Raw genomic sequence first — 60,948 nt, 5'->3', positions numbered from 1 at the left:
TGAATTGAGTTACATCACAAGAAGATGGCGAGAAAAGAAACAGTTTTTGACATTTAATTGCTGAAGAACTGCAGCATTGGAGATGGGTGCCTGAATAATGGAGGTGGAGCAGCAGAGAAACACTGAGAATCGGAGAAGAGCTGCCCAAATGTCCACCTCGCCACTTGGAGAAACTCGTTTCAATGGCCAGCATCCTGAAGATGCTGGAACTTGTGCTACTGCAGAATAAGAGGAGCTGAGCTCGAAAGCTGAGGAGCTCGTCCCAGAGAGAAGAAAAAATGTAACATGATTTAATGACATGAATTATTTATGAGTTTCCTGTCAATCAAAAACCACGTCAAAGCATTTTGATGGCGATGTCAACGCGCCAGTGAGCAAAACACACGATGCTGCCTCGCCAAAAGCATAAAAAATAAAGTACAAAAGTAAAGAAAATAAGAAAAGAGCCAAGGTTGCCTCATATATTATATAGTTGGGTAAAAGTTGCACTTTAAGGTCTCAAATAAGACCTTACTTTCTAAGAAAGTGACGCAGAGAAGAACTAACTAAACACAGAAAATATATACTAATAGTCTTATAAATTAACCATCATAAATTTTAAAACGACACTACCAGCCACACTTAAATAAATTTATAAACTGGTTTTGCTTTAAAACCACAGAAGATATTTTTTCTGTCTTATCTCAATATTGCTTATTCCTTAATACAAATTGTTGAACATCCCCATTTGCCAGGCAATCAATATTTTTCTAAATGCCAACAAATAGCTGCACAAATGATATGCTAATTTCTAAGCTTTTTAATCAAGCCAAAAACCCGCACTGAATTTGCATACTGTTTACTTTTTTCCCTATTGTTTTGGCAGGCCAAAAAGTGTGTGAGCTGCGTTGCCATTGTTGCCCTTCGAATGAAATCAATCATGTAATTTATGTTTGCATAATATGCCCACTGAAACAGACAATTCCCGCTCGCCTGCCGCCCAAATGGACTGCCAAGAAATAAATATTTAACAATAATTGATTTAAAAGTCGCATGCAAATGTTCCAGGACGAAGGACGAAGTCTTACTCATCTTAAGCCGCTTGGCACGTGGGTAAAACAGCGGCTGCTTTCGCAATGGGGTGTACCTTCGTTTTATTCTTTCCACTTTTTAACCATTTCCCCGGCCTGCTGAGCAAACATCCTGCTTCCAGGATATTCGGACGGCGCCTTTTAAGCGTGAAATTATAGAGAATATCCTTTAAAAAGCTTTTGATTTCGCTGCCTGCGTGGGTTCTTTCGTCCTCCCCGTCTAAGGCGTATATGCAAATGTCCTTCATCTGCTTAGCGCAAAAAGTTGTTTTCTTCGTTTTCCATGGCGACCCAAGTGGCTTCAGTTTTCCCTGTTCCTGCTCCCCATTTTTGTTCAACGACCAAGTCGCATTTGCATGTCTTTGTCTGGAGTTGACCTCGTCGTCGTGTTGAAGTCGCCGCTGCGTCAGGTGTTGCCTACAGGATACTAATGTCCTGCTGTTAACGCTCTTAATGGCACGAACAAGCTGCCTGCATAATGGAGTTTACGTTTTCCCCTCCATCCAGAGATCCTCCCAGTTTTTCCTCACAGCCCACAACTGTCTTCATCTGTCAGCTGCATTCATTCACCTGCTCCACCTAATGTTAATGACATCTCCTGGGCGAATGCATCAGGTTTTTTGAGTGAGTATCGGGAACCTTGGAAAAACTAGCTCAGCATCTGGTCAAAGTCAAAGGATTCGAGAAGGAAGCCGAACTAGAAATGGAAGAGCTAGGCCTATGGGAAAGATACCACTGGCATAACGACCATGAAATACACTTTCTATGATACTACTTAACATTTGTATGGATCTTTATTGGTATATTGAACCACAGATTTAAATAATATAAAGCGCACTAGGTATTTAGGATATTAGTTGCTGGACTGTATAAAGTGTATAAATATTTCATTAATCTACTTTAATTTTTTAAAATTTCGTAGTAGAGTAGACTCCGCTCACCTCTGTCTCACTGGGAACGAGCATATCCACTCCTCCAACTCCAACTGCAACTCCAGCTCCATCTCCGTACCCTTGTACCCATTTGGGTAACCGGGTAGACAACTGAAATTAGCATTACTTCCGAGTGATCGCAATCTGCGCATACTAATTGCTCGGCCCGGCGACTCCAGAGTCTTGGGTCTTGAGCTCTGAGTCTTGGATCCATTCATTCATGGGGGCAATCATTGAAGGAAGGCCTTTGCGCCAAACTTGGCAATGCCTGAATGATTCCGATTCTGATTCTGATGATGACGCTGCTGTGCTGTGATTTTTTCCAGCCTGTCTAGACATTGCATATAAGGCAGCGGCGACTGGAGACTGGACTCTGGAGCTCAAGACTTGGGACGCAATGCGATGCGATGCGATGCGTTGTGGTGAGCCTTGTTGTCTCCAGCGTTTGGATTCTCGGGAAAACGGGAACCCTTGGCTTTCCTGCGAAACGGGCACAAAACACCAATCATCCAAACATCATTGTCAACACGCCAGCGTCGTCGTCTCAGTGTCGTCGCTCCATAAACGGCAGTTTATACGCAGCCATTTAAGGATCGCAGCTCCGCGGACTGTCATAACTCCTTGTTGCCGTACCGTACGGGGCATCTCCATCCATTCGAGCGCCATGGCAGCACTATGCGATCATCTCGGAACCAACGTGAATCCAATGCGATTCCAATGCGATACGAAAGCGATTCCGCAGCGATTCCGTAGCGATTCCATGCCATCATCACATTGCCGAACGTCCAAAAAAGGCGCAGACGCCGCAGCTTCATGACGCGCGTTGGGAATATCCAAGCACCATCCAAGTCGTCATACTTTCCCTGCTCCCAAACATCCAAACATCCAATGATCCAAAGATCCAGTCCAAAGACCATATATACAATATGTTTCCTTTCGTTTCCGAAAGCTTCAGCTCTCCAGCTTCAACTCCAGCTCCAGCTTACCAGCTGGTTCTCAAGCGCTCAAAGTGTCAAGCGTCAATTGCCGTTGAAGTTTATTGCCTTGGCAGCAATTAAAGGCATTTTTCTTTTTCTTCCTTTTTTTTTTTGTTTTTGGTTTGGGTGGTTCAGCTGCATGTGACCAAAATCAATCCACTTTGATTTGATTTCTTGATTGGCTGTCGGGGGAATTGAAATGCATAATTGAATTATCAAATTAGAGTTGGTGTTTGGATAAATAATTGTTATTCAGCGGGGAGTTGGTGGTTTCAATGACTCACTGGGTGTTTCTGGGCTGCATTTAATTGCATATAAATGCAACTGAGTTTATTAAACGATAATGTGAGAAATAGTTACATATTTAAAGCTTGTCAAAGTAATTGGAACGGATGTGATTTTATTCCTTATGTTTTTTGGTAGTTATTACTATTTTAGTTCCCCTGAATAATAGTTAAGATTGCAGTTGAATGCAGATAAAGTCTAGCATCTTCTATGGCAGTAAATCTTATGCGTGCAATTCAATTGTACAAATTAGAAGTGTTCACTTGAAGTTCCCAACTGCTGGCTTACTGCAATTTGGCTAAGTAAGTTTTTATTGCTACCGGTTCCTGCCATTTCCCCTCAACTCAGCAGCATTCTTTTCATATAACTCAAAGAGAAAAATTCATCACCGCAATATGCGCAACACACACCTAGAACAAAAAAAATTGAAGAAAACTCTGGGAAAAAGAAGTGGCTGGTGGAAGTGGCAGGAAAATTGTCATAAAGGTGCAACTGACAACAGCAGAAGAGGCGATGGCGAGGTTAGTAAATTTCAATTTATATGCAGAGAGAACAGTGAGTGAAAAGGCAGCAGCAGCAGGACACAGGACATGGGGCACTACAGGATGAGGATGGGGATGAGGACATAGGGCACAGGACACAGGACACACACAGGACGCAGAGTCAAGGAGCCAGCGAGCAAAAAGTGTCAACGTAATATTTTCTCGAATTTTCCAAGATTTTTCGTGCCATTTTATTTCCTTCTTTTGCTAGCTGTCATTTTCTTTTTATTTTTGGACGCCAGCAACGCAAGTGGAAAACGCAATTTCATTAGACAAATTGAAAAAAATAAGTGCAAGCGTACACAACAACAGGCACCAAGGACTACAAGAGAGGCGCCTCTTTATCCTTTATACATATATATACATGCAGTATATATAGTTCTATGTACATCCTATGTACCAAGAAGACTGACGCCATATTGCGGACCATCTAAAGATTTTCGCTTGTCGTTTGCCATTCGTTGCGATTGTTTTTCACACGCACATACGTGTAGGAGCGGAATGGAATATGTATGTATATAAGGATGTGAATGGGCATCCAACGGTGGAGCAGCCTCGTCCTTTTCAACAGGATGCTGCGCGCGCGTTGAAAAGAGGCGGAGACTCTCTGCCCAAGCGAAAAAAAATATACCACAACACTTTTCGAGGAGCACAGCGGAAAAAAAGCAAAAAGAAAACAGTGAATGCAGCCGGGACTCCTTCTTATCAACGGACTCGGTTCGGCAGCACTCGCTTTCCCCGCTTTCCGCGCTTTCCCAACTTTTCTGCTTTTTCCCCCAAAAAACGATGCGACGTCGCTGATTGGAAGCTTCGGCAAACAGCTCGTTTTTGGGGCGGAGCATAAGCTTTCGTCGCAGTGGCGTCGCCAAATGGGGGAGCATTTTGCTTCAAAGGGGATTTTTCTGAAAATACAGAGTCATTTGAAAGTATTTATAATTTAGAGATTAATAACTTCATTTAATGTATATGCTTTATTATTACAAGCATATAAATTCTTTTTATGTATATTATGTATATTATTATTACAAGCAATATTAAAGATTTGTCTAAAAATTCATTTGTTGTTTATGGTTTTTGATCCATTTTCTTTAAAATTTTTTATAAACTACAATATATCGATTTCGCGTGCAGCGGCTATCATGCCCACGAATCCTTCGGTCACCTCGCGTGCCACTGGAAGAATATCCTCCGGTGGCAGGACGAAGCCCAACTCGCCCTTATCGCGCAGCTCTATGGTATAGGGTATCTTAATGTTCTTCACCGCATAGGCCCATTCCTTGCCCGAACCAGAAACTTCATCTGAAAAATTACCCAATTTTATAACAAATATTTATAAAGATAAAAATGTTAGACTTACATAGTGTGGTAGCACTGGATCCATAGGTGAATACCGTGCCATATCTTCTATAAAGAGCATCCGAAAAGCCTTTGGCCACGTGCATCATTTGGGGATAATGTTCGGGGAACTCCAGAGCGGTGTGTCCCCACGGCGAAAGGACATATTGTCCATAGGAATGCAATGAGATGTAGATCTTTATGGCGCCTTCAGGTATGGAGTTGTTTATATAGGCTGTTAGTTGGCTGATCTCGGGATCTGATTCTGCCGAAGGACCAGCATACAATTGTGAACAGGGATCCGAGTCAGCTCCAGTCACTGAAATTAATATTGGCATTCTAATTATCTAAATAATGAATGAAGTTTACTAGAGTTGCTACATTCTAGATATCAAGTACAATAAATACCAGTATATCATAAACAACTTACACATCCAGAGGTAATCAAAGTTGCGATTGAGATCAGTTCCAATGCACGTTCCCGTGGGATCCGAATTCAGACGAGACTTTCGCCAAAGACGTTCCTGCAAAGTCATGGCAATAAAGATAATCGGTTATAGGCTATAGACTAATTGACTACTAGTTAGTATTAGTCGATAAGATAGTAGGCGCTATAACGATATCGGCAAGTATTTGATCTGATATCTAATCGCAATGCCGCGCTTGCCCTTTCATTACCATTCATAACGTATCGTATATATCAAGACAATCAATAAGTACTAACCACTTCATGCGAATAGACAAAGCCATCTGTATTGAGAACGGGAATGATGTACCAGTCTACATTCTGCGCTATATCCCTGACTGCCGGGTTACGGGGCACCAGCAATTCATCGATGAAATAGGTGATCGTCGCCGACGTAATCCACTCGCGTGCATGTATATTTGACTCTATGAATACTGTGGGATTACCCTCTTTGTATGAGATTTTAACACCTCGAATCGGTCTGCCCTCGTGTGAGTTGCCAATGGTAAAGGGTGTGACGATATCCGGATAACGATCCTCGATCACATCCAACCAGGCGTAGATTTCGTCCAGAGTGTGAAACTGTGTCCACTCCATGGAAGTAATACGCTGTTTGGGTCTCTGCGCATCGATGTGCAACTGAACATTATCGATCTTCAGTCTATACGTGAAATTATGTGTGGTCAAGAGGCTTTCAAATGCCTCCTGGTATTGAGGAGGCAGCATTACGTCGGAGGATTCGCCCAGGTGACGAGCCTCGCGCCAACTGCTGAGCTGTGGGAAATGCCATTAAATTATTAACTTTTATTAAGTTTTATGAATTCAACCTACCTGCAAGGACTTCTCCTGAGAGTTAAGCAGCTTAAACTGCGCCAGATCATCGATCCTCACATTGTACACCTTGTAGTTATCATATCGCACTTGCTCAACGCACCGAGCCAAGTTAAAGAGTCCTACGACTAGGAGAATTTTAACCAACATACCGCTCAATGGAAAAGTCAGCGTGGAACTGTCGAGACCCGTAGAATTCCGACCTGATTAGGCTAAACTTATCGCCGCGACTGCCCATTGAGTCCATTGACGGTTTCTTATTTTTTTATCAGCCATAAAAAAAACTATTTTGGGCAGGGCGAAGCCTGCTGGTTCAAGCAGTTCGAGTTTCGAGTTGTCTGGGCTGGTGAGCAGCACTTGGTACTTAGGCTGTCTCTCAACTTTACACATAAATTTTGTGCAACGGCAGCCCATTTCATTGTAGGTCATTGCATAATGAAGTTACCGCCCCGAGGCACATAAATTTCCCTGGGAGCTCGAGGAGATTTCAGAGCGCTTTCTGTTCGCTGTCTTCTGTCTTCTGTTTGACTTGCGGTGCTTAGTGCGAACATTTTGTTTAGGCCCGTTACGGTTGAGGTTTTCGCAACCAGTTTCAGTTACGTTTTTTTCTTTTTTTTTTTTTTATGTCCTGTGGCGAGTGCTTAAAGGACTTCGTCCTGGGCTTTGGTCATATTTTGCGCGGGTATTAGAGGAACACGACGTGGTCGTTGTCACCGCATGAGGTGCGTCAACCGTGTGTCCTGTGCCCGAAAAGCGGCCAAAGTGTGGGGATTCCTTAAGTGGCCTGGACATGAAAGGCGCATCAAAGTGGATTTGCAGCGTGGAATATGCCGAACGAAGAACTACAGGGGTGGCAGCAAAATATTTCGCAAAAATGTTAATGGCTCTGTGAAATATCGGTGGAAAATGCTAAACGTTCAGTGGCATTCAATCTGGCTAACTTTCGGGCAGTTCCAACTGAGAAGGGTGAAGAATTTACAGCCTTTACAATAAATCAGGGATTTAACAGCCACTTACAAGCCTCAAAAGTCAGCCATAAAGTGCGTAAAGTGTTTGGTACTATATTTCTTTATGCTTCAATCAAGGTGAGGACTTGCTGCCATTGACTGCCATATTGCAGTTCATCTTTATACATCTAACAATAAATAAACTTTTTGATTAATTCCACTTTTTCTAAGCCAAAAGTTAATGTTAGATACCTTAACATTACTGACTCAAAACTCAATACGTTTTGTTTAAATTCTGTAATTTAAATTAAATTAGTTTGCATGGTTTTTACGTCACATTTGACCGAGAATCATAATAAAACTTATAAAATCTGTGAATATATTTTAAAAGAAATGGGAACTTTGACAACATACTTTGCGCTGATGATCGCCTCCTGGGGAATGCAACTACGTCCTCGACTTTATCTTCCCATGGGTGAATTGGTCCTAAGTCTCAAGATAGCCAACCTGACAACGGCTTTTATAGAGGCCAATCTGTATACCCAAGTCACGATGCTGATTCTAGTGCTGCCCTCAAGGTTGTTTACAACTCAGAGGCAAAGGAACTACAAAGGGATCTTCGTGATGCCCTACATTCTGCAATATATGCGTTGCTTTTGGCACACTACACAAAATGTAAAGGAGCTTATGACTTCACCACTGATGTTTCTACTGGAGGACTATGCGTTAGCACACCTAAAAATGAGCCTGATTTTCGGACTGCAGTTGCTGGCATTGATAGAAATCGTTTTTATTTTATTTTATAGCCTGAATAAAGAAACCCAGCAGATTGCAAACTGAAGAAATGGATAATCAAGTGGAAATGTAAGAAACAGTAGCTATAAGATGAAATTAAAGCACCTTCCGCTTCGCCAACTCCTTTCAACAATTAGTAGCGGATTATTTGATTAGCTCGCTAATTGCCTTGTCCTCGACACCGCACCAAATAAATTCGGTGAACCACTTATTTCTTATCAGCGGCAATAAAGGCGAGCCAAGCGGGATTAAAGCCAACTCGTTGGCGCGCAGGATTACAAGTCCTGCGGCGAAAACTTGAGCCGAAACTTTCAACACCTCGTGGCGGCGGTGGAAATTGCGGAAAACTTCTTAACTTTTTAACCAACGGCGAACACAACACTTGTCGTGGCGCGTGCGATAAGCCAGCGCCGCTTTTTTAATTGCGCAAAGTCCTTGGGACTTCCACCGGCCCAAAGGACTCTTGGTTAAAGCCGCTTTTAAAGTGTCATAAATATCGTGGTGTTAACATTTTCTGCAGCACTTTTAATTGTGTTACGTTTGCTGGAGGGAAAGAAAAAATAAACCGGTCATAACATAAATCTCATTGCTGGGGTTAACATGTCGTATGCTTAATATTTTTTTCACTCAACTCGCGAAAAAATGTCAATGCCGGAAAGCGTTTAGCATTTGGCTTTTTTCTTTGTGCTCTGTGGATTTAATTAGCCTCAAAATGTCCCCGGAAAATGGCAACCTAGCATGCCACATGGCAAGTGTCCTCGCTTTCCTGCCACGACGGAGAGTCGGCCAGGATAAGCCAAGAAAGTGCCCACGGCCAAGGAAGGAAGTTGCATGTTCGGCCTCAAGTTCAATTTGCTGCTTTAAGCCACATTTTTGGACAGCTGGTGTGCTGTTGGCTTGTGGGCAAAGCCGGTTGAGGAAAACATTTAGATGAGAGATGGGAACCTGATTCATAATTTCATTTTTTGTTCTTCGAGAAAAAGTTTTCCTTAACAGCATTTCCCAGTCGGCTGTAATGCGAAAAAAAGTGCAAATAAAATCATTTCACGTTTAAATAGAAATTTAAATATTTTAAAAATTTACTTTATGTCCATTTTATGTACAGTGATTAAGTTAAAATGAGGCCTTACTAATGCTGAGAGCTAACCAACCGAACTCATACTTATGCTTATATTTTAGTAAAATAAAGAAGCCCATTCTCACCCAAATCCACGCTGCATGTTCCCCGGCCATTAATGCAACATCTTTGGATACGAACTGCAGATCGTTATCATGGCAATTATAGCTTTCTGCCTTGAGCCGGCCGCTCTATTGTTAATTTGACTCGATTTCCAGGTGGAAAATACCAGGAACAATTGCGGTTAAGGCTAAGTGGTTCCATGCGTTGACACGCCCAGCTGGAGCAACTGCAGCAATTATCTGGCAATAATTAACGCTGATGCATAGCAATCTAATTGCCGAACGGGCACGCTTGTGTGATCATCTCCTTTTCCGATCTCCGATCCCGCTACCAAGTCATCCCATCTTCCATATCATAACCCATACCCATCGCAGGCGACGTGACAACAAGTGCCCACCTTGACTTTTCGCTGCCAGAGGGGGCGTGGCACATGCCAATGATTATGAGGATGGTGATGATGATGTTGATGTGCCGTGTTCAGTAAGCGATTATTTTTTCAGTTGAGCATTTCTTCAGCACGCCACTCGGGCATCGAATTGTTTTCATTTTGTGTGTGGGTTTTTTTTTTTGTTTTAAACGTCGTCGCTGCCAGCTATTTATTGTTAAATGAAGCGATTTGTTTGTTGTCATTATGCTGCGAAGCGTTAAAACATTTTCGCTTTATTTTTTCTACTCTCGAAAATTGTGTTTTTCCACTGCCGCCGCACAGCGAGAAAATTGGGTGTGGAAGCGGGTGTGTGCGAGGTAGGTAAAGGTAGAATGCTGGCATATAGAAGCTATAGCCTCGGGTTAAAGTGGTTGGGATTTTTTGGCACATCGTCAGCGGCTCAGGTGGTTCTCAATGTTGCTCTGAGTGGTGGGGGGTGTACAGCGGTAAGTGGTTGGAGCAAATGCCTTCTAAGCGACGTTGTCGATGTGTGAATTCCAAACAAGCTGCGGCAGCTGTTCCACATCTAGTCAGAGATGGAGAAATAAAAGAAAATATTGTGCGAATGGTTCGACTGCTTTTTTCACGGTTTAGGAATTTGCTCAAGCGGTTTAGTGAGAAGCGCAGGGGAAGGCGTTGTTTTGTGCCCTTCTCGGCGATTCTCAAAAAGTTAACTTGCTTACGTTTGCGAACTATGGAAATAGTTTAAATGTCCTTTCTTCTCTTATTATTAATAGTTTGAAAGTAAAGGATTGAACTGGTTTTTATCCTATCCCTTAGACTCTGTACGCAGAGGTTTCCTTTTGGAAACCATTTATCATAGGCAGCACAGCACCCCAGCTCCATCCTGCTCACATCATTGACTTAATTCCACCTTGACATTCTTTCGACTTGTAGCTGAGAACCCACATCAGCGATCTCAGACATGCTAACTAAGCCCTCCACCTCGATGTGGATGTGGATGGGATGTGCATGTGGATGTGGATATGCTGATGCCACCGTGGGCGTTTGTCTCCGCCTAATCCGCTTTTAAAGTAAGTAACAAAGTAGAGAAAATAAAACGCAAACCGGAAATCACAAGTCAAGTTGATGAACTGTCGTTGCGGTGCTGTCCTCGGTTTGAAAATCGGGCAGACTACGATGACGACAACAACGCACAAGCACAAAAGACATGGCACCTGCAAAAAAGTTTTCAGACACATTTGGACCCTTTGCCCAATGCTCCAGCTTCGAGAACCCATTCCCCTTTTGCTCCGTTAGAGATTTACGCATTTATTTTGCATTTTTTATTTACCGCACAGAACATGCGCGCAGATTTAAGCAAAAATCGCTGGCTGAAATGCTGAAAAGCAAAAGCAAAATCTAAAGCTAAAGCTAAAGGCGAAACGAGTTGAGTAGAGTTGGTTAGACACATTTTTCGGTTCGCTTGTCGATTTGCCTGCGTTGACATGACAAAAGGCGCAGATCTGCATACATTTGCATGTCATTGGACACTGGTGGATCGCATCATCAGGCAAGGACACTGGAAATCTGAATCTGAAATCCCCTTAAGACATTCGGGTACACGCCGCTTGCCCACGTTAACAATATGTTAAGTTGCCCTAAGACAGACTCGCAAAACTCCACTTTGATTCACAAAAAAAAAGTACCTCGGCCTCAACGAGTTAATCGCTTCTCCTTGGCCTTTTCAGTCATTTGTCAGCTGTCTGTTGTGACTTTTCTGTATGTTTGGGTGGGGTTTTCCCTCTCTGGTGGGAGGCATAATTGCAATTTGTTTGAATTAACCAGTTAGATCTAGGCATTGACAGGCAGCCCAGACTTAGGCCTCCAAAGACCAATAGTCACCACTTGCAAATGCCAAAATTTATTGCTTGAACCATTAAGGAAAGTAGCAAATTGCTTTCGGCTGGTCAGCACTCGAGGCTAATGTGCTCACTATTTACTGGCCAGGGACATCTCCAACCCTTCAATTCGGAAAGGTAATAAATATCAAAAGCACCCTGGAGGCAAATATTTACTTTAAAATTGAAACCTACCCCTCCTCCCAGTTTTCCCTGTTTGTTCAAGCTGCGTAAGTGCGTGAAAGGGTTCGCAGGCTTGGAGAAAAAAAGTATACAAAATAATAAAATGTGGGAAAAAGAAGCCTTTAATGGCCTCGCTTTTTGATGTTTCCTGAGCCGTGGGTGTTGGCAGGCAATTGGCCAACTCCCCCAAGTCCACACATCAATAGAATTTCGCCTCTATCTTAGCCCATCATCAGTTGGTAACATTCTTTGCCGCACAGAAATTCAATTCAAAGCCGTTTTCAGCATTTTTATTGCCTGCTAAATTGTTTTTATAGGCCGTTCGAAAACCAGCCAGAAGCTCCTCTTCCGGGGCACTTTAATTTCTCTATTTCCACTGTATTTTTTCCTGGTCTTTTCCGTTCGGTCCGTGGTTATCTCGTTGCTCTCGTTATGCTCCGCAATTGCCAGACCATAAAAATTAACAATTAACAGAGCGCTTAAAATGAACAATCGCAAATCGCGGCTTACAAAATAGCCGTGGAAATGCCATGATATGAAATTGAAAAAATGGCGTGTCACAGAGGGGGAAAATGGAAAAAATCCTAAAAAAAATGGCAGGTTATGAGTTTGGAAATACACTACACATTTCAACAGGTATTTAATATTACAAATTATTTTATTTTATTTTTTTAAAATTAAATATATATTTAATGATATTTATTTTATGTGAAGCAAACTCTGCCATTATCTTTAAAAAATAAATAAATATCCAAGAATATTCTACTTCATAAATACAAAAAAATTAACTTCTTAAAGATATTATAAAAAATTAAAAAAAATTAAAAATAGTTAAGATTTGATTTTCTTCTACGTTTATACTTTATTATTTGAATAATAGATAAATTCTTCAACATTAGATTGAGAAAAAGGCCAAATCATTGGTCTATTTCTTGATCCTTTTTCTATTTATACTAGATTTTGTAATAGTTAATCTACCCTTTATAAGCTCATACCTCATGTAGAGCATAATTATGAGACGGAAGACTGGCGACGGTGCCGACCAACGGACAGCGTGGACAAAAAGGGTTATGAATGTGAAATTGTCATGCTAGAATTAGCCATGTTCTATGTTGTGGCCACGTCGCGAGTATTTCGTTACATTTTATATTTATTTTTAACCCGTTTCTGCCCCTGTTTATTTTTCCTTTTCTGTTTTTTTTTTCGCTGTCTATTCGCTGGTTTTGTGGCTAACCGTCACGTCAAGTAAGGCGGCTTTTTATGGCTCCATTCGGTTCAGAATGTCGGCAATTATTTCCGAAATGCTGGAAAAACATTGCTAAATGTTTGCCATGTTTGCTTGACGCTCAGGAAACGTAAACATTTAGTGTAGTCCGTGTAGGTTCACCCACTCTATGAGTTTTATAGGATCGGGGCACACCACTGGAGTTTTCCCACCCCCTCCATAGTGGGCAAAGTCACCTCATATGCATTCATAACTAACCCGATGGAGAATGCATTTTAATGTGCGCAAAAATCCAATTTAAATTCAGAGCATTTTCTCTGCTCAGCAGACGCAGCATGCAATCACAAAATTAGTTGGCGACGAGATAAGAATTTTACTACTCTGCCACATAAAAATATTATAGTTATATATACATGTATATATAGATGTGATATAGGGAGTAATGCGTATAAATCAACGAAATAGGGGAAGAGCACAGCTGCAAACAAATTCCAAATAATTCCTGTGAGCGACGTGGAAAATTCATTTGACAAAATGCACAAAAAAGCAATTTCGAGCTGCAGACAAATTGAAATATACGCAAGGAGCAGGTGCCGCTGAAAGGGGGAGGGGGGCGGTGGTGGGCGTGGTACTGCAGTGACAGTTGGGTAAATAAATATGTGGGTGTATGTATACATAGAGGGAAGTATATAGGGAAAAGGCGAGGCGACATTCGGCCATGTATTTTGAGTACGAAGATGCAGCCACCACCTAAAAGTATGCTACGAAAACAGACGAAGCTGCTGCTGCTTCTTCTTCCACAGCTGCCGTATGTGAGAGGCGCCTACGCTTGTGTGTAGGTGCGCCTGAGCTTTTCGATTTCAGTTTGTGTCTGTGTTCGTGTGTGCTTGTGTGTGTGAGTGGTGTGCGATTCGCCATTCGCGCGTTGAAAATAGGAGGAGCTGAGAAAAACTTTCCATGCGCAGTTCGAATTGCAAACAAAAAAATATGAACGAGAAAAATGGGCTTAGATATTGGGAAATAACCGAAAAACTTCTTTCCCGAAAACTCTATGAAATTTAAGTAGCTTATTTCAAGAACTTTTAAATTGTTAAAAGCGATACATTTGCATTAAATGTCCGACTTTTAAAGTTCACTTTTCTTTCACTGAATTTAATTAAAATTTAATTTGTACTGAATTTGCTTCGTTTTATAAAAGTTTAATCATTTATTTGTTTCGGTTGCAGACATTTGAAGGACTTAGAATTTATTCAAATATTTTTGTCACTATATTATTAACATTCTTAAGGGATTTATGATTAAATGAACACTCCTTAACAACACATAAACTTGCTAAGCTCGGCAATTTCGCAGATCTTAAAGCATTTTTAACATAGCTTGTATCCATTCCCTTTTTTTCATCCTTTTTTTCTGAGGTTTTTCAACTAATGCGGAAAAGGCGGAGCTCATAGCCTGTCATTTTGTTTTTTGCCGCCCCTTTGGGGTTCAACCCACGGCAACCAAGTCCTGGAAAACGCGCCCAAGTCCCCCGCTGCGATAGATATCTCCTGGCTATTAGTACGAAAGTCAGGCCTGGGGGCCAAGTGAGTGAACTCCAAGGTATCGATGGCATCGATGGCCCAACAGGCCGTTTAGCGCCATCAGACAATTCCCGCTGGCTCAGCGGCATTCACGCGTGCGCAAACGGGTTACAGAGGGTTACTTTATATATATATATAAATACATGTGTAGGATCTGGGGGGAAAACAGGATGAATGCAAGCTGGGAGCACCCAACAACAATCAGTCGATTGTCACAGATATTTGTCATGTTTCTCTGGCCAAACTTTCCCTGCTGTTCTGGCCTGCAAAACGTTGTAAAAATGTCAATTGCGTTTTCTGCCTTTTATTTGTTTTTTGTTTTTTGTACCCCATGTGTTTGGTCTCTGTTTCTACTGTCCATCGATCGGGTTTCATGTAATTACATTGTTTTCTGATTCATAATTAATTTGATCTGTTCTCCACTCGAGCAGGCCGCATTTTTCTGAGCACTCCAACTGATTTTTACATGAGCTCGCTGGCAGGCAATCGAACATTGATAGTTACTGAGTGATGATTTAATGAGGCAAACGTGGCATGTTGTGAATGAAATCAATTTTGTGAATGTGCAGAATGGCAAAAACAATGCCAACGCACGATGGAAACATCCCAGGAAGCGAAGGACAGACAGCCAGCATTCATACATAGTTGCGAGTACTACTTGCAGCATAAATATCTCCAGTTGGGTGTTGTAATGAGTCTTATGAATCAATGAAATGTTGATTGAGTCGAGCAGGAGTTGCTGCTGCTAGTGTGTTTCCCTTATAAGCTGTATAGCTACAACTGCATTCATGCTTCAAGATTCTAATAATCATACTACTATTTGTCAAGCGTTAGGAGTTGGAAAATAATTAACTTATTAATACCTCTTTTATTATTTATACCTCTTTCTATGCTGGACTTCATGGGAATAAGAATCATGCCTGAAAAGTAAACATATTCATAATTTTCATTGGCTTTTTATCTGTATAATCGAAACCAAAATTGCCTCAACTTTTTTATCCGCAACGCACGACTTGCGATTGACAAATTAATGCGGATCACAAATCAACACCTCAACATGTTAATCACATCAAAAAAGGGAGAGTGTGGCGTTAAAAAGAAGACCCTGAAATTGAACCCTCTCGGAGTTGCGAGTTGCAAACCCCTGAAAAGCAAAAATTAATTAAAAACATCAACAGAACGCGTCGAGATTTACAAATGTCTCCTTTGCTTGGCTGCTGGAATTAGTTCAGTTGGGATTGGGAAGGGCTTGGGATTTGGATTGGGTTTGGTTTTTGTTTTGGTTTTGGGTTTTCGAGTGGGTCGGTTCTGGTGGGTGGTAAATTCCCAGTCACACCTTTGTTGCTGATGGCTTGATAAACGACGACCGCAGATTCATTCATGGTTCACGTAACCGTGAACCGTTCTCTAATCAGCAACCCTTTTGTGCGAGATCTCGCCTCGAAATTGGGTTGGTTTTATTTTATTTACCCATTTACTCTTATTTTTTTTGATATGCAGATTTTCGAAAATTCCGGACAAAAAAAAAAAAAATAAAAATAGAAAGGGGGACCGATGATGATGTCATTCGGTGGCTGACAAAACGCTTGACTGATTACACTTGTATCTGTTTTGTGTACAGGGCTCAATATGCTAAAGGGATATGAAGGATTTTAAATTGTCCTCGACTGACTCCCTTTTGCTCTTTGCTCCTTTGTGCCCGGGTGATGAATTTGGTTTATTGAAAGGCGTCAGTGCGTGAAATGATGTGTGTCAATTGCATGAATGCCACCGCATTTCCCACATCTCACATTCGCAGGATATTCCTTCCAACTGCGTACTACAACTCACTCCCGGGTTTTGTTGACAGCGATTATGCAAATCGGTCGAGCTGGCATTAATTTCTGAACGACTACGTCCAGGTCTTAAGCTGCTTTCACCTCAAACTCGCACTTAAAGTTCTCTTTGCGCCCAAAACTATTGCACAAAATTTGCATTGTTGCGAAAATTTTCAATTTATATGCTAAGCAAAATGCAGCACGCTTTTGCCCACTCGCTGTGCACTTTTAATAAGCAATTAAAACTTGAGCGCTGATGGAGTGTAGCCTTCAGTTTTCAGTAAAATCCTCCTTAAATCGCGCACATATGTGCCTGTCATTAGGGCCAACACCATTTAATTGCCTTGGTCAACGGAAATTTATTGTTTTCATTTCAAGCAACCGCAAATTGCCGAACAAATGGTACAAATTGTTTAAAATTGCATTGCCACCTCCACGCCTCATCGCACACCCCGATCGAAAAGTGACCCCAGTTTCGATGAGGGGTGCATTCTAATGTGACCACTGGCCAGTGACCATCACATCACATCATCTCATCACCCCTCGGACACACCGAAAACACCGAAAACAACCTCAGAATGCGTGTCATTAAAATAATTGATACGCTTGTTCGAGCAACGCCTTTACACCAATTTAATTGATAGCCACCAATGGATATTGGAGGAAAAGTGCGTGCGCGTGATTTAATTTTATTGCTCCCCCGTTTGTCCCTCTTAATTAGTTAATAGATTCGATTTTCCAGATTTTAGGGTGGGGTAAGATGGCTTCTGTAAAATTTATACAAGGGTAGTTATTGTAGTTTATGGCCGCTCGTAAAATGCTTGCCAAATTTGTTGACAAGTCAGCAATTAATTTCTAAATTAATGACCGAGAAAGATGTGTGAGTTGGTATGTGATTTCTAAATGAGCGATGACTTCTAAATGCACTTGAAATCAAGGAAAAATGAAACAATGGAATTGCATTATGTATTATGAATATTTTTAAACAAATATATGAAGCAATAAATAATTGATCACTGATTCTGATATAATTATATGATAAAATAACTAGTATGAACCATAGAATTTTAGTTTTGGCATACAATACCAATGTATTTCGATTTTAGTTAATATAAAATAGTCTAAAAATATAACTGCATAACTTATAGTCTGTTCTTATAATTAGGTTTGAATATATGAATTATCTAAAAGGAAAATACCAAGTTGAAAGAATTTTCCGAATAGTCTGGCTGGAAAAATGATTTTTGCTGGCTAAGAGCATCAGTTTTATGTTGGCTCCGCTGAGTCGGAGCTATAAAACTTTACCCGCTTCGGTTTTTAATCTTCTCCAGCTGCGAGTGAGTGGATTTCGCTGCTTATCAGTTGCGTGTGTAATTGTCGTATAGAAATTAACAAGGGTCGGAGGAAAAATGGCGCTGCCAATGGGAAAATCGGAAAAAAAAGAAAACGGAAAGGCAAGGAGCGAAATCTGTGAGGTTGAGAGCTTGCGATGCGCTCAAGTGGCGAGATAAAAGCCCTCTAGCTGAGTTAATGACTTCCAGGCTCTGCTGGGGGTTTCGACTTAAGACGCCATTTTTATCGCAATTGTCCTTTGCTTGCTGCTGCTGCCACTCGAAGGACTTTCAGGACTCTCAGCACTCTTATTCCGTTTCTGATTCGGAAATCTGGTGCTTTACTGGCCCTGTCCATGTTGCCAAGTGAGCGTGGCAAATGTTTTAATGGCGAACGTCGCGACACTCGAGTGCAGGCCAAGCTGAAGGAGGGAATATCCTGCCATTGCTTTGATTTCGTCCTGCTAATGAAATCACGTCCAGATACCCAGATTCCATTCGAACCACGCCCTGAATACATATTCTTCGCATTGTCTTTGATATTTGCAATCGATTTGAATTTTAATTGCCCACCAAATCGCCTTTTTCGCATGCAACCACATACACCATCAATCATAATCGATCAGTTGGGATTTGCGTGATGATGATTGTCCTGAATCCTTCGTCCTGCCTGATAGATGCCTTTTTAAATGCATTCTAATGCGGGACGGCCCAAAAAAAGAAATGGGAGCTATGGCAGAGTGTGTGTCTGCTAGGCATATTAAATGATGGGATCTTTGTCTGGTCCTTGAGAGCACTCAGCTTTCAGCAGCAGCAGCAGCAGCCCAGCCAGCAACTTGCAAATTATTTGCATTTCAAACTTTTGTTGATGACATTTTTCATGAAAATTTTAATGTGTTTTCCAGTTTCTTTTTTTTTCGCTTAGGACCGTTTGTACCTGGCCTCACACACACACACTCACACTCGCACGTTTTTGGTATATTAATATATGCAGGGCCTGGCTTTTAACACTCATATTCCAAAAGGGGATGTTGGGGGCGTGAAAAACTTTTTCCACACGAGAATGCGTTTTGTAATGAAAGTTGAGCTACGGGGAAAAGTCGGGGAAACATTTTCAATATTCATGTGCCGCTGTGTGTGTGTGGGATGTAAATGTGGCTGTGAAAGTTTTAACATTTGTATGAATATAATTTAGAATAAATAATAAAAAAGTATATATACTTGTGTGTCCAGAAAAAGGCAAACACAAATACATTAAAATTCCATTAAAAAGCAAGCAAACGAAAAATTCGCACATATTTATGGTATGTGAAAAAAAAGATCACACACAAAGAAATATAAATTTGGCAAAGTTATTTGAAACTTTCAAGTGTACTATCAAAATTAAAACTTCTTGTAATTTGTTGATATAAATGGAATTTGCTTAGCTTTTCAGCATTAATAAAAATGCCTTTGACAGCTAGTTTAATATTGTAAATATAATATTTTTATAAGTAAATACCATATCACTATATACCTTTTAGCATATAGTAAATGACAGATTTAGCCACACTAGACATATCTGCGTTTTCCTGGCCGTTGTCAGTCGCACTCGTTGTCTCGTTTGTGAGTCGACTTGGTCCTTGTCACAATTATTGTATAAATTAACGTCACAAACAAATGTTACAAAAGTCGCCAATGAAGTGGAATGATGCGTAGAGCGTTAAACTGCCACCCCGACACCCTCCCTCGGTCCAGGAGTCACCCTCCCTCGTTTTTGACCCTCCCCCAACCCTCAACTCCTAACCGCAAATGTGCCTAATTTTTCGTTGTTATCCTTTGTCGCTGTTGTCCTTTCAGGACTGAAGAGTCTCCTAATAATGCGTAAAATTTAATGCACCATCCTGAGGTTTCGCTAGGCAAACAAGCGCTTCACTTTACTCCAAATCGCGACAAGTGATTCTGAGATTTACGGCTTTTTTGGGGATGGTCCATGGCTATCTAGTCCTTTGCCACGGGTGTCCTTTTTGTTGTGCTAATGCTTGGCGTTTTTATGGCTTGCAGCAAATTTGATTTATTGACAGAACTTGAGCGTTGAGATTGTTCGCAAAGTTGTGCAAAGTTTTTGGGTTTTGAAGGAGAGAGTTCATCATATAATTGATGCGATTTGCGGTTCATAAAGTGCAATTGCCTGTAAAGTGACAAAAGCGTGGCAAGACAAATGTTTCAACACATATGGGAGGATATTTTTGGTGGTCTAACAAGAAGGGATTTCACTTAGTTAATAGCAGATCTCTCAAGTGCTTAGCCAAAAAAAAATCCTTGATGCCAGTAAGTAATGAATTTAATACAATTTTACATGAAGTTCATGATTTTGCTAAAAAATTAGTAAACAAATTTATTAAATTAAATTTATTATTATTTTCTAAAATGATGCTCACATGTGAGTTACACTTTCCTTATATATAACTAAACTCCTTAAAAAGTTCCTGATAAGTATTTTATAGACTCTTAATAGACTTCAGTATGGGACTTTGGACCTTATGTAGCCCAGCGCATTCCAAACTAGATCAGATCACCTTTCAGATCAAAGTGTGTCAGTGCAAAACGCTGCTCTTTCTGTTTGTCTTCCCCGGAGATCTGCTCATTTCCCATGCCAAACAGCAGATATAGATACCAAAACCCAGACGACGACGACGACGACAACGACGAGTCGGCCTCATTAGGTGACCCAAAGTGTCCGAAACTATGCAATTTACATGCACAGTAGCCCCTCGGAGATAGAACCGAACCCAGAGCCCACGAGGGCCAATAGACCGTGGAAGATAACAGCGGAACTGGAACTCAAACAACGCCAGACATGCCACACCAAAAAAGCCAACCAGTCCCATTCGAATTATGTTGTACTGGGACCATTTCGAGGGGTTGAGGAGCTGAGGAGCTGACTATCCCACAGATCGTTGCGGGGCGATACATAAAATTTGAATGCGTTTTGCATACATTAACCCACTGTTGCCCACTGTGTGTTCACTGTATGCCTCGGGGGGTGACTGACTAGTAACGGTCAGCAGTTGACCAAAGGCTAGTGGAAAATGTGTTTATTAAATTTTATGATTATTGGCCAGCAATTGAGCAGCTTGCCTTGGGAATGTGTCGCCATATTCTCCCCTTTTTTTCATTCCATGCCCATTTCGATAGTGAAAATTGAAATTTTATGCGCACAAGTGGCAAGTTCCTTAGACGAGAAATGGCCCGAAATTCTCACGCGTAACTGGAGCAGTTTTTGGTGGCTCTGTTCTCGCTTACACATTGTGTTGGTAATTCAATTTACGTTTCCGAAATGCTAATTAACCTGGCCAAGAAAGAGAAGGTCTCATCGCGCGCGTTTATTTCTGGGTGTTACACATGTTTTTTGGGATCTGTCTAATGTGCCACAAATTGAAAGTCATTAAGATTTTACGAGGAACCCCACTGTAAACACGTTGCGACCCCCTTTGACAGACATCAATCAGTGGCTCATTACGAATGCACAAGTTGGCTTTAAGAAAGCGCCAACCGAAAGCCAAATGGATTTTTGGTCTAGTTCTTAAAGATGAGGTATTCGGCGGTGGAAAACTAATTAAAGAAATATATTCGGTGGACGGCGGTGGGCGGGCAGGCGGTACACATCGCTGGACAATTTGGAACGCTCCTCAAATTGGCAACTAAGTAAACTTGAAAGCTGGTGAAGCTGGTCCATCCAGTCGGGTCCTACACGCCCACTTTTTCTATTTGTTGTTGTGACTGCTTCGTTATGCAAATTCATGACGGAGAAAAGAGGGAAAACCATCGCGAAAACAAAAGACAGAAATGAAAATTTTGAGCTATATAGTAAATATATATATAAAGCAAATGCAAATTGTATATAACGAAATATAAAGAAATGCCAGCAAAGACAAATAACAAGATGGAATGGCCGAACAACAAATTTAAACGACGGATTTCTTTAGCTATCCAGCTTTCTGTTTTCTCCCCGCTGTCTTGGAATAAATAATAAACGTAAACGAATTAAAAACACTGGCCAAAAAAAAAGGGAGGGGAATGTCCTCGAACCGGAGCTGTCCTTTCGATATTTTTGTGGCTTCTGGTTTTGGTATGGCGCGTAATCATCAAAGTTCTTCAGCGACTCTGGTTTTTGTTTACTTAAACCAAGTTTATGCGGCTTTCAATTAGTTTTAATTGAAATTCCCATTGGCCAAGAAAAAGCAATGGGACTGTGCGTTTAATTAAAGTTTTCCCAGCTATGCGGTTTGCGATTGACTTGGCAAGAGTTAGATGATGGCATTATGTTGATTAAAAGGATTTAGGAAGCAAGCGGATTAATTATGCTATTAGAGATTTATATCCATATAATAAAATTTATAACTTGAAATTTTATAAATGTCTTGAATATATTTATATTACATTTAATTTTATTTTTAAAGTTCCAAAGCCAGTTTCAACTTTTGCGCAATATCTGACAAGAGTAATTGCCCCTTGAATGTCAGCATTAGAAGAACATTTTATTCAATTGCGGCTAGCGGAGAAAAACAAATAAAATTTATTTACCCACCCTTTTTTTTTTTGGTGGTCACTTTTTCGGGAGAGAGCATAAAATAAAATGAAATGATGCGTTGAAAGCAAACCGAGCGCCCTTGGCTACTTTCCTCTACAAAAAAGTGGGCGGCGCCAATCCATGTGTGGTTGCCCAAAGGATAGAATGATTCGTATTCCGGGGATTCGCGATGGAGTGGTGGTATTGAATGGGTATGGGGATGGTATAACGTTTTTGGCTCAATAGATATGTGCTCATGGGGTCCGGGGTCCAGGGCCATTTGATGATTTTTGCGTCACCGTTGGTCAAAATCATTTCGAGCGCAAGCAACTGGAAACTGTATAAAAATAATGAAAATGGAAGACAGGGGAACGGCAGCGTGGCAACGAAAGCAACTTGAAATAAATGGTCAAAAGAAATAAACAGTCCCATAAAGAATAATCATTCAGAATTCTGCTGAATTATGCATGAGGCAGACGGTCCGTTCCGTGGTCCATGGTCCACAATCCACGGTCCATCGTTCAGGAGCTGGAGCAGCGGCAAACTGGACGCCACTCCACGAGGCCAACGAAGGAGCAGCAGTCCAAGGAGCAGCAGGGGGTGTGGCACTCACATATGCGAAAAGCCCCTCTCCTGGAATCTCCAACCCAACCCAACCCAACCCAAACCAACCCAACCCACTTGCTGAAGCATCATTTTCCTCTTTATTATCTGTTTGCTTAGCTGTGAGTGTGTGCTGGATTTTTATCAGACTTCTAAGCAGTTAGCTGTATACACAGTAAAATGAAAAACTTCTAACATAAATTACATATAGCACATATATATTTGTATGCTTGAAAATAAAATATATCTTGGTTGCCAGAAGATGAAATTATGCCTTTAATATTCAACTAACAAATTCATTATAAAATTATAATAATACATACTTATTAAATTATTAATAATTATAATTATAAGAAGTCTAAAAATTATTCCACTGAATTATTATGGGCAAGATTTTCGTACTTAAGAAGTAATAATATAACATAATATGGCTATTTTAATTAATCTATTCAGTGCTGACACACCTTTATCAATTGATATTCTATTTATAGGGAAGTAATGGTTATCTTTTTTCCCAAGCCACCATTTTTTTTCTCAGTGCAGCAGCCGGCTTCCACTGCTATTTTTCCGAGAAGGTGGATCCTGGAAGGAGGTGGCTCTAGGAGTGTCCCGCGGAGCAATTCGGCCTGGTCGGTGGCGCTTGGCCAAAAGTCAACCAACATTCGCATAATTTTCGATAAAGCTTTTCGCCAAATGAAATTCAAGTGGTTACACATGTCTCACAGCCACCCAAACCATCGCAGCGATTTTCGGTTTGGTCATTTTTCTTGGACACCCCACAATAGCAGATATAGCATATATAGCATATAACATTAGCCCATTGTAGAAAAAACCAGGCAGTTGTTCCAAAAGCCAGGCTCATTTCCACATTATATGCCGCATCTGATTATCTGGCGCTTTGCTGTTTGTTTGCTTAGTTTTTGTTTATTTCGTTTGTTTGCCTGATTGTTTGTTGTTTTGGCCGAAAAATGCTGATAATAAAAGGTAATGATGGGGGGCTACCTATATGGGTTATCTCTTTGTTAAAGGGCGACTAAGAATCGACGGAATTGGAAATGGAAACTTTAAGTTTTAATAAAGCAATTGTCATGGCGATGCTAATGGTGATTGTAAGTAGATTACTCTTATTTGCATTAAGAAAGTAGAAATGCTTGTTGCTGCCTATTTGCCTATTATGCCTATTTTTGAGTAATAGTAAATAAATAAATACTTTTAGGTGGGTAAATAGAATAAGCTTAGTTTATTATTATTTGCAATTTTGAAGTATTAGCTAATAAACAAAATATTCAAACACAACTTAAATCATTGATCTCTTTTAAATATAAAGAGGTCAAATTAATATTCAAACCAACTTATCCAGATATTCAACTGACTTAAATAAATTTTGAATTTTAAAATATACACAACTCTAGAATATTTTTTGTTAAACTAACTACTTATTCTAGCCCTGCCTCGAGTGGCAATTAAAAATTTCCAGGTCTCGTCGACCTCATACAATACGTTCATAAATAGGGCTGTGTTTTGTCTAGACCCCTCAGTTCCACTCAGAACCTATTCGAAGTGAATCGATTTTGTAGGGGGAGGCGAGAGAGACCCACTTTATCAGGTAGACACGACCTAACCGCAGCAGACGCTTATGCCTGCGGTCGCCTCGATTGCATCAGATGAGGTGCGAAATCGCAGGCGAGCATCCCAATCGGAAGCTAAATCAGTGCTAGAAAAAAGTAATTAAATCAGTTGATCGGCGATCACATGGTTTTCGATTTTCCAAGCCTATAAACAAGTGACTTGTAAGTGATAGATGGAAACTGGCGGCTATAATTAGCACAAGTGATTAGTTAGTTGTTGGCGACTGGAGTGTGGAATTTGTTTATTGTTTACGATCAGGCATTTAATCGTGTGATCGAGAGCGAATCGATCAACCCTCGAAGATTGTGCTCCACTGGGGGGCTTGGTAATAAGCGTACATTCGCGATAGCACAGCCCATTTAAATGGCAAAAGAAAAACATAATTTAATCTGTTATTGTTTACGCCGAAATGGAAAACACTTCTAAAATGCGTCATTGAACGCATTTTCCAGATAAGCAACAATGTGTCAACATCGAAGTTTGTTTATGTGACAAGACTTAGAAAGCAAGATGATTTTTCGCTGACTCTGTCTCCAAGGGGGGCCCTTAAATAAATAATTAAACTTTGAACTTGAAATGCATGTGCCAGCGCATTAAGCTGATAAGCTTAATCGAAGTTCGACTCGTTTAAAAAGGCGCACATGATTTGATGATTTGATGATTTGATGATTTGAGATCAATGCCAACGTGAGATGCGTGATTTTGAAGACTAGACAGACATAATGCGGTCATTGAATCGGCTTGATGATCAAATCAAAAACGTGAGTACGAAATCCCAGTGTTTATTTTGGTATATCGGGCATAAATCGGTGGGGCTATCAAATTTTGCACGACATGCGTTTCTCGATGCGGTTGTGGAACCTCCGGAATCTTCCCGCTCCGTCCTGCCGCTGAGATTGCATTCCCAGCCCAACTGATAACCACGACGAGTATATCAGCTGCCTGCCATATATGTACGATGATCGGAGGTTTAATTAGGCGCGGCTGTAACATGAACATTCATAATTCCGCTGGCATTCAATCAATGCAGACGTGAACAATTCCAGTGATCAAGTGTTCAAGTGTTCGACTTAACCAGCGATCTCGTGCCCAGTGTACAGTGTCTCAATCGTAGTCAATACTAATTCCCACACAAGAAAATCGATACTCATAACATACATACATACATATATAAGGACGTTATTGAAAGCGAAGCAAATAATGGCGCAAAGTGATTCGGGAAATTGCTGTGCCAAGCTCAATAAAGGTAAGATTCTATAAATATTTTAATGGTGAGAGTGCGCAATTAAATCTGGAATCTGCAACAGATGAGTGCTGCCAGAAGACAAAGGATGTGGTCTTAAGCGGCGTATCGCCCAAAATGTTTCCCGACAAAATCTACAAGTCCGTGCAGCCGAAAGGCGAGGATGCCACCGGAATGACCTGCGAGTGCGGAGTTTTTGGCGCTATCGCTTGCGGGGATTACCCAACACAGGTATGGAAACAATAATTACAAAATAAATAAATATATAATATAGGCTACAGAAAATGTTTGGGAATATAAATTTTCATATTCAAAAACCAACCAAAAAAAAGAAATTTTTCCCACACACAATTACTTAAACAATACTTTTAAAACATATTTTTGGTATGTTATATTCTGTTGGAAAATTCCGGAAAAATGTGTAATATAATTTATTTAGATTGTGTGATACAGAATTTACATGTTTTTTTGAATTTTTTTTTTCATAAATAAGTAAGTCATTTTGAACTTTAATTTGCTTCTTTAAAAACTGACCTAAAGAGAAAGAAATGTATCCAAAATGCACGTACTTGTATAATACTTCTGAAACTTCTTTTAGTTATGTTGCATTTGGTTGGAAAATTCCGAAAAAAATGTATAATCCTAAGATTTTAATTAATAAATAAGTAAAGTAAAGAATCAATTGCTAGCTAATGAATAATAAATATCACTAGGCAAACAGTAGATACCCACCATGAAATACCGATCACTAGTGATCATAACCATATCGATATCTCGAAGTCTTTGTGGCTGTCGCAAGTCGATCACTCCGTTAGCAAATTTCCATGGACGACCATGTACGTCAGACATATGCAAATCAATGGTTAGTGGGTCAATGGCTAGCCCCGTTCCACGGATCCACCAGATCAGATACACCCCCTGGTGATCTTCTAACGATGCTCTCTATCTGTGGCCAATGCCCAGGGGCTGTGGTGACGTCAGGGCGATCGAACTGAATCGTATGGATTTGGTTTGACTTGCGGTTGTAATCTTTGTTGTTCGTGTTTTCATTGCTCGACTGTAATGAAATGGAAAATAACAGAATGCACTAGAGTATTCACGGTCGGAAATCAAAATTGACATGCAGTTATCTGTTCTTCTCAATACAGCAAAATTAACATTTCTAAACTATCATATATGTTGGGCTAGGTATTAAGAAAAACAAAGTATTGCGGTGCCTTAGGTAATAACTTGTATATGTCTTACAAAAAGTATTATATTTCTATTAACTGGTATATAGTTTGTATTATTCAAATTTATTTCCATTAAATGATATTTGCTTAAACAGTTTGCATTGTTTAAATCTATGAACTGCTGAATAACCAAGCCTTAAATAACAATTTTTAATATTGAGTTTCGAATATGATATGCCTTATCTACACAGAATACCCCCTGGGCTTTATTATTTAATATTTACGTTTAATATTAAATTGTTTAAAAACAAGTGAAAAAAAAGCAATTGCTAAATGGGATTTTTCTGCTTTCAGCTGGACATAGCACAGATGATCTGCCTGGGTCTGGTGGCACTGCAGCATCGAGGCCAGGAGTCGGCGGGCATAGTGACCAGTCTGGGCAAGTCCTCCAAGAACTTCAGCGTGCACAAGGGCATGGGCATGATCAACAATCTGTTCAATGACGAGGCCATCAGGAAGCTAAAAGGCAACCTGGGCATAGGACACACCCGGTATTCCACGTCCGCAGCCTCCGAGGTAGTGAACTGCCAGCCGTTTGTGGTGCACACTGCCCATGGAGCACTGGCCATCGCTCACAATGGTGAGCTGGTGAACTGTGAGTCCCTGAGGCGAGAGGTCCTGGAGCGAGGAGTGGGCCTGTCCACGCACAGTGACAGTGAGCTGATTGCCCAGTCCCTGTGCTGTGCACCCGAGGATGTGTCGGAGCACGATGGCCCCAATTGGCCGGCCAGAATTCGCCACTTCATGACACTGGCTCCACTCTCCTACTCCCTGGTCGTGATGCACAAGGATAAGATCTACGCTGTCCGGGATTCCTATGGCAATAGGCCACTGTGCTTGGGCAAAATTGTGCCCGTGGATGCAGGACATGCGAACATCAATGACCAGCTGGCCGAGGGTTGGGTGGTCAGCAGTGAAAGCTGTGGCTTCCTCTCCATCGGTGCCAGATATGTACGCGAGGTGGAGCCCGGCGAGATCATCGAGCTGTCGAGAAATGGCTATAGAACCGTGGACATTGTCGAAAGACCGGACTACAAGCGCATGGCATTCTGCATCTTTGAGTACGTCTACTTCGCGCGCAGTGATTCCATGTTCGAGGGTCAGATGGTGTACTCAGCCCGCCTGCAGTGTGGTCGCCAGTTGGCCAGGGAATCGCCCCTGGATGCGGATCTGGTCAGCTCGGTGCCGGAATCGGGCACAGCAGCTGCCCATGGTTATGCCAGGGAGTCGGGTTTGCCATTCGGTGAAGTTCTCTGCAAGAACCGCTATGTGGGCCGCACGTTCATTCAACCGTCGACCAGATTGCGACAGTTGGGCGTGGCCAAGAAGTTTGGTGCCTTGGCTCAAAATGTGGAGGGCAAGCGCATCGTGCTGGTCGACGACTCCATTGTGAGGGGCAACACCATTGGACCGATCATCAAACTGCTGCGTGATGCCGGTGCCACCGAGGTGCACATTCGCATTGCCAGTCCACCGCTGCAGTATCCCTGCTACATGGGCATCAATATACCCACACGTGAGGAGCTCATAGCCAACAAATTGAACGCCGATCAGCTGGCGGATCACGTGGGCGCCGATAGTCTGGCCTACTTGAGTGTGGAGGGTCTGGTCAAGGCCGTCCAGATGAACAAGGCCCATGTGAATCCACTGAAAGCTGGCTATTGCACAGCTTGCCTAACGGGCGAGTATCCTGGCGGATTGCCCGAGGAGCTCAGCTGGTAGAATCTCACATCGATTATTAATTTCTTAGGTTTAATGTAGTTCTAGGCCTCAGATTGTATATAAAGAATATATATTTAAAATTTCAGTTCTTTGACCCATCACAAAAAATGTTGTTTTCAATTAGCAAACCAGGGGTTTTTTCTTTGAGATAAGGAATAATAAGTAGGACAACAAACTCAAGCAGATACAATTATTATATAGAAATAAAAAGAAATAAATATTTAATTATTATTTTGTTACCACCAATTACTTATTTACTAGTCAAATTCACTGAACCTTTTTTTTTATTTATTTCTTTACTTTATTTGGCTTTCTGGCAGGCAAGGAACACATACTCTAAATGCTAATGGGCCACATCAACGTCTGATTATTTTCAAAACTGTCTAATGCCATAACTTCAATTCATTTCAATTTATATTTCCAAGCTCTGTGTGCGAAGGGAATCAGGGGGGCTGGAGGAGGAAGTGGAAGTCGCCCGCTTCCGGTTATAGCCGAGCTCAGATATAGCCCCATATCATACAATATGGTAATCGGGTTTGCTTTTTTGCGCCCTGTCTCTTTCCGGCTGTGCCGTGGCCCCCATATCCTTGGCTTCCGATCTCTTTCTGGCAAAGGCTCCCCATTTGGGGCGTTGCAATGTCTAAAGCGGGGCGTTTAGGGCGTTTAATCCTGCGGAAGATGTCCTTGCGGTTATGCGACGGGGGTATCCATATCCTCTCTCATCGTATACAACCAACTTTTTTTCTTTTCCTTTCTTTTATGACTCGCGCCGGGTACTGGAGTCAACAATGTCATCATTATTCTTGAATATTGTGTTGTATTTTCGCAAACAATTTCGCTAAGCTGCGCGGCATTGGCAAAGCCGGCCAGGGGGTGGTGGAAAAATCGGGGGTGGGAATGGGGGGTGGGTGTGGAAGAGGAAGTGGATGTGGAAGTGGGTTTCACTACGCTGAAGTGTGGCGAGGACATAAGAGAAGGAAATAATATGCACTGTCATTGTAACTCGCTTGATTAATTCATGTGCAGGGTATTTACTGTTTTCAGTTGTGTTTCTTTGATATGAAATTAAATCAAATTAAATAATATTTTAAAATATATTTAATTATTAAAAAGAAATTTATAAATATTTTAAATGTGGTAATAAACTTTTATTATAAAGTTATATTATAAGTTCTCGGAATAGCAAAAAAATGTTATAGCCCACATTCCTTTATTTTTACAAAAGCTTATTAAAATAATAGTTTCATTTAAGAAGTTGAACGTCGTATGAGATACAAAAGAATCAAAGTGCCTTTTATATTTTCTAAATTCTCCAAGAGCTAGAGAATTTTCTAGGTCCTGTCAGCTTCCTTTTTACGCGGATCTCCTTCACCACTTCATCTGACTTTTCACCAAGTGGCTACATAAAAGAAACGACGCCTGGAAACATTGAAAACAGACGCTGGCACTTCTCTTCAACACACCAGCGTCCTTTGCTGCCACAAGGATACGACAGCAGGACCAAGATATTCACAGAAAAAAAATTATATATAGAGAGTAGAGCGTTTGCTTATGTGCGCCGTCGATCACAAACACAAACATCCTGTGCCCACTGCCGCAGACAGTGACAACTAAGCAGTGCCATATTGCCAGGACCCCAGATGAAGGAACCCCCTCGAAAATCCGCCCGGGAAAAACCCCAACTCTGTGCCGCAAAACATGCTTTAAATTTTTTAATAACGCCGGGCTACAAGAGCGCTGACGCCCACGTCCGGACTTGGGATCCGGATCCGGTTTTCGTGCCCGATGACGACAGCCGGCCCCGCCCACTTCGGCCTGCCCGCCCACCGTCGTCATTTGCACAGAAGTTATGTAAATTAATGTTTACTTAAGTTCCCCATGTTATTTCTCCTTCGCATTTCATTTTTTTTTTTCGCCTTGCACTTTTCACAATGTTTCCTACTTCAAAAACAAAAGCAGACAGCGGGTTCGGAAAATTGTGAGGGGGATTTTAGAAGATGGCAGCGAGGTAGAAAAAAAAAAATTGCAATAAATTTTGGCCGCCGCTTTTGCAATTTAATAAAAAGCTTTCGCAAGGGGTGGGAGAAAAGTCAGCTCCTAGTATAAACAATCAAGCTTATTATTGAGTCAAATGGCTGAGTAAATATATGAGCCAAAAATTATGGCAATGGCATGCAAATGAAACGGCCGTAGATGAAGATTATGAAGCCATTATCCAAACACTTGATGGAAATTGTCGTCGCTGGAAATTTAATTTAAACATCAATGCCGGCACCGAAGGCATATCCTTTTGCCACTTCTGACACATGCAACAAGTGAGTGGCAGGGGCCAGAAAAGCCACACGAACCGAACGAAAGGCAAACAAAAGGACTCCTTTGCCAGCTCGATGTCCTTTGCAATAGGCACGCAAAACGTGCCCGGCATGCAAGACATGCGATGGCCAAAACGACATCGTATGAAATGTAATTTTCTGGCCAATAGAACACTTTGTGGTCACCCAGGATATCAAGGGCCGCAGCCAGAACATCCATTCTCCAGTTCATTAGCAAATCAAACTTCCGTCTTTTCGGCCTCAAGACATTTCTGGCATGTGTCCGACGCAAAAAGGAACGAAATTCCTGTCCACTGAAATTTGCATTCCTTGAGACCTCTGATCCCAAGGACTAGAAAACTCCTTGTCAACTGGTAATTTGATTTAAGGACTTTGCGTTGACCAGAGGAACAGGAAGAGGTAAGTGGTCAGCTGGGATTTGCAACATATATTTTTTGGAGCAATAATATTTAAATAAAACTTAATTTATGACATATATTTATGACATATTTGAGCAATAATATTATATAAATTTTATTTATGATATTTAAGTAAACATGCTATTATTAGATGTATAGGGTGTTTTTTTTAGAGGTATAGAACTTTAAATTGCAATAAAACAACGATGGATTATTCGATTGACATGAATTTTATTGACATGAAAGATAATCTTGTGGCATTACATTTTAAATATGATTTCTGGCATATGACCGCCACGGCTGGCTCGGATGTAGTCCAATCTGGACGTCCAATTTGCAATGACTTTTTCCAATATTTGGCCGTATATCGGCAATAACACGGCGAATGTTGTCTTCCAAATGGTTTAGCGTTTGTGGCTTATCCGCATAGACCAATGACTTTACATAGCCCCACAAAAAGTAGTCTAGCGGTGTTAAATCACAAGATCTTGGAGGCTTATGAAAAATCGGGAACAACAGCAATCTCGTTTTGGGCCCATTCGACGAATCTACGCCTTGCTTGATGATCGTTTGGTTTCAATTCTTGCACGAGTTGGATTTTGTAAGCACGCATGACGAATTGCCAAACCAAACTGAGAATAAATCACTTGACAGCTGTTAAATCGGTCGCCATCTTGAACAGTAATGCCAACTTAAAGTTCTATACCTCTAAAAAAAACACCCGTTATAACTAAAATTGCAGAAAGAAAAACTTATATAATATGCAACTTTCAATATTGCTCTCTAATTCTAAAAATAAAACCAATTATTAAACATATTTTAGTTTTAGATAGCTAACTTGCCTTTCCTCATAAAATCCAAATCAAAACGAATTTAATGTCCTCTTAAAGCATTTTCCCAGCTAATTTTCTATGCCCAAAATGGAATCTAATCAAATGTCCGCTCCACAATTTCCGCACAGCATTAGCTTCAAACGGAATTTACATAATATTTTTAGAAGCAACGGAATAAAGTTTTGCCGGGCAAACCAAGCAGACGACCCAACAATATTTCCACAACTTTGCGTTAATTTTCTAAATATTTTCTAAAATTTTCAAATTGCATTTGGAGCAACCACGTTGGCGTTTGCCTTGAATGGAAAATGGAGATGCCGCAGGGCAATCCCAAGAAGGTGGGTTTTCCGTGCTCCAGCTCATTCAGCACAGAAAACACCCCCCAACCACCCGCAACTTGCCACGAACAAGTTGAATTTTATAATTTAAAATTATGAACTAATATAATTTAATTTTTGTTTCTTGCACGCAAAGCCACGACGATGGAAAAACGGGGTGTTGGGTGGGGTTTTTCTGGGCGGACACAGGTAGGAAATTAAGTGCATTATACCTATATATATATGTATATATGTTTATATTTATGTGTATAATGTTGGTTATTGTGCACAACAGCAAATACAACAAAAGCGCGTTGAGGTAATAAATATGTATGAAGTTGCTGTTTGTGCACCAAAGAATGCAATTTCCCTCGAAAAATAAGTGGGGTGGGGCTGGAAAAGTGGGCGGTTGGGGGGGCGGCCTTCGTTTGACATCGCGTGCTTTGCGGCGATTTTCCCGCTGCATTGGCCAATTCTGAAGAGCCAGCAAAGATAATAACGATAATTAAGGCAAGCGGCAAACCAAATCTCTGATTTGAGTGACATGCAACAACAAAATAATTCACAGCCAGTGCGTCAAAGTGTGTGTGAGCGGCAGCTGTGTATGTGTGCGAGTGCGAGTGCTTGCTCCAGAATGGCGACTCCATTTTGGGGGCTGTTGCACTTCCGGCCATCATTGTCACAGTGTGCGACAATGCATGATGAAAGCTGGCGGAGATTGGGATGCACTTTGAGAAATGACAAGTCAAAAGGGCATAGAAAGGCATAAATCAGACCAAAACTATATTATTACTGGCTTTAGAAATATGCTATATACTTTATAAAATTATAATTTATTATACAATTAAACGCGGTAACCGTGGAAAATGAAATGTCTTTATATCATTTAAGAAACCAATTTCACGCTTATCATTGCGAGATTTAATTCCTTAATTACAAAGTTCTTAATTGCTGCTTTACACCTGTTTTCCCTCTCTGCATGGAATGTTCAATTGGCTGGATGGATTTTTCTGCTGATTGTAGGCAAGAGTAGGCAGGTAATACTTATTTTTCCATTTTTTTTATTATGATTCTCCCCAGTTGCCGCTGATGTGATGTGATGTGGGGGACTGCATCTGTTGTGCTTCCCATTGCGTGTAAGTTCATTATGTTGGCAGCAGTTGTTGTTGTTGCACTTGTTCATTGTGTGCCTGATACGCCCAACAGGAACAACAACAACTGCGAAAACAATAAAAGCAACAAATACAGCAACAGCAACATATGTATATACTTACAACCAACAATAACAGCAATAACAACAACATCCGCAGTTGTCTGGCCACCATTGCAAATTTCTACATGGCCGCTCAACTGAAAATTGTTTGTGCAGTTTTATTTTTTACACATTTTTTTTTATTCACATTGTTGATGGCTTTGTTGTTTTTGGTTGCCTGTTGTAAATTGCAATTTCCCGTTGGTTTGCTTTTAATAGTTTTTTTTGTTAGTGTTGCCGCTGTAAGCTGCCAGATTATTTATTATTTTAATTAATTTATTTTAATCCATCACCCGAAGGCTTATCAAGTGATGTGGTTAATTTAATTACAGCTCATTAATTAATGTAAACTTATTGAAGTGGTAATGAATGTTGCGATAGGCCAGTTGAACGAATGCAGTTGAGCAGGTAATCATTTTTTGAATAATTACTCAAAAGAGGAAGTGAAACGAGTGTTGAGATTATGAAATTGAATTTTTGAATGATTTTAAAAATGTGATGAGGTATTAAAGTTTATATTTGATCTTAAATCCAGGTTAAGATTATTTACCAACATGAAAAACCCATAAAATATTGTATTATATGGCATACTTCTCTATTCATTTGTACAAACATTTCTATTTTTAATTGGCCAAAAATAATATTGTAAAAATGGTCTTCATCCCTTATTTCAATCGCTTCTATGCATCCGCCCCCCGAAAGCAATTGAAGCAGACTAAGCTCAAAAACTCCGGCGAGTTCTTCGATGATTTTTATGGGCTCGATAAAGGACTCCAATCCACGCATGTCCTTGGCGAGTGGAGCTCCAGTTCCAAATTGTTTTTGGGTTCGTGAACCGACTAACCTTGAGTGGCGCCACCTGGCGGCTCGTTTGTAGTTCGTAACGCCCCAAACTGATGATTAGCATTATAAAATATGAAACAGAGGCGAAGTAGCACCAACATCAAGCGAACATGCCAAATTGTGAACCGAGAAAGAAATCACGTAACTGTCAAATATCTCATCATATCTCATTTCATGTTGATCGACTGTGGGAAAACTTGGCAAGAGAGCTTTGAATTGGACGTGTTGTTTGGGGATCCGGCGGGGATTTTGGAACCGGGGTGTTGGATGGAAGTCGGTGCTAGAGATCCCAACTGTCTGATAGGGCGGCAAATTCACACATGTCTTGTGGATTATAATGTGAACTGGTATCGTACGGTCGGGCCTTTGCGGGTTTCCCTGCATTATTCGCTCGTCGTGGGTGCGTTTTTGGGTTCGGAGGAGTCCGGAGTCGAAGTCGGAATCGTAGTCGTCTTCTGTTTGGGGTTTTGAGATTTGTGTGTTTGCCGCTTTTTGGCAGCCGCCGTCACGTCTTGCAGCTGGCTGCACTCGGGCGACAGATTGCGGATGGGAAATGAGTAATGGATTTGAGTGAATAATTCTTAGAAAATGAGATTTTGTCTGCTGAATTCATTATGATTTTTTCCTGTGACCTCGCTGTTTGGCCTGGGAAGTGAAATTGGGAGTAGAATGCTTTTTAGGCCTTTGAATTTGTGCTTTCGTTCGCTCGGAGGTGTGCCAGAAACAGATCGTGGAAAATATTGCTGATTTCTATATAGAATATGTTTGTATAACTTAACTATTAGAAGTATGCTTACTTATACTTACTTACTTACTTTATTTGGATTTATTTTGACAAGCTAGATAATGATATTTAAAGGTATTTAAATATGGAGTGGATGAAGTAAGTTTCCTGTTTGTTAACATTTTAGTGCATATTATTTAATGACTGATATTAAATCATTTGAAATAAATTTTGAAAAATTATCAGATATATTAAGGGAGACCAGGCCACTTCCCAAACAGAAGTGAAGAAACTCTACTAATTTCGAATCCCATTGTTAAGTTTTTTCGGAATTACGGGTCAAGCACCTTGCGTGTCTGGAGATTGGCACAAATCCCACCCGGGTTTTAATTGGATAACTTTCCTTATCCGCCGGCACTTGCCGTCGCCCACAACCATATCTATACCAGTAAACGTGGTCCGTCATTGTATTCTGGGGCACTCCGAGTGGCATCCATGGATGCACGCTGCACTGCACACAAAACTGCAGACTGGCTCTGGGATTGGAAGCTAGGTCTAACACCTAGAGTTGGAGTTGAAGTTGGAGCTGGAGCTGGAAGTCGGGAATTGGATATGCAGAGGAGCGTATCATAACCGGATCGCTGTGGATGGATCGTGAACCCTTGAGTGCAATGTGCACTGGGCTTACTGGAGCGTTTTAAGGGACGTTGGACTTCGGGGGGTTTTTGTCTTTTATTAATGGACGAGTCCACGCTTAGATACCGAAATGAGACGGTGAGATCTTTGGGTCGAGATAGCCACGGTCAAGTTCACAGCGTTTCATTAGCGTGTAACGTCGGCGAAATTGAAAATGTAACGGATCGCAGGGGCAGGATCCGCGATAAGGATCGCCCTTAAAAATATATATATGTACATACATACATGTATCTTCTATGCCCCCGCTCTGCTGTCCGCTAAGTGGTTTATTGATATGCCACGGCCAAAGGACACGGCCACAAAAAGTGCACCTGCCTAGGATCCTTAACCCTCGTGTTTTCTTTCAGCCAGCTCCTGTTTCTGGTAATTAAAGAATGACTGCGCCGTTTTCTTATGCAGCCGCGTCTTCTCTCTGCAGACATGATCACCTTGAAAGTAAAAGTGGCTCAATGCATTTTTATGTTAATTCTTCGGAGCTTCTTACCCGTTTCTTTGGCATAAACGTTGCGCGCAAAAATGTATTAAATTAAAACAAACAAATAAAGAATAATAAGCAGTGGTCGAGAGTGAAATACTCGGCATTTGCATAAGAAACACTCTCTCTCTTGATTTTCAAAGAGAATAACTGCGATCGACAGCTCAGCTGAGTTGTGGTCTACAGCTGATTGCTTTGTGTGTATTGGTGTCTCGAGTTATGCTTAGATAATTTTTCAATGGCATGCAAAGTGCTCATTAAAGCAGACACATGCTAATTAGATCTGGTTGTATGTTCCAGTGGATTAACCCATTTAGATGGGATTTTTTCGAAAGAAAATAAAAACCCAAAATAGTGGGAGAAAATATATTTATGTTTCTCTACTATGCTGTATTTTAAGTAAATTCTTTTAATATGTATGCTTTGAATAGAACTGTGTAAAATGTATAGATATTCTCTAAATTCATGGGAGGAATTTGAAAACCAAGTTATTTATATTTGAATACAGTATTTGACTTCATTATTCATTGCCAGCCGATATGAATTCATAGTTTTGTTACATTAAAATATTTAACAACTTAAGTTTTCGGTGGAACATGTATTTGACATTTGCGTTGGCGCTTCATTCAAACGCAAAACCCCAACACATTCGCAAAAGCTTTGAAAATGTTGAATATCGCGGAGCGAGCGAGAGAGCGAAAGAGAGAGCGACTTCCAGACTGGAAGCACCGGCTGTGTGCTATGGCCGTCTCCCTCGCACCGCCGTCCGTCCAGTGGGCGTAGCCCGACGCCTTCGCTCAGCCGCTTCCAGTGCGCACGCTCGCCTCTCAGAGAGTGGGCGTTGCCAGAGCGCAACGCAGACGCGGCGAGCAGGTGCCTGGAAGGAGCGAGACGGGGCTATACGCTGAGCGTTGATCGAAACGAGACGACACTAAACAAAATGGCTGCTATCATGCGTGTGTGGCCGATAGGTGGCGCCACTCACTGCTCCACCGGCATTTGGGGCCACTCTCACGTGTCGCGCTCTCAGTCGCTGGCATTCTCATTTCTCGCAAATGGTTTGGCGCGCTTTGCAAAACGATTCGATTTTTGGGTTAGTCGGTTTGTCGGAAGCTCCGCTCCGCAGGACTCGCTCCTTCCTCCCAAAATACAGTCGGAAAATCGGAAAAAACTGCTTGGGCACTCCGGCCTTGTAGGCGCATTTCCGTTTGGTAATTTTTCACTGCGAGAGCACGGCAAGAACAACAAGGAACACACAATAAACAACAACAATACGGAGAGTAGAAGGCAAACGGACGTACGAACAAAAGCAGAGGAAAGGAAAAAAGGAAAGGCCGCCTTGACGATTTTCACGCTGACTGCGTTGCTTTTGGCCAATAAGTGCATTTGTTTGGTACACAGAAAGAAAATCATTGCAAGGATCATGTTAAAAGCATTTTACTAATTGAGACCAGAAAATAGTATCCGTTGGATGTCTACTTTTTGTTTAGTTAGATTGGAGGTTGGTTAGTTAGAGAATGTAAATAGAGATTCATTTAAAATATTATTTAAGAATATTATTTTTAGAACAACTTGACTAGCATGTGATTTGTATTGACTTATATTCTTATATCTTTGTTACAAGCTTAACAACCTTATATATTTGTTTAACGCATTTAAAGGCATTCCTGATGTACAATTTGTTTCACTATACGCTTTGTGAAATCTTCTTGCTCCACTTCTTCTTCTTCTTCGCCCTGGCTTGTGCTCAATAATTTTAACATTGTTGCCCGTAATGAAAGCTTTGCTCTTCATTTAAAGGCAAGGAAAAAACGAGACCAGGCTTTGTTGTCCTCCCGTTGTCCATCTCCACTGCCCTCCACTCCTCCACGCCTCCAGTCCACTCCTTGATCCTGCAAATACGTCCTTTTCAGCTCCGTGCTGTAGTGTCCTGCAATTGCTTATTGCATTCTGACTCTGGGTGTAAGGTCCTTTTTTGTGCGCCGCTCAACTGCGAGTGTAAGACAAGCTTCCTGTTGCAAGGACGAAGGACGAAGGGCGCAGGGCTTGGGTGGTGGTGAACTGTGGTGAGGGGGGCGGCGACGGACGCAGCAGTTTGCGTAATAAAATTTGCATAATTTTAAATGTTTGTGTGTGTGCGCGTGCTGTGTGTGTTGTTGTTGGTGTCTGTCTCTCGGCTGTCTGTGCAAGTCTCGCATATCCTTTTTGGGCATCCTTACGCATTGTCTACTGCTTTGTTGCACACACAGACACAAGGACATACACACTCGAACAAATGAGGCTCTCTTCGCTGGCAAAATGCAGCAGGATATACATAGATACTTTAAGGCGAATTTAATCCATATTTTATGAGCCGTTTGAATTAGCAGAATATTCTCATTTTAGAATGTACGTGGGTTTATTGAGAATGCCTTTGGTAAAAACTGTTTATTATTTTATTTTTGCTTTAATTTGTATGTTTTAATATAAATCGAACTGGAAATGTATTATGAAAGTTATTTATTTTTAAAAATTATACCACTTTCTATAGCAAGACAATCTGATGGGCATGTCATATGTCTACGTTGTTTTGCCATTAGTTTTAAATAAATCAAATGAAGTTTTGTGGCATTGATAAAGGTCTCTAATTATTGCATTTGTATTGTACATTTGTATTTGTACACTAAGAGTGGGATTTCCCTCCTTTATACTTAGAACAGGGGTTTTGTTGACTTTTGTAAACCAAATAATATGCGTGTTTACGTGAAAGCAGGGAAACCTGAGCTGGCAGCGCACAAAAAGCTGAATATCAAATAATAAATAATAAAAATGTACAACACGCACCACAAATAAAAAGGGGGAAAACCTAGAAATATCAAGCAGAGGCACACTCCAAGTTGAAGGATACATGTCCTGCGTGGTCTAATCCTTGCCGACAAGCCACTTGTTATGCTCATTAAGCTTCGGTTATTAGGGCCATCAAAGTGAATCAGGACAGAACTATAAAAGTCAACCCTTTCCCGCAACATTTCCCCAATGAACTGAAAAGAAAGTTTTGCGATTCTTCCGTTCTGTTCCGTTCCTTTTCTCTTTTTTCAGCCTTCCTGCAATCTTTCTTTTTTTTCCAAGTTTTGGGGTTATTTATATTTGTATTTGTTTGCTTGCTGTTGCTGTTATTGTTATCAACATTAAATCAAATCACAAAGACAACAACAATTACAAAAAGGCTCTACCTCGAACCCGAAAAAATACAAAAACCGAATAGGAATAACAGAATTTCTATAATGGTTGCTTGCTCGAAAAAAAAATGTGCGGCCAAGAGAAATGGAAAAAAAGGCAACAGAAAATTTACAATGTCGCCGGTTTCCGCTTCGCAGAAGGGGGTGTGGCAAAAGTGGGCGCGCTGGTGGCATTGCTTTTGGTTTTGTTGTGGCAATAAAATACATCATAACGGTATCATAAGCGAGGCGAACAAAGCGATACACACAAAAAGATAAAGAGCGCAAAAGAGAGTTGGGCAAAAAAAAAAGGGCATCGAAAATCTGTGGAAAAAAATCCATTTGCAGGGCGCAAAAAAAAAAAGATATTCAAATTTGGTTACGATGTGCAAAAACAACAACGAACAGTGGGCAAAAACAAAAGCCACAAGAAACAGCACACACACAAATATACACACACCATCTCGTGCAGATACAGAGAGAGAAAAAAGGAGGAAGAACAAGAGCAACGACAATGGCGTCCACCGGAAATGGTCACACATACACATCCTCGCACACGAATAAATGAACATACGCATGCAAATACTTACATATCCACACAAGCACACACATACACACACACATAAAGAGCTGCACATGCCGTTAGTTTGGAGTCCTTCGGCCTGCCCCGCCCCCCTGTGGCCGCCCACTAAAGTTTCCTGCGTCCTGTGTGCGTGCTGCAACAAATAAAATATTAAAATTGGTTCAATGAATTTCAATAACAACAACAAACACGAAATCAAAACTAAATTTCGCTTTATTGATAACGAAATACAAGGTAACACGCAGGGGGCTTGAAGGGGGTCCTGCCAGGACATTCCAGGGGGGGATCTTGGGGGTGGCAAACAGTTATGGATTGCGTGTGTGCTGATGTGGTTATGCATGCCCGGCACTTGAAATATGCGAGTTTATAAGCGATTGGTTGAGCACAGAGGCGGGGAAGCCAGCGAGCAGGGGGGCTAATGACATAGTTAAAGGGTTAGCTAGGAATGGAATTCCTTAAGACTTAAGATTAAGTACCTCGGTTACTAACACCAATTTGTAAATAGTTTAAAAGGATAAGTAAATATGTTCCTAATATATTTAGAACTGTGTATATGTGCCATTTTGCCTTATTTTGTTGTTAAGTAACTACTACATAAATACTTCCTGCCTAATACTTAATACAAGTGCTTAAAAGTATGCAGCAAAAAGTGCTTCCACATTTAAAGCTACAGTTAATAATTGTATCACACAGCAGTAAAGCTACTTAAACACAGCGTATACCATTTCATATTCTTATCGCTTCGTAAAATACTGCGCCCCCCTCTGGCAGCCTCTGTCTCGTTTGGTGTCCTGCCAGCCAACACACATTTGGCAACACACTCACACACACACACACACGCACCAGCACTGCATATAAATATACATATGCGGATGGAAATCTGCACACATTTCGGCCTATCCGTGTCCATCTGTGTTTGCATGTGTCGCTGGCTGTCAGTGTGTGTGTGTGTCCGTGTCTGTGTGCGTGTCCGTTTGCAAATGCCGTCAATCCTAACCCTTTTTGCAGTCGAGGGGTCGCTCACTTGCCATCTCCCCAGTGGCCTATCTATCGACTTATTTGCATGTTTTCTGATTCATTTTTTGCGCAAATCGATAAAAATGCGTGGCGAGCAGCGAACATAAAAACAAAAATTCGAAATGATTTACAATTGCCAGATTGATGGGCCACCGAAACAAGAAATCAAATACTCTAATCAATGCAGCGGCAATTAATAGAAATTGCACGTGGAAATGGAAATTGAAGGGGCCTATTAAACAATATCCTTGCAATATAAACACAGGCAAAAATATAATGTGAGCTATAGGATTAAGATAAATAGAAGGTTTTTATTTTGGGTTATAGTTGATTATAATTGATTATTAATAAATTCATCTCTTTTACACATTATAAACCATAGTTCTATTGAAATTAATAACAAGATTACTTACCTGCAATTAATATAACAAAGTTTTTGCTTAAGTATTACAATCTATTTTATAATAAATTCGTGTAAATTTGGTTTTTCTTTTATACCAAATTGTAGTAGATTCTAGCGTGCGTTTTTAAAGTTTACTTTCATGGGCCATTTTATTGCATAATTGAATTGCTGGACAATTTAAATATTCAATCTCCGTGTACTCATAATCAGTGTGCTTGTATTTGTGTATCCTTCACACGCACAGGCTTTTTCTATTTGGCGACAATGTCCAAGGAATCCTGCACAAAATGGCAACAACACAGCCACCTTGCCAGGTTTCTAAATATACCTTTTGTGGAGCAGCGCGGAGTAGGATGGGAGGGGAGGGGGTCTGAATGTGGGGCCCAGACGGACGTGCGTTGGCTGCTTGGGGGTTGAAAGGACATCACACGGACACACACAATCACATAGAGATACACGCACACTGTGGTGGGTAGCGACAAATAACAAACAAATACCAACCGATGTCCTGGCTGAAAAGGGAGCTCCCATCGCGTATTTGCGCCCCACTCCTCATTCTCTATTTAGTTTATGGTATGCGTGAATATTCAAATATTGCGTTGGGTGCTCTGTGTGTGTGTGTGTGTGTGTGTGTGTGTGTGTGTGTAGATATATGTATATAGATAAAAGTGTGTGTCCATGTGGGGGTTGCCACAGCAACAGGAAATCGGACGCATGCGTATTGGTGAAAATCCCCCGCTACAGCAAAGGTTTTCCTTTCTTTCTTGTTTGTGTTTAACCCCCTTTGCCATTTTCACCCCCCCTTTGCCATTCGTTTTTCGGTGGAAACAAAAGCAACGCCGAAATAATAAATAATTGCTAGTTGGCATCGTGGTGCAGGGGCATGTAAAGACCACCTTCTTTCCACCTTGCTACCTTCCCCAATTTGCCTTTCTTTTGATAATTTGCCGCTTCTTCTTCTATTAGTTAATTAAAGCTTTTGGGCCACCACGGGGCGTATACTTGATGTGCCGTTTGGCTAGGCAAAATAGCTGCAAAATTTAAACTGACATCGATTTGTGTCTACTTTAAAGCCATTGAATCGCAGTCGCCACGTGAGTGTGTTTGTCATTTTGGGTGAATGGCGTGCCTGTCTGTCAGGATGTCTCCTGTGGTGAAGAGAGGGGGGAGCGGGGTCATTGCAACCTGTCTACATAAATACTGTCTGCGATAAGGCCTTTGTTTTTGCCATAAATCTCATTTTATGATGAATTGATATGCGACATAAAGTGAGGCGAAATGCAATCGAGTTACCCACACAAAAACAGCGATTTATTTACAGTGGTAAACAAATTAGTAGGTCTCAAAGATAAACTAATAGTAAATTGTGTAGTACCTCTTGGCAAAATATGTAAAAATAAAATTTAAGTTTAATAATAACAAATTTAAAGAATGAAAAGCCTTTTTTTATAAATGATATTTCTACATGGTATTTGGCCATTTTCATAAATTTTCATGAATATTATTTCATCACAAACTGCATTAGTGTGTGTCTCTATTTTGTGGTTAGCTTTGATTGAAATAGCCAAAACAATGAAGTGTGGGTAATAGATTCCATTTATAAGCCCAAAGATTGGACAGCGGTTGATCCCATTTCGCAAGGAGTGAATGAATCAAGTCGACGCCTTCTGATCTCATCGCAGTTAGTGGAACAAATCACACCGAAAGAGTTCTGCAGTTCAGACCTTGTCTGCAGTGAAAGTTATGCCAGGATAATGTCTGCCCGTTTGTCTATCTCTGTCCAACTCTCGTGCTTCCTCGCTCCCACTAACTGTGCATGCGTTTGCACCTAATTTGCATAAACGCTCTGCCAGCAGCGCCAAACTTTTGCCCACATTGCACAAAAAAAAAGAAGGCGGGTATGGAAAACTCAAACGTTCCTCCTCCCCTTTGGATTTTCCTTCAGTTTGTGAGTTTCTGAGATGCGAGTCGAATTGCTGGCCCCTGAATCTGAAGTGCAGGGGCGGGAAAAATGCGGGAAAAGCGCAGGAAAAGCGAACCGAGTGAAAAATGCGCAAACTTGGTAACCAAGTTAGCGCGTTATTTTAACATTTTCCGCTTTGCTGCTGCCGCGGCTGTCGCCTTTTTCACGCTCTCTCTCTCTCTCTCTCTCTCTCTCTTTGCGATGCTCCATCCTCCTTCAAGGACTTGGTACAAATCACAGCCAGTGGGAAATTATGATCGATGAGGTCCTGCGAGCAGCAGTCGCTCTATAGTTGGCGAAAACTTATGGGCTGGCTTGTTGGAAAATTTGTTAAGTTGGCTGATTGCATTGCTGTGGTTTTATTTTTCATTTTCAGTTAGCAAGAGTAGAAGAAAACGCAAAAAGTGGTGTATTGCAGTGAGTTTAACATATGGCGTTAAGGAAAAGCAAAGATAAATAAATAATGTTCAAGAAATTAAGACAATTTTATTTATCTGTTTAGAAAAAAAAAGTGAAATTAAGTTAATTTTGTTGTTTTTCTATAATAAGATATATTTTGACCAATTTTAAAAATCCATGATAATAAAGAATTTACTACTGTAATACTATAATTAGTATACTACAATTATTTAGCTATGAAGATAAGATTCTAATATAATTAATTAATATATGTATTTTCAATCGGCGTTTTCGCCATAACTTGGTCAAAAATGGACGCACAGCTAAAATAAAGACTGTTTTGTGCTGCTTATAAACATAGCTAACTATGTCTATCCCAACTTTTTTGATTTTCGAAAAAAAAAATATTTTATAAATTTTCGATTTTTTGATAAGGGGTACCATCATCAAAATTTGCGAAAAATTGCAAAAAATTGACATTTCAATGTATGTACATGGATCGATAGGGAATTTTGTTATGAATTCAACGAGGTATGACATTCTACATTTGGACAACTATTTTTACTGCTATCGAAAAAAAACTGGTTATTTTTTATAAAAAAATAAAAAAAAAAGTGTTGTAAAAAATCGGATATTTTCAATCGACGTTTTCGCTATAACTTGGCCAAAAATGGTCACACAGCTAAAATAAAGACCATTTTGTGCTGCTAATAAACATAGCTAACTATTTCTATCCCCACTTTTTCAATATTTGAAAAAAAAAAATTGACAAATGTTTGCATTTTCGGTAAGGGGTACCATCATTAAAATTTGCGAAAAATGGGAAAAAATTAGCATTTCAAAGTATGTACATAGATCGATAGGGAATTTTGTTACGAATTCAACGATGTATGGCATTCCACATTTGGACAACTATTTTTACTGCTATCGCAAAAAAACGGATTATTTTTTAACAAAAAATCAAAAAAAAAAATGTTGTAAAAAAATCGGATATTTTTAATCATCGTTTTCGCCATAACATGGCCAAAAATGGCCGCACAGCTTAAATGAAGACTGTTTTGTGCTGCTAATAAGCATAGCTAACTATGTACATAGTTAGTAAAATACTATTAATTAGTCATACACTTGAGATTCTAAGGAAGTTCCCAATCTTGCTGTTTGATAATCCCTTAATACGAGCTATTTTCATTACATGGGTTTCCCCCGAAATTTGCCAGAATTAAAGACGAGCCTCCTTCCGTGCTTCCCATGCAAATGTCTAAGGTCAAGAGCAAGGCTGCATATTCCCCGCTCCCCTCCGATTCGCCAGCCAGCTCCATGGGCATCCTCATTCAGTAAAATGCATAAAAACTTTCAGTATCACTGGGTCACATGCTCGTCTGCATCACTGATGAGCTCGACTGGCAGATGCGGCGCCGGCAGACGAGCCTCCGCCGGTGTTCCTGTTCCGATATTAACAACAAATTATGGCATCCAGCTCATAAAATTGCGCAATAAACAAAAGCCAAGAATCGCATGTGTATGTGCATGTGTATGTGTATGAGTATGTGCCAGTGTGTGTGCGTGAAAAGAAAAAGTAACAAATGAGCTGAGGCGAAAACAGAAGAGCACAAGAATTAGCTGTAATAAAAACTTTTTCGTGATCTACCTCAATGCAGGATAAAAGTCCCACTGGAGTGTGAAGCCAACCCGTTTTCATCCCACTGGCCGAGGATTCACTGTACGTTGGGGGGCATAAAAAATCAGCTCTCGCGTAATAATCATAAATTAGTTTATGAGCCGCAGGAGCAGCGTCATCGCGTGTCGCGTAACCTTGCCCTTCCGACGCAAAACTTTTTTTCTTTTTTATATGTTTATTTCAATTCGTTGCTTTTTGCACAGCTTTCTTTTTTTTTATACGCAAGCACACTGTTGAGCGTTTTTACGGCTGCTGGTTGAGCTGCATAAAAATGGCAAGCCGAGATAAACATATCAAGTATCCGCCGCGTGCGCCAAGCGGAATGGGGTTACAAGCAAATTTGGAATTCCGGCAGCGACCAACGGGCTCCCGCCCCGGCACCCTCTTGCATATCTATTCGAAAACAAATTTTGAATTACAAATCGACATAGACATGACGTCACTTTGGCAAGGATGTGCAGCAAGGACAACGCGAGAGCGAGTGGCACAGAATTTTCGCACGAGTTTTGCATTTGAATGTGAGTTACGAGCTCCTCATTCTCGGTATTCCTGTGTGTGTGTGGCTGGCGAAACAGCTGACTTTTGTTTTGGCGCGAGCTTCAGGAGATCCATTCGCCCAGATAAGGCTCATAAAAATCGTTGCTCCTCTGCGCAGACTCCACGCGAAGGACTTTAAGTGGAAGTGGAAGAAACACAGCCAGCAAGAGCCACACAAAATGGCCGTCTTGGCCATAAAGTAGCAAAACAATGGAAAAAGGCAAATACGAAGAATGGGTGCAAAAAAAAAGCAAACAAAAATAAAATAAAGAAAGGAACGTTAAAAGTTGGCGAAAGTCTTTTGGCTGTCAAAAGCAGGCAACGAGCTCTTTGGTTTTCAAGAAATATGACGCACATAACTGTTTTCAATTAGCTGGAGGTCCTTCGGGGCCAGGACTCAGTGTCTTTCGCAGCTCGGTCCCTTGTCTTCACAAAAACGTTACTGAGAAAAATATGATGATGATGTCTTGGCACTTCTTAAAGAGATATCCATTTAATATGTCAAAAGAAATTCTATATACTTTAATACAATATTATATTTTTAGGAGCAATATTCTAAAACGTTGATTTTATTAATTGGCATTTCTAGCTAGCACACAATTTTAGCAGAGACTTGTAGTTGATTGAACAAAAAAAAATCCTTTTTCATTTATAGTAAGTAATGCATTTTTCACCGTGTACTTTCATTTTTTTCCCAGCTTCCACTTAAAGCTGCTTTTAGCTGAGGCTTTAATTTTGTACACAAAAACCAAACTTTTCCGAGCATCGTCCTCTATATATCCGACCTACACACACGCACACCCGCACACCCACTCGCCGGGTACACCCACTTTCATCATCAACGGGCGGGGGTTGGTGGCAGGATTCGTTAGCATTCCGTGCTGCGCTCGCATTGCAACACGCGTCTGGAATACAAATGAGGATCGCTTTCGTCCTCGTGCCGTTCGCATTCTCATTCTCATTCTCGTTTTCGTCCTGTTTCTCGTTTCTCGTCATCATCAGCGGTATTTGGTAGCCGGCAGTCGTCAGTCCACAGCATCCGCCATTGACAGCCAGTGTTGTAATGCACACAAACACAAACACACACACTTGCACACAAAAACACACACATCTGCGCTGTGGAATAAAAACATACACACACACTCACATGGATTGGCTGGCGGGCAGGACACAAAGTTCGCTTATTTTTAGTATTTGTTTTTGCTCGTGACTGCCTCGTGTTTCGGTTCTTGTGCTGCCTGATTTCTGTGCATGGTTTGTATTTCAAGGAAAACTAGTTTTATGTGTGATTAAATTAAAAAATGCAATTTAAAAAAATATATTTTATCAATTAGTCAAAGAAAAAGGGTTATGGTTCCAAGACCTCTGGGAAAGTGTTGAAAAGAAAGCTACGATTTTTTCAGTTGGGAAATTAAAACAATAAAGATTGATATATTACATAAAAGTAAGATTCTGTATGCGGCACTATAATTCAAGTTTGTTTTTAATAAACCTTTGTTAAAACTGTAACTGAGAATAAATTGATGTACCGACTTATTGAAAACTATTTAATTTCCATAAACTATCTGTATATAGCAGTGGGCGAATGCCGCCTTCTTTTTGCCATTTCAATGGAAACAACTTGTTCCACTAAATTACACACACAGTGTCCTCTTTTGTGTTGGGCAGCCCCAACGTTTGCATTGGTCATCCGCAAAAAACTCACACTCGATGGCCAGCTTGGTCGGCTTCCGGTTCCTGACTGTCTACGTGTGTGTGTGTCCCTTTTTTTTTGTGCAGATCTCTTGATTTGCAGTTGGGAATAGTCCCTTTTGTTTGCTCGTACGAGTATCCTAGAGGAGAAAAGATGATCCAGGCTGATTTTTGAATAGTCCTGATTCCGCAGCTCAAATCCCTTCAGCTTCTAATGAGCGGTGAGCGCTGACAGTTGTGCCTGATAAGCGTAAAACCGTAACGAATGGCCGGCCAGAAAACTCGGGAGACGGGGTAATTAAACAGACCCGGCAACAGTCGAAGCGTATTAATCATTTAATTTACTCCTTTTCACGGCGCAGACATTGCACGGCCGCAGGACTTTTTAGTCCTACCGCGGGCACTTGTCGACGAGAGCATTAACACCGCTGTTCTGATCCTGCTCCTGCTTCTGCTCGGGTGCTTACTTTTGCTCCTTTCATTGCGCCGTGAATCCCATTCACGTGTCCTTGCAACCCTTTCGTGTCTTTGCCGTGTTTAATTCGCTCGGGCATGAAATTTCCGCGTGCGTAGCCCCCCACACAAAAAGAAGATCCTTGACTGGCTCGACTCCATTTGCCTGTTGTTGCTTCATTAAAATAAATTTAAATAAACTACGCTGATTATGAGAGTGCCATAAACCGGGTAACTTTTGCTTAAGCAGCACAACACGAAAGGACCTCTTCAAGGTCGCTGGCGGAAAAGTTTCTCAAGCAATTTGGAAATTGTGTTTAAGCGATACTGGCTACTCAATTTGATAATTAGTGTAATTGGAAAGTGCTTGTTATTCAACTTAAATTTAAAAATTATTTTAAAGGTAGTTTTAACGAATTTTTTTTGGTTTCTTTTTTTTTTTGCTCAGAAGTACACAAAAATGAGTAATAAATAATGACTTTAAAAATTCCATAAAACGCAGAACTTTTTTACTGCTCCTGGTTGAAAAGTTGTTGAAAATAATTTCACCATTTGTGCCAAATGATTTGACTGGCAAGTCAATTTATTAATTAGTATAATTTAAACAGTTCCCCATCCACAAATGCCAGCAACCACCCTCGTAAAAAAAAGTAAAACGCCTAAAATGCGGCAATACAAAATCGATGACAAATTGCGGACACGTTACGCGTAGTTGAGCCCAAGACGAGTTGAGCTCGTTGCGGATTCCCGGTTTTCGCTTTTGGGTTTGGGTTTGAGTTTGGGTTTGGCGTGACTGCTAAATACGCTGACAATGCTGCACCCTCACCCTCATCCTCGGTGGAAATAGACAAGGGCAACAACAAAGCCGGCAACCAGCCACCCCACAAAGGCAAAGTCAGGCGGGCTATATCAATGGGCAAATTAAAATAACAACCTAATCATCGTTTTAAGACCGCGAGAAAAAGGCGACACGAGATTCCAAGCCGAAGGGTGGCTATTTTGGGTGGCTGCACTGCAGCGCTGCTAAATGAAACGCAAAGGCCTTTTTGTCAACGCTGCACTGGGAAAAATTAGGTTGGAAGTTCTTTTCTTGGCGATATTCGACTTTAGAGAGCGGAAATAAAATTGGTTGCTTAACGTAAAATTAAATTATATTATATTAAAAAGGAAGTGGAACATTCAACGCGATCGTTTTAAACATTCCCTAAAATTTTAATATATAAAAAAATTTTTATTTAATGTTACATTAAATTTAAATCAAGTAGTTTATAAATCAGTTTTAGTTTGGAACGCATCTTTTTCTATTCCATGACTGTTTACTTTTTTGAGATCCTTGCACTTTTCTGCGTGCACTACTCTCCCTCCCTTCTTGCAATGCCGGCGTTTTTGAACATCCCTTTTTCCTATTCTGTCATTTTTATGTTCCGGCGTTTGTTCCGCCTTCTGTTCCTGTTCCACTTCCGGTTCTCGTCTGGGCGAGACAATTGCCCAAAAGTGTTGGAAGTCAAACGCAACCGACCCGCCACTAATGCGTCCGCTTCAGCTTCTTTTGCTCCTTTGCTGCGTTGCTCGGTGAGTTCGTTGGTCCTTTGCCACCCAGGAAATCGCAGTGCAGTGTAAGGATCAGCGGCTGTAGAAGGCGCATCAGCATCACCATCACCATCAGAGACTTCGAATTGCTCCCTTGTGACAGGCCAATATAATGCGCCGCGGGGTGATGGGTTGCCCAAAAAGCGGGGGAGTTCAGTGAGCTGGGAGTTGGGTGGTGGTGGGTGGTGAGGTGCTGTGCTGTGCTGTGCTGTGAGCCTCAGCGATTGCACAACAGATTGCCGCACTCATATCAGGTTGCAAGCGTAGTGAGGCCGCACAGTCCGTTTGTCTCACACTGATACGTATGATGGATCGCCTTAAATACCTTTAAATTAAAACGACGCTCAAAGCGAAATGAGTTGTGGGAGTTGTTGGCCAGACGATTGCCACCAGGGGTGGCCCAGCCCGGCGGGTGGTGTCCTTGGAAAGGGGTGGGGTGTGGGGTGTGGGTGCTGGTGCACATATCAGTTCGGATTGATTTGGTTCGGGCCAAGGTTGGAAACAATGCTCGATTTAAATGCCTTTTAATTGAACGCAGCCTGAGACTTTTTATCGTTCGCTAATACAAGTTGCAATCTACTTTTGAGTTGGTAAATTTAAGTAGCTTATAAAATGGCAGATGACTGAAACAAGAAAATATCTAATAGTAAAATATTGTAGTGATTATAATTTATAAATCTAATAACCTGAAAAAAAAATGTATATTAGTTAGTAGTAGCAGTAAGTAGTAAGTATCCATACTTGCATTACCACCCACTACTTTTCCATTTCCATTCCTACAATTCGCTTCGCCCTCGCAATGGAAATCCCTGCGAACTAGTTCCTGCAATTCATGCCGCACTTTGTGGCACTACCAGTGCAACTCTATCGCTCATAAATATATATCTGACTGGCCTAAGCCTGTCAATGGCTGTTCCGTCTGCAAGTTTTCTCTTTTTTCCGTTCTGACACTAATCAGATTAGTATCGCCAACGCCAATGGCATTATGCATACGTACTCGTATAATTCTTGTGTTCCGTACTACTATTCTTGTTGCATCAAATTGCACGCCACCCACACGGATACATACACTCAGCCAAAATGGGGGGGGTGGAGTGTTCGGGGAGTTGGGGGAAGTAGGAAAAGCTGGCAGAAAAGCCACAGCCCACAGTCAAACTTGACATGCACACTTCGGTATGTAACGGACGTTGTAGTTTGGGCTGCGGATTCAAGTTTTCGCATGGGTTTCGAATCGGTTTCGACTGGGTTTCAACTGGGTTTCTGGATTCGCTGGGGTTCGGTGGGTATTGAATGACTGCTCTCTTCTGACTGACTGTTTGACAGACACTGATGTTGATGAATATCAAGTGAATCCTTTTGTGACATCAGGAAAAAAGGCCTCCCGCTGGGCCAGCACTGGGGTCACTGTCACTACCTTCCTACGTTTCTACATTTTAAGCTCTGGGTTCTGCAGCCCGTACACTGAGCGCAATAAAGTACGTTTAGAACGAAGATATGAGCCTAGAGTAGTGAGTGGTTAATTGCAAATCAAATGGTTATTTGATGTATTAAGCTAGCTTTGAAAGTCTTAATTGTGCTGTTGTGTTTCTATGTTTCTTTGCTAATTTGAAGTTGATGGCTTTCCTTAACTTTATATATATTTTTCAATGTAAACTTTGTACCACCTCTGAAGCTTCATGATGGCAGCGAAAGTGACAGCGTCGCCGAAAAGACATCCAGCATTAAAATTGAGAGTTGAGGGCGGCGGCTAGCATCGCTGGAACTTACTTAGCCCCTGAAAAAATGCTCAGATTGAAAAACGCAAAAGTTGCGATACGAACGGACCCGGCCAGATTGATTGCGACTGATAAGGGCTAAAAGACCAGGCAGGCAAGTGTATGAAAAAAAAAAAAGAGAAGAAACACTACGCCCACGGATAGAGGGTGAGCCCAGCGCTTGAGGTTACCAACAGCGTAAAAAGATGGCAGATAAGACAGAAAGCGGCACGGGATGAGGTCCAGGATAAAGAATAGGATGAGGATGAGGATAAGGATGCGGATGAGAACGAGGACGAGGATGAGGTCGAGCTGCAAAGCTAGTATCCGTAATTGACAGCGGAATTATGAAAGTGTTGGCGTAGAACAAATCGAATTAGACATCGTGTCATATACAGCTAGGGGTGATTTCATGCACTCGTATTGAGGTTTTTTGATCGAAAGAGGAATTAAGTAAAGATTGTTATACTAGAGAATATTTTATAGGTTTCAAAAAACTAATTTATAAAGTAACAAATTATACATTTAAGAGTTTTATGCGCATAAAGTCTTGTCTTAGTTTTTCTTGCAATGTGTCCTTATATTTTATACCCATCTCTTGAAAAAAATAAATAAAAAGCCGCCATTAACAAGGGTAAAACAGCGGGGCCATGGGGATTTTTCATGGCCTGGCATGGGTGAGTATATTGGATGTATTGGAAGCCCACTTCCTCCCGGCGAGAGCATCTCCGCCATTAGTGCGTGTGATTTCCATTTCATTTCGCTTCGTGACAGTTGGCAACTCCAACAGATTAAAGGCATTTCCCATCCAGCACGCAATTCGCCTGAATTATTGTTGTCAGCAGCAACCAGCGACCAGCAACCAACGACCAGCAACCAGAAACAGGCAGCAATACAGGGGAGGCGGTCGATCGGGATGGCCAGTTCCTGGGTTCGAGCCCAGCACAGCCAGGACAGCCAGGACAGCCGGGCCCAAAACGGGCGACCAGGACATCGCAGGACCAAGGATGGCGTCGCGACATGCGTCGATGATACGCAAATGCAAACAAACAAGGAGGCGGGGCAGGGAGGGATTGGAAGTGGGAGTAAGAGGAACAAAGCGGAGGACATAATGCCATGCACATTGAGTGCCATGGGAGGCGATGGGTGGATAGAGATTGGGGTTGGGGGTGCTTCACCCAAAAAGGGGGTTTAAGGCATATGCAAAAGCATGAGGCTGCTACAGCTACCAGCCAGAATCCTCTTGCCCATTTCCCATGCCCATTTCCATTCCCACACTCGCTACCTATCTGTCACTATAGCGAAATCAGCTGTGAAAATTTTGAAATTTTTCCACGAGGATTTTCGCGACTTTTTGCGTATTTTGCATCAATTTTTATCAGTTGGCATTGCCAGGGGAGCGTCTGCCAGTTCTGGGATGGGGAAGGGAAGTGGGGAAGGTGTACGTAAAAGGGGGCTGCAGGAGGGGGTGTGAAAGGGATGAGAGGGGGATGAGGTGGAGCTCAAGGTGGTCTTAATGGCATGGAAACTGCGTAAGTGGCAAAAAGCGCTACAAATGGCAAATGCGGCGGCGGCTCAGCGGAAGAGATCACAAAGGATCGTAATATCAATCTCATCATATTAGATGCATTTCTATATATTTAAAAGTATAAATAATTAAATAAACAAAGAACTGAAAGTATAAACATATATTTTTATTTATTTTATTTAAGAATTGCTATGAAAAATATATTGGCATGCAACATTTTTATATATAACCCATGAACTGCAACTGAAAATACCATAAACAATTTATTATTCAATTTTACACATTTAAACTGACAACGAATGCAATCGTAATCAAAAATGTTTTCATTGCAAAGCTCTCGATTATCGCAACGCGCTGCTGTTGTTTCCCATTCGACACTTAGGCTTTCTTCCACTGCCACTGCCACTTCCATTTCCATTTTCAATTGCAGTAATACAATAAAACTAATATCAACACTTGATTAACCCAAATGAGGGCAATCATCGCGCTCTAATGAACCAAACCGGACCAAACGCACGCTCCACAGCCACCAACCACGAACCACCCCCAAATACAAGGTCCACCCAAAAAACACCACCCACCGGAGCAAAATATTTTGGGCAACGCCTTTTTGGCGAGTGGCGGCGGCGGCGGCGGTGGGTTAAGCTTAACCCTTTCATGAACCCGTACATTTATGTACATTTGCGTGTGAAAGTGCCGATATTTGGATTCCTGGTGTTCCTCTCTGATGTCGCCAACACACACCGAATCCCGTGTGTATCCTGGCAGCATCCTTGTTGTACCTCGTTTGCCTTTAATCACGTGGAAAGGCGCGAAAAGCGGCGCTTAGTGTTTGCCAAAAGCTTCAGCGCGTGCAGAAGGGTTGCTTTTCCCACTCTCTACTATACTTTACTATACGAGTTGCGATGTTGTGTAGCCCGTGTGACTCTGGGTGTGCTTATCATTAATCATTAATAATGAAAACGGCGGCGTTAAATCTTGTAGATGTTTCATGCCAAATGCTGGTATTTGCCATCCGTGGACCAGCAAAGGGTTTCCACACACACACACACACACAGATATAGTATTTTTGGCAGAGGGTTGCCTTTGGCAGGACTCTGAAGTACCTGTTAATGGGCACTCGAGGCAAGTGAGAGTGTGTAATTTGACCCGGGGCTATAAGTTACGCACTTTTGTGTGCGGCGGCACTTCAGAAAAGCACAAATTGCACAACAGCGAGTGCACTACAAAATCAACCATTGTCAGCGGCATGTCAATAAAATATCGAGACTTTACACTGAGCGAAAAGATGGTAAAAAATATGTATACAAAGCATATGCATCCACAACTATTCAAAAAAGTTTAAATATTCCTTTTTATTGTAGTAGATGGCGACTACTTCAATCGCGTTACTACAATTTTTGGCTAAATATTAATAGTACTTTAAGCATAATTTAAATAATAATTTTAAATTATCGTAATTTCGAAATTCTGTTATATTTTAAATATATTTTTTACCGAAACACCGTCATACACTTTAACAACTAATTTGATAAAAATGGTATTGGCTGTGCAGCCCTCTCACCGCCTCTACCATTTTTTTGGTGCACTTTCAAATTGAAAATCCTGCGGGATTCGCCAGATATCCTCACACATTTTGACGCCCAAATGAGTCTTAATGTGTTTTTCACACCAACCAAAAAGGGCGAAAACAAAAAACCAGGAAATTCCCGCGACCAATGTGAAAATGTTCAGCCAAATTTTCATGGCGAAGCTGGCCGGTAGAGGCCAAAAGCAGGACAGCAGGACCAAAACCAGGACCAGGACCAGGACATACTGTACGCTGAACAGGACCTGCGGTGGGAGGCGTCGTAGCGGCAAATTCAATTTAGCATTTTTAAGTGCGTTCGCCTTTGATCAGCGACAATCGAATTTCGCACCAAATAAAATGTGCGACGGTGGAGGGAATAGCCTTTCAAAAAACAAAAAACAAAATACAAAAAAAAAAAAAACAAAAAACCAAAAAAGAGACCAGCCGACTGATTACACTTGCCGTTTGATCAGGAACAGAATCAGCGACAGCTTTAGCCCCAAAAACCCATGTCCCGTTTGCCGTGGCCATTCATAAATATTCAATTGCACATTCCCCAATCCAGGGCCATCATAATCAGAATCGAAATCAGAGGCGTACTCAAACTTCTGCGACCATAATTGCGAGAATGCTGGCCACTAGCGCAATGGATATGGAATCCGGCATTCGGAATCCATCAAGGACCTCTTGTCAACACAGGAGAGACACACGGCTCATTGGCCCGTATTTAGCCGCGGGCCAAGAATCCCGCACAGATGCTCTCTCTTCACTACAAATTGAAATTCGGCAATCGACCCAAAAGTGTTGGTAATTTTGTCAAACTACTGCGGCAATCGTCACAAGATGCAGGCAATCCTCTCACAATTGCCACCACTTCACAGGACCTCTCTGTGCCTGTGTGTGTGTATGTGTGAGTGTGTGTGGCAATTACCAGGAGTGGCTAGCTCTGATCCTGTGCTCTCGAGGTCCTCGGCTCCCCAGTTCCACAGTCCCATGCCGCGGGCTATCAAATAAATTTGCGCAAGTTACCGTGTGTGCTCGAGTGGAGGACGGCATCAGGAGCTGGCTCATTATGCCCTACCCAGAGGGTATGATAGCTATGACAATGGACAGGTCGCATAGATGGCTCAGTCGATACGGAATCCTAATTAGATGAGGGCCAGTTGATCTGGATCATCCTCGAAGCACATTAATCTGTTTCGATGCGGCTTACCTAGAGCAAGGAATAATATAGCTAAACAAACACAGGGACTTACCTTGATTTATAAAAATAATATAAAATGATTACCTATTCATGAGATACAAGTATACGTATATCTCTAAACTGTATTTGTTTATTAATATGGGTTTAGCTCATTAAAATAATACTTATGTGCCTCTAAGTATGGATTATTGCATTAAATATTTTATATACATTTTAATATTGAATCAAACCATTTTTTGTATTTCATAGAGTACCGAATCTTCGGCTTTTGCCCACCTAGTTTCAACTTTCCTCCTACTTTTCGAGCAACTTTTTTGCGACAGATGTTTGGACTAGAATACTTTTTGGGCAGTTCCGTGTCGCCTTCAACACGCATAATTATTTTGCAATTATTTATTAAGTACACAGAAATTTGTGATCGATCACAAAGCGCGAGGAAAGGCATTGCCTTCAGGGTTGTTGGTGGACAACTTATGAATTTCTCATTAGTTCCCAACCACCTACGCGAATAGAATGGAATTGGAACCCCATCCGCAAAGTATCCCCGGTCATGAGCTGATTTTAATGAAAATTCCAGCTGGAATAGTTTCGATTGTGAGTCGGCACAAACAAATCTGGCAAGTCAGGGCGTATTAACTTCCGATTAACTTTGGCTCCGGTCAAGTGAACCCCTTTTGGGACTGAATCGTATATGTACGTACGACTATGTACCATACATATATCCTTCGCTCCCTTTGGCCGCTTGTGAGATTGCCGAAATTCGATTGGCAAAATCGTTTAGTGGACTTTCTAATAACTGACATGCACACATACTCGGGGTTTTTGGGCTGTCGGCTCCCCCGCAGCTGAAATCCTTTCGCTGGCCACCCCTTTCTTTTTTTTTGGCGGACCTTTCCGCCTTTTGTCCTGCGCCTGTCACCGTCGCAATGCCGAGCATGCCTGTCACAATATCCTTTGGGCGACTGTCAATTTTTTTGCTGCCTCCGCTACTACTACGCCGAAATTGAGTAGCAGTCGCTGCCCTCACGCATGACACCGAGGACTCCCAGGACTCCCAGGACATCCAGAACAGTAAGGACAAAACAAAGCAAAAAATGCCACCGACAGGAGGAGTAGAGCGCACTGGCAGAAAATATTGGTAGTTCATAAAACAGAAACCTAGAACAACAATGTAGTGCAACTGTAGTGTTTTAAAAAATAAGCTTTATTTATAATTATGATTCTTTAATTTAAACGATAAAAGGTATGCATTGCCTCTTCTTTTCCTATATTTTGTAAGATTGTACAGAGTTGAATCTTCTTTCAAATAATGGCAAATGCGATTATGTCCAATTTTTGGTTCAGTGTACGAGGGAAAAGGGTTTTGCGGTGGGGCGGGGGCGATGGCAAAGGACACGGCAAACGGATTGCAGCCGCAGTCGTTAATCCTGCAAGTGGCACGCCTGAGCGCAGCGCATTGCCAAAAGTGCAGAGCTCACAAGGCTGCAGTGTCCTTGCCGCTGCCGATTCGCCGGATCCTTCTGATTCTGTCGCCTGCGTAAGGACCAAAGGCAGATGTCACAATCGAAATTGAATTAAAGCGCAAAGTAAGATTGATTGTCTGCAGTTCGGCGGGGTTATTGCGTGCCCCGTCACTGCGCCTTCGAGCAATTTAAAAGCCGACGCTTTAAGGTCCTGCTGCCTGTCTATGTGTGTCCGTGTCCTTTCCCCCAAACTCTGATTAACACGAGCCAATTTAGGCAAATTGAACGGCTGCCTTTTGTCTATCTATCGCAGGCATCGGGCACCGCCATCCCCATCTCCAACTCCAAACTCAAACTTAAGCTCCTTTTGTTTGTGTTGCTCTCGAGCGAAACTTGTAAAACTAAACTAAGTAAGCTAAGTAAGTAGTGGAAGTAGCAGGCCTCGTAAATCGACAGCCAAATTTCTGGCCTAATCAGACCGAGCCGACATAAATAGGCATTTGTAGGCCAAAAGGGAAGTTGGCAGAGATCGCTCGCAAATCCCCATAGGGAAATTGAAATGCTTAAAAACAAATGAAACAAACTAACAAAGGAATGCTTGTTGGGATACTCCTTGAGCAAAAATGAGCACAAATTTACACAAGTAAAATAAATGCAGAACATATGATTATTTTAGATTTAATAAATATTATGTATTAACAAACAACTTTATTTTTCCACCGTGTAAAATAATAAATATATTTAATATATTCTGTCTGATACATATTTTTCAAATATTTTATCCGTCTTTCGTATGCTTTCTTATCTCCACACTGTAATCTCGCCCAAAGTAAGTTAACTTCTAGAAAAGCGAAAGGTGAAAGGGGAGTTTCTTCATTAAGGTGAAGCAGCAAGTACAACACTTATTGTAATTAATATTTCCTGTGCTCAAACTAGCAGCCCAAATTCCATATATTACAGGTCTTATCTGGTCCAGGAGTCAAAAAGGCCGCTGTCTATATATTATATGTGCCCTGTTGCCAGTTGGCTGGCTGTAATTGCACTAATATATTTTTATTGCCGGAGCCCACGCTCCGGCGTCCAACGGAAGTAACTAAATCATCTTTGACGATTGCCGGCGCTGCCTTCCTTGGGCTTCCATGCCATTCTGATTCTGTTCCCTCCTCCAGCTTTTCTCTTAATAAACATAATTGTGCAAACGGAAACGGCCATGAGATATCCTGCTCGGCTTTTGCATATTCATTTGGGAATTGCCATGAAATCGGGGGGTGAGTCCATGGTCCTGAGTCCGCAATCCTGAGCCCTGACGTCCAAAGTCCGAGGTCGAGGAGTGAGGAGTGAGGAGTGAGGAGTTCGGAGCACACCCCTGGCCAACTTATGACAGGCTATAACCATTTAGCAGCCGGGGCACAATGAGCATAATGGTGTACAACAATTTCGAAACAATTGATTGCGCTACAAATGTCCGTTTATTAGTGGGTCCTGGCTGGTCCTAGAGATTCCTGGTTGCAGGACTTTGGTGTTTGCCAGGCGATGAGCAGCACTTCCGCCAGGTCGTGTGTCTTGCCGCGTGGTAATCGAAATTAATGGCCAACTGATACAACCAGTAGTTGTTGGCTTTGCTTAGGCAATCTTTGGGTTCTATGTGTAAATGGGGAGTGACCGGGGCATACAGATTTCTTTTTTATGTGACTGTCTTATCGAGACGATTTCTCAGAGGATTTCTGAGGATTCCAAGTAGTTTGGCTTCAGCATCTCATCAAATTGAAAGAAATTGCAGGCGCTAAGAAGGTTGAGAACTTAATTGAAACTATTTAATACTTTTTTTATTATTTAAAGATTAATGTATATATAAAAACGATGACGGAGTATATATTTTTCATTTTTATAGTTTAAAGACCGTTTTTCTTTGGTAATGCATATTTTTAAGATACTTCATGAACTGTAAAATCCTCCTGTTTTTCTGAGTAAAAAACTGAAACAAAAGGTGACTCTGCCCAATTCCCCCAACTCTTTCAATCCCTCCAGTCATCGATCAATCAATGCGTACGTCAACTGGCCAGAAATGTCAGCCACAAAATGCGGATCGAACGATTCGAAACCGCAGTTGTGTGGCAGGTTTGAAAAGTTAGCAGCGTATATTTTTGAGTTTCTCGAGCTCATTGTTCTCCAGGTCGCTGGAGATCATCAGAAACGGCTGAAAGGAACGAAGGCCGGGCAAACATGGTTATAAGCTATTAAGATTGCAGCGAAACAAGGGACAACGACTATTTTGGAGGCGAGCATATCCTGCTCATTATAAGCCTGGCCAACACTTAGCGCCAGTTGGCCTGCTGGTAACTTGGTCGTTGCCACGATTGCATCTCCTTCGAAATTTTTTCTTGGCCCTTTTTTTATTTTATTTTTATTTTTTGTTGGAGGGAATCTTTGGACTCGGTGCACGCTTTGGTTTTGGGGCTTTTGCATGCCGCCTGCTACTGCTGGCGCTGCAATCGCGATTGGGCTTTTGTGGTGCCCCGTCGGCTTTAATTATGCCCGCGTGGTGTTAATGAGATCTTGGCCTCCTTCTCCTCCTGCTCCTCCTGCTCCTCCTGCTCCTGCTGCTCCTAACCCCCCTCCTCCTAAATTCCCCTCCCCAACGCTGACTAGTTGTTGTGGCTCAATCGGGAGGCATGGGTCCGCTTGGCCGCTGCCTCTTCTAAGTGGCGCAAAAGTTTGCGTGATTTAAAGGGCTTCATTAAGTTCGTGAATTCGACTAAATCACGCGCAGTACTCCCAACGGCGGCGCATGTCTTGACACCAAGTCGCCGCATCGCACCAAATCGCATCTGGCGATGGGATCGTGATGCAAATGAGTCACGGATATCACGAGCAATACGAGCAATTTTCATAAAAGATAAGCCGTGTTTTAGAACTGCGTTAACCTTTTTTAAGTCGTTGAATAGCTAATGCATAGCTAGCCAGGCAACTTCATTGTATACAAAGACTTAAAGACTCTTAATTCAAAATATTAATTCAAAGACTATGTTTTTGAAGGTATATTTCGAAATTTCATATAACAAAGAGTTATAGATACTTATACAACCGTATAGATGTCACACTGCCATCCCTAGTCCTTGCACCATAGAGTGCCCATCCGAAGACTAAGTGTAAGCATTATATGAGCAAGATAAGTGTCTCGGACTCCCCAGTGCCCCCAATCTGCTCCTCAGGGCACTGAGTAAAGCCCCCACCATTCAGCTCCCTGGAATAGCTGATGTTACGCACTTCCGATCTTCACCATCACGCCATTCGAATTGCC

The 60,948-nt window shown here is 41.4% G+C and overlaps 4 protein-coding genes across 5 annotated transcripts; 3 read left to right on the top strand and 1 right to left on the bottom strand.

The window, feature by feature from the left end:
• The first annotated feature begins 3,432 nt into the window (after positions 1-3,432).
• LOC120449918 lies at positions 3,433-4,697 on the top strand. 2 transcript variants are annotated; one of them, XR_005616227.1, is made up of 4 exons: positions 3,433-3,566; positions 3,639-3,785; positions 3,842-3,957; positions 4,018-4,697. XR_005616227.1 is itself a non-coding variant. In XM_039632611.1 (4 exons), exons 2-4 carry the CDS (start codon positions 3,660-3,662, stop codon positions 4,076-4,078), a joined length of 306 nt encoding a protein of 101 aa, XP_039488545.1. In that variant the 5' UTR covers positions 3,433-3,566; positions 3,639-3,659; the 3' UTR covers positions 4,079-4,697. The 2 variants fall into 2 exon arrangements, 1 of the variants encoding a protein (XP_039488545.1); XM_039632611.1 differs by having other exon boundaries at positions 3,839-3,957.
• Positions 4,698-4,849: 152 nt separating this feature from the next.
• On the bottom strand, positions 4,850-6,639 carry LOC120449917 (zinc carboxypeptidase). Its single transcript, XM_039632610.2, has 5 exons — positions 6,439-6,639; positions 5,866-6,381; positions 5,572-5,665; positions 5,164-5,460; positions 4,850-5,105 (listed from the first exon to the last, which is right to left on the bottom strand). Exons 1-5 carry the CDS (start codon positions 6,586-6,588, stop codon positions 4,912-4,914), a joined length of 1,251 nt encoding a protein of 416 aa, XP_039488544.1. The 5' UTR covers positions 6,589-6,639; the 3' UTR covers positions 4,850-4,911.
• A 1,054-nt stretch (positions 6,640-7,693) lies between these two features.
• Positions 7,694-8,655, top strand: LOC120448883. The gene has a single exon (XM_039631099.2). It carries the CDS (start codon positions 7,707-7,709, stop codon positions 8,223-8,225), a length of 519 nt encoding a protein of 172 aa, XP_039487033.1. The 5' UTR covers positions 7,694-7,706; the 3' UTR covers positions 8,226-8,655.
• Positions 8,656-24,488: 15,833 nt separating this feature from the next.
• On the top strand, positions 24,489-28,970 carry LOC120449266 (amidophosphoribosyltransferase). The gene is made up of 3 exons (XM_039631648.2): positions 24,489-25,794; positions 25,856-26,022; positions 27,318-28,970. Exons 1-3 carry the CDS (start codon positions 25,749-25,751, stop codon positions 28,743-28,745), a joined length of 1,641 nt encoding a protein of 546 aa, XP_039487582.1. The 5' UTR covers positions 24,489-25,748; the 3' UTR covers positions 28,746-28,970.
• Positions 28,971-60,948: the final 31,978 nt, after the last annotated feature.

The sequence above is a fragment of the Drosophila santomea genome, chromosome 3L, assembly GCF_016746245.2.
Source record: "Drosophila santomea strain STO CAGO 1482 chromosome 3L, Prin_Dsan_1.1, whole genome shotgun sequence".
In the NCBI taxonomy this organism is placed as follows: domain Eukaryota; kingdom Metazoa; phylum Arthropoda; class Insecta; order Diptera; family Drosophilidae; genus Drosophila; species Drosophila santomea.
The sequence above is the reverse complement of the archived record's forward strand: the minus strand, read 5'-3'. Positions and strand labels throughout refer to the sequence as shown.

Coding starts and splice junctions, on each gene's coding strand:
- LOC120449918 (XM_039632611.1), top strand. CDS start 3,660: ATGCGCAACACACACCTAGAACAAAAAAAATTGAAGAAAACTCTGGGA. Junction 3,786..3,838: donor GCAGAAGAGGCGATGGCGAG/GTTAGTAAATTT, acceptor AAAAGGCAGCAG/CAGCAGGACACAGGACATGG. Junction 3,958..4,017: donor AGCGAGCAAAAAGTGTCAAC/GTAATATTTTCT, acceptor TTCTTTTGCTAG/CTGTCATTTTCTTTTTATTT.
- LOC120449917 (XM_039632610.2), bottom strand. CDS start 6,588: ATGTTGGTTAAAATTCTCCTAGTCGTAGGACTCTTTAACTTGGCTCGG. Junction 5,666..5,865: donor TTGTCTATTCGCATGAAGTG/GTTAGTACTTAT, acceptor ATGACTTTGCAG/GAACGTCTTTGGCGAAAGTC. Junction 5,461..5,571: donor CTTTGATTACCTCTGGATGT/GTAAGTTGTTTA, acceptor TATTAATTTCAG/TGACTGGAGCTGACTCGGAT.
- LOC120448883 (XM_039631099.2), top strand. CDS start 7,707: ATGGTTTTTACGTCACATTTGACCGAGAATCATAATAAAACTTATAAA.
- LOC120449266 (XM_039631648.2), top strand. CDS start 25,749: ATGGCGCAAAGTGATTCGGGAAATTGCTGTGCCAAGCTCAATAAAG. Junction 25,795..25,855: donor CTGTGCCAAGCTCAATAAAG/GTAAGATTCTAT, acceptor AATCTGCAACAG/ATGAGTGCTGCCAGAAGACA. Junction 26,023..27,317: donor GCGGGGATTACCCAACACAG/GTATGGAAACAA, acceptor TTCTGCTTTCAG/CTGGACATAGCACAGATGAT.